Consider the following 72,089-nt stretch of genomic DNA (forward strand, 5'->3'; position numbering starts at 1 on the left):
AAGCTACCATTTTGATTAACGAAGTAGATAATTTAGTTTTCATATGACATGTCAATCTAAATGGTTTAGGACACTTCAATTTTGGAGGCTTAGTTTACCTTGGAAAATGGTGATGAATTGTCGCTGCCATTGTCACTTAGTATGGCTGAAAGAGTTGGTGCTCACGAGTTTCAAACAAATTATTGGAATAATCATCTAATGCCAATATCTATATTATAAAAAGAAGTGTTGTTTGTGTAGACTGATATATCCGATCATCGATTTCGTCATCATGTGGCAGGGATCGTGAGTTGGGCGAGGGACATTTTCGTGCGTCGGATCCCCTTGGTTTCCTGATGTTGTTAGGGTCCCATTAATTCGAGCGTTGGGTCCCCTGTTTCCAAATATTGTCACGGTACCAACTCTCAGCAGTAATTTGGTTTCTTAGTATAATACATTTCTTATAATAACACTACAAGCAGTACTCTAAATTATGCTATGCTTCAAAAAAAAAAATCTAAATTATGCCGCGGCCCTTACCAAAGCTCATCGCAAGCTAGACATGGTTCTGATCTTGGCTTTGCCCGACCACCAAGTTGTGACTCTGTCGACCATCTAAAAACACTTATTTTATTAGGCCGGTTCGTGCATATTCAACGTGTTCTCATCGTTTTACTGCCCATAATTACAAATCATGTTGGATTGCAAGAGGCATCTATTCTCCATCTATCTTTTCTTTCCTTTATAAATTATGCTTTTAACCATTATATACTTATTTCGTCACACTTTCAGCAGTTTTCCTATACAATTAAATTTTTACAACCAATCAAATTTGGAGATGCCGTTCTGCTAAAGTCTTCACATTTTCGTTGTTTTTGTATAACAAAATCAACATGCTGTCCGTAAATACTTCGGTTTCCTAATAACAGACACAATATGGAACGTTTCCTCATTCCACCGTGTTTCCGTAAATATACCACTAAGAAGAAGTATTAAAGAACAACTAATGTTTGGTTTGTGTTCTTGAAGTGATGCAACTAATGTTTTCCTTCTGAGCTTAGAATTTTTGATTGATAAGAAAGAACCAGGACAGTTCTGTTGCTGCCTACCAAACGAAAAAAGAAAAAGAAAGGTAATTATTAATCTTCTTCGTTGCTCAAAGAAAATTTAAGGGATCACCACAGCCCCGGCTAATTTGATCAAGCCCAAAAAATATCGGGGTCTCTTCTAAGTTCAACTCTTTAGGTTTCAACCTAATCACGGCTAATTTTAATACGAGATTACATTTGACTCTGGATTTTCTAATATATGGCCGGGGCCTACTAGACTAACTCAACACGACCCCGATTATTCCGGTCTGACTATAATTTCGTGTGAGGGTACTGATCGGATGACCAAATAGTAAACAAAACTCGAAAAAGGTTGAGCCTTTCTATGACTATTATGACTAGACTAACTAAACTATTTGGCTCCGCCACTGACTGCAGCGAGTTGTCACTTAGTATGGCTGAAAGAGTTGGTGCTCGCGAGTTTCAAACAAATCATTGGTATAATCATCTAATGCCAATATCACTATATACTATTATAACTACAACAAAATTTTAGAAGATCATTGCAAGTTATCCCATTTACTACCTCTTAATGTTCAAGATGCCGGCGTCAGTGGTAAAGGAAATTGAGAAGATCATTAGGAACTTTTTATGAGCTCTTCTGATGCAATGAAGAAAATAATTTGGATGTCATGGTCAAGAGCATCTCTACCAAAATCTAAAGGAGGCATTGGAATCAAAAAATTAAAGTTTGTGAATAAGGCACTTCATTGCAAATGGGTATGAAGATATGGGTCTGGAAAAAATGCACTTTGGAGGCGTATTGTCCGTGAGAAATTTGGAGATACTCAAAACTCTCTTTTTCATAATTCTTATTCAAAAGTTGTAGACCATAGCCTTTGGGCAGGTATCCTAAAAGCAAAAAATTATGTTATTGTACACTAAACTTATTCTGCACAATAGGATGAGTATTCACTTCTGGACAGATAAATGGAATGGGGATGTACGTAAGTCTAAAAGAGAGATACCCGACTATATATAATATCTCAAAAACTAAAAAAGCTCTGGTTAGAGACATGATTGCAAATGAGGGAGCCTGAAATTTAAACTTTAAGAGAAGATTAAATGAGAATGAAGTTGGGGAAGTTGTTGACATACTTTTACAACTAGGGGATTTCTCCAATTCAGTTCTAGACGCAACAGTGGATGATGCAAAAAGTTGGAATTTTGGCTTAAATTTCTCTGCTTCTAGCTGCTATTCCTCTCTGGATTTAGATGGATTTCTTGTTTTTCCGTACAAACAAGTCTGGAATCCGAAAATTACACTCAAGGTATCATTTTTTGTTTGGACTTTGTGTCATAAAGGTACTCCAACTCCTGACTACTTATTCCGAGCAGGCAAAGTAAAATCAAGCCAATGTATGTTGTACGCGACTGAACAAGAATCAAACAATCATCTTTTTTTGCATTTTTCGTAAACAAGGAAGATTTGGCATTATTTCTTGGATAGTTTTAGTGTGAGATGGGTTTTTTCAGAAAACATTAAGGCTAGAATTTGAGGGTGGTAACAAGAAGAGGAAACGCATGGTAAAGAGGATTTTGGGACTTCTTCCTTTCGCGATTTGGTGGAACATATGGAAGGAACGTAATGGCAGACTTTATAGAAACTCTAAAAGAACTATTAGCCATTTGATAATTTTGGTTAAGTGTACTTTGTTTCATTGTTCGCTAAATACCAATCTTTTTTGAAGGTTACTCTTTAAGTACCTTAATAAGTAATTGGGAGGCTGTAGCTGTAAACAACTAATTTGTAATCTCTCCATTAGTCTTCATCTTTTCGATGAGGTCTAATTTTTAATCTGTTTTGCCCTTTCTCTGTCAAAAAAAAAAAACTACAACAAAATTTGTGAGATAAAAATAAATTTAATTAGCTTACGTTGTTGTTTGCTCTCAAATAGCTCGGTAGAAATGTATTTACAGGAAATAGGAAGATTCCATAATTTTCATTCACCAATTTACATACACCAGAACCAACTTATAAATTCGGTACTTGATTCTTTGTAGGTAAAGTAGACACCCTCCTAGGTTTGAAGGCGAAAACTTAGAGAAAAACAAGATTCTATTTACACACGAAAAAAAATTGGTCTAATAGTTAGGCTAAGTCCTAAGGGCTAGATTGAATTTCTAGATCAGCCAAAAAGTGTAGTTGTTCAAAAAAAATGTTGTCTACTTGTTAACACTAGTTCTCTCTCCTACCATTTGCTCTCACTTGAACTAGTAGCGAATAGTTTCGCTGAATGGTTCAGCGCCACAAAAATCACCTTTTCACTAAATGGTTCAACGCATCTAGATTTATTTCTTGGTCTGACGGATGAGATTGGTTGCGCGGAACCAAACAACGCTGGCCACTGACGTGGACTGCTAATCTAGCTGCTAGATTAACATTGCCATATGACTTAAAAAGTTGTCCTAGATTATATGGAATGCTAAATTAGCACATCATAGAACTTAGCCTAAAGGCAAACCTACACAACTAGCTTTAACTTAATTTTTTTTTCTTAAAGGTAGTGGCCATGGTTCTTGTTACAATCATGTGACTTGTGTCATCAGGAGTGTGATAAAATATGCAAGAATTGTTAATGGAGAATACCTGGTAGCACTAATCCGTGTTACGATACCGATCATCATTGTAACAGCGGTAATACCTTGTGGAGGTCATGGTTTCTCTCTCTTGACCTTAGTCGTAATGAGTAAAATCCTTGGATACAATCGTAATGGTTGTTGTTTCCCTTTCATAGGTAGAGAGAGGACCAAGTTCCTAGGGTTTTAGTATTTGACATTAAATCTCGACCGTCCATCAAAGAAGAGATATTAGGAATAATAATCCCATAAAGGAAACCGAACATAAGTATAGCAATAATCTAGATTACCAAGATTATTACATGGGCCCAAGAAAATATTTTTAGTCATACAAAAATATTCTTACATTCTTCCATTGGTCCATGTGATAATCAATTTAATGGTTAATCATAGAAAACATAATATATACTATAAACAAGATGAAATTCGTTTGTTAAAAGAGAATACCCGGTAACGCATCCATAATAAAATATAAATTTGATTTTTTTTCCATTGGCCCATGTAATATTCCCTTGGGCCCATGCATTTTTTTAAGTTTGATCAGAACTACGTTGATGTCTTCATGAGGTAATCGATCTCGAGCGGAAGAAAAATGCATGGGCCCAAAGGAATATTACAAGCGCCCAAGGGAATATTACATGGGCCCAAGGGAATATTTTTAGTCATACAAAAATATTCTTACATTCTCCCACTGGTCCATGTGATAATCAATTTAATGGTTAATCATAGAAAACATAAGTGCGCATAATTGCTAAACAAAATTTAATGGTTGAACATAATACCTTGATCAAGCAAACTACTCATGCGGGTCATGGCGGTTGCCCATTGTCCTGTTATCATCATGCTCCTTTCCATGTACCACAGCATAAATAACTTACTTAACTAGGCCTTAAATTGAGATGTCATAATGGTCCAGTAATGTCTTCAAAAGAAATAAAATTTCCGTTAACATTCATCCATTCACATAAGTGTATACTAAACACGGATACATAAATAATTCAGAATAAGATTAATAAGAGCTCAATAAGCGTTCATAAATAAGCACATAAATTAGCTGAATTCAATAATCAATTACTCCCACATACCTAAAATTTTAATCTTTTCTTAACGGGTCTTAAAAGGTAATTGTTCAATAAGTGCATCTCCGAATGCAGTTGTGCTTAAGTGATACATGAACAACTATTGTTTCTGAATTGCTTGATTCACGCATATATACTCAAGGTTCATGTGTTTTGTTCCTTTTGTATTATATCGTGCTTTAATGCTGCGAAACTAAGACGATAAATTTCAGCAATATAGAGACAAACCTTAAGTCTCTGAGTCTGGCATACATATATAAATACTCAAACTTAATTGTGGGATTCTTTCTTTATAGAATCCGTAAATCCACCAAAAATTGAAGTTTGAAAATCCAATCAACTCTAATTGGATAGGTTAAATAATTGTAAGACATAATTCAAGATTAGTATCTCAAAATTCTTGATAGTTTTCCTGTAATTTGTTTTTCGATTCTTTAGGAATTTAGTTAACATATCAACAACTTGTTATAAGTTTCATATCAGAATTAAGACGTAATGAAGATTAAAATTATATCTTCTATCCAACATGAAATAAAATCTGTTAAATATGTTATTATCTCAAAATTCCTTGAATATTCGATATATGTCTTATATGAGAGCTTTAGTAATCAATATAATATTACTATCACATGGTAAGCTTCAGTCATATCCTTTCTTTCAAAAAATATAGAGATATGCATAAAATCAAGATCACTACTCATAGGTAGTACGTCTTAACATACAAGACCAAGAGTATGAATTTCTCCCACTGATCTTGAGGTATATGCATAAATCTGTAATAATTTCATCCAAAACTTGAAACATTTATAGTTTTGTTGAATTTCATATACCATTATGGGAGGCTGCTTAAATTTCATACTTTGATTTCTAAAATTTGTAGAATAAAATTTATCATTAATAAAGGTTATTTTCACATTTAATTAATGCAACTCTTAGGTCATACTGAGCTACTAATAATATTATGATAATTCTGAATAAGTCTTTCTTTGACACGAGAGAAAAACATATTTATAATCAATGCATCGTTTCAGGGTAAAATCTTTGGCAATAAATCTTGCTTTATACCGTATAAAATTGCTATTACAGTCGTATTAGGTCAGAATGACCCACTTTCATACAACTGATTTGTGTCTTTCGAGCGATTAAACAATATCCGAGACTTGACTTTCCACCAATGATTTTTTTCTCACATAGCATCAATCCATTAATCAAAATTATTACACATAATATTTGTGAACCTAAAATCGAGTCTTTGCCATTCCATATCAAAATGTAATAAATTCTTGTAAGAAAATCACTGAAACAACATGAATAACTTTCTTTCAATCTTTTTTGAGACTTTCTTAATGCTGGTTCATGTTGTTATCAAAAAATTTCTTTATTGGCAGTAGTTATATTATGGAGTATTGGATCAGTAATTTGTGGTCTTTCATTATCTAACATTTTGATAATGAGAAGATTCACAATATCTGTAGAAATCTTAAATAAAGGGATCATTATCATGATTTCTTGAACAGATATATCCACGTACTCCCACTGATTAAGCCATCATTAACGAATTTATATTTTCGGTTTAAATAAGTCTCATACTACGGTTAGAACGTTAAAGAATACCATTTGGATTATTTAGGAAAACCAATGAACCAATAATAGTTTCCAAATCCAATTTTCATTCTTCGGAATGTAATCCCTCACCTCCAACTGAATAACCATAACTTAAAGGTGATTTAAACTAGGTTTCCATCCATTCTAGTCCAAAGTGTGTCTTTGAAACTGCTTTACTCGGAAATCTATTTAAATTACACAGTTGTTGAAAGAACATACATTCACTGATATATGTGGTCATTATGCATAACTCATTATGCTTCTAACCACTTTCATAAATGTATGATTTTGCGTTTTGTTATACACCATTGTGCCAAGGGTAAGTTGGCCTTGTGTATTAAGCAACAAATCCAAACTTTTGGAGATACTACGTAAAAGATATAGGATATTATCCTGTTTTGTCATACCTTTCACAATATTCACCACCTTTAGCAGACTTTATGATTTTCACTTTCTCTATAATTGCCTCTCAATTTCAATAATGAATGTTCGAGAAAACATCCACCGATTGAGATTCATAATGCAATTGATATATCTACACAGTAACACGAAAAATCATCAGGTGATAAACAATTTTATCTTCCAAAAAATGGACCATTAAAAGTCTACAAAATAATCATAATCAACAATTAATAAGAAAAAAAGCTGAAATTTATAATAGAGATAAATGACAATTAAGGATCAATGTGAGACATGTAAAACATTAGTACATATTTTACCTTCTCATACACAAAACATTATGTGTGTTTCATACCACAACTAGAATCACCTGTGGGAGAATCTCGTCCTATCATGTATTAAAAAACTCAAATAATTATAATGTTTAACCTAATACATCGGAATAATAGTCACCTGTGGGTAGCTATTATTTTACATGTATATGAAACATTTAGATAAACTTAATGTTTGTTTAAACGTGTGAACCAAAACTACTTGTGAGCATCATTGTTCTAATCGTTAAGTCAAACTAAAACGACTCAAAATATACAATACTTACAAGATAAGAGTTAGTTATCACTGTGGTGATAACTAAACAATCCAACAAATATGTACAATTGCAAATATCACACTAGCTTTTCTTGTGACATTGTATGGTCCTAATCAATGATATGGACATCCTTGATCTGATCATAAAATTAGTCGATTATAAACAATTATGAGTAACCCTGAAACATTAATCATAAGCATTTATTCAAAAGCATGTCATATATAATTTGTGAAAATGTCCAACACCCTTTAATTAAAAAAATATCCAAACGTGATAAACCTTTCATAAACCAAAATCGAGCATTAAGCAAGTCTATAAGTATAATTCAATAATAAAATTTTGTTGAAGAAAGTTCTTTGATGCATCGCTAGTTAAATTCGATACTAGTATTAAGGATCATAATAAAAAAAAGGTTATAGTGTAGATAATGATTTTCACAAATATAAGAAATAACCCAAAAAACAATAATTCTTCATTTCTTCTTTAAAATATGCACCGAGATTTAGACTTAAAGTAACATATTTGATTGCCCATTCAAAATATGAAAATCCATTATGGGTTACTCAATTCTATATAAGCATTTAAAAACTTTAAATAAGCATTTTAAAGAAAGCATGTATCAAAAATCATGTGGCGTTTACTTAATCATGATTTTATTTGAATGTGTCTATCAAAAATGGTCAAAATAAAAATTAAACATATTGACACTAGAAACCCTCAAAATTTAAATCAATTCATATCCATAATGTATGATCAACAATCATATCAGTTAGTGTTTTCTTAAACATGTGAACTCGAATCACATGTGGGCAATTGTTGTTCAAATATATTTAAACAAAACAATTTTATAAGCACTTTGGCTATGGCCAAAAAAGTTATTTTAAATCACTGTGGTGATTGCCAAAAAAACTTAACAATAACGCCACTAATATAATAATTCAATAATCGTTAAACCTTACTTTTACGGTTTGGCGAATTCGTGCTTACAATAACATTATGGTTATTGCTAAGATAAAAAAATACTCTAATATCACTGTGGTGATAGCTAAAGAATGTCTACATAATAATCTTCAACACAATAATCTTATAATCAAACAACCAACATCAAGAAAGAAATCATAATGAGATATGTAAACTCATAAACCATTTCATAATGTACACACAAACTTAATGGTATCGAAAAAAAGGTTTTGAACGGAAAATCTATCATAAAATCATTTGATAAAAAAATCGTCTTAATTAAATTATACATTAAAGTTTTCTATAAAGCAGAACCACAATAATAATGGGTTCATTTGAAATACCTTTTTCTTAAAAGTACACACTATATATGTAAATGAATTCTAACTACCGGGTAGTTCCAATTAAACTAGGTTTATAATAATCTAATCCTAGTCAAAATTAAGTTGGAACCAAAAAAATAAAATAAAAAAGGATGATACTACTGGTTCAGTTCATAGTCATTTTAGATGGTATAAAGTTAGTACGGATCGGTTTACTTGGACTGAGTCAGTTCCGGATCGGTAATAGTACTGGTTCAATTTGGTACTAGCTGCACGGGGTTAAGGGTCTAATGGGATAACACTAATCCTGGTTATGCCAGGAACTGAACCGGATTTATCTTTGAAAAAAGAAGCTATTATTCATTCTTTTCGAACGATTTTTTGGGGACCATGGTTTTTTTGGGGGACCATGATTTTATTTTGGGTAAAGACATTAGAAGTAAATCTAGGTCACCCCTTATCTAGATATTTATATTAATACCAAAATTACCCTCCTGATTAATTTTGGGTGATGATTAGTTAGTGTTAATAATAGTTAGTGTAATAATTAGTGAGATGATTAAGTTAAAGATAATTAGTGAGATTAAAAAATCATATGGTTTTTTTTTTAAGAAGTTGAATTATTGAGAGTAAAGTTATAGAAGATGAAGATGGAAAACATGAAAAACAATGAATTTTACCAACCACAACCGGAGGAAGGGTATTTGGGTACCCAGGTATGCTTCAAACTTAGATAATGTTGGTTGAATTTCTCCAAACTTTCAAAAAAAAATGAAATTTTTTATGTAGATATGGGCCAGTTCGGTTACCATATGTCAAGAACATGTAACCGAACACACCTGAAAGTGTAGTTCGGTTACGTTTTCCAAACACGCAGGTTACCGAACTCTCTCGTTAATGGAGGTTTTGGTCGTACAATGTATTGTTCGGTTACCTAGGATAAAATGGTAGGTAACCGAACTTTGAACTTAACAATTTATTTGGGGACATCTTGTGTGTTCGGTTAGTTCGCAAACTTCAACACAACCAAGTTCCCAACCGAACTGCAGGTTAAAAGTAACCTAGTGTTAGAAGTTCGGTTGGTTCGCAAACTTCAACATATTTTGCGAATCAACCGAACTGGGCTTATATATGCATATATGCAATTAGGAAAACGTTCAGTTACTACGAAATTTATTTCTTGGCGAATTAGGTAGAGTTCGGTTACGAAGTTTCAAAGGTAGAGTTCGGCTACAAGAAAACTTAACATTTTTGCGAACGAACCGAACTTGTGGACTCTCATTATTTTCGTAAACTAAAGTTCGGTGATATCCTTATTTTGCGAAGGAACCGAACTTATGGACTTGTGTTGTTCTAATACAAGGAGTTTGGTTAAAAGTATTTTTTTGCAAATCAACCGAACTCTGAGTTCGGTTAAGAAAAAATTAATTCTTGATAGCCGAACTTTTCTCTGGAAAAAAAAAACCCTCCATTAAACCTCTCTGCAACTTCCATTTTCAACTCATTTTAATGATTACTTCTCATTTATTCAACCAAAAGCGAATGACAAGTAATGGGTCTGTGAGAATATCTTTGTTAATGTTTTAAATTAAGCTATATATATAGTGGTGGTGGTGGTGGTAATCAGAGGTAGTGATGGTAATCGGTGGTTGGTGGTGGTGGTAATCGGAGGTGGTGGTAGTGGTAATCGGCGGTGGTGGGCGGTGGTGGTGGTGGTAATCGGTGGTTGGTGATGGTGATAATCGGAGGTGGTGGTGGTAATCGGCGATGGTGGGAGGTGGTGGTGGGAGGAGGTGGTGGTTATATATATAGGTGGTTATAGGGTTGGTTTTAAATTAAATTAGGTTAAGGGTAGGTTAGTCATTTCAATGCTTTAGGACACCCCTTATAACTATAGGGAAGGTGGCCTAATAAAACTATGGCCTCCTCAAAAAAACCATGGTCCCTAAAAAATCGTTCTTCCTTTCAGTGTAAAAACATACATGGCCCATCAGTTTTTAAACATATAAGCCCATTAAATTCACTCACATCGACAAGATTCACTCACATCCACAAGCCCACACGTTCAAAACGTCCACCTTATCGATTTATGATTTCCGAACTTAATTTCCTTCCAAATTTACGGAAGAAATAAGAAATCCCTAATCGCCTATTATACTGTTTTATCATTTAGATGGATGTGCCGCAGTCTGTCATGATGCGAACTAATCTATGATGTTAGATGGAGGTTCATGAGCGCAAACGTGAGAATGAAAACCGATCAAAAATTATGTAACTATTGCATACGATTAACGGGCAATTATGAGTTCTAACCACTAGTTGTGATACCAACTATAAAATTTATTTTATAGATACGTAATTTAGGATCGTTGAACTTTATGATAATCACACGATAAAATATGCAAGAATTGTTAATAGAGAATACCTGGTAGTGCTAATACGTGTTACGATACCGATCATCTTTGTAACAGCGGTAATACCTTGTGGAGGTGATGGTTTCTCTCTCTTGACCTTAGTCGTAATGAGTAAAATCCTTGAATACAATCGTAATGGTTATTGATTCCCTTTCATAGGTAGAGAGAGGACCAAGTTCCCAGGGTTTTAATATTAGACATTAAATCTCGACCGTCCATCAAAGAAGAGATATTAGGAATAATAATCCCATAAAGGAAACCGAACATAAATATAGCAATAATCTGGATTACCAAGATTATTACATGGCCCAAGGGTTGTTTCCCTTTCATAGGTAGAGAAGACCAAGTTCCTTAAGTTTTAGTATTAGACATTAAATCTCGACCGTCCATCAAAGAAGAGATATTAAGTATAATAATCCCATAAAGGAAACCCAACATAAATATAACAATTATCTAGATTACCAAGATTATTACATGGGCCCAAAGGAATATTTTTAGTCATACAAAAATATTCTTACAATATCTATCTGCTTGCCGCGTTCTCACACTGGTGATCATGTGCTGTTGGATTAATTCTAAGATAAGTTTTGCATTAACTAGCAGTACTCTCTTTTGCAGATAACAGAAGAATTTCTTGAGCATGAGCATGAATACAAGTGTCAGGATTTATATTTATGATTCTAATCAAAGAGATAAATACAAAACAGGAAAAACGGAAAGAAAAAAGAGAGGTGTTTTGTTAGATTATTCCACTTTCTTCTTCGTCTTTAATTAGACTACTTATGGATGACAACGTCGGCGGTGTGATATCCTTAAAAGTCATTTTTTCTAAATTTTCTGCATTCTTCAAAATTAGTTTGATCAAATCCATTTCTCTGGGAGACCATGAGATTCCCTTAAAATGAACTGACTTGAGCCGTGGAAGTGGACACTCGGATGCCATGCCTTGCACACAAAAGGTATTTCCCATGTCGGATGGCCACATACTTAACCCCTTGTCGAAAACAAGAGACTCCAAACTAGGCGCATGTTGGAAGAACTTGAGTAGTTCTTTGTCCCCAATAGTTTTAAACTCAGAAGTCACTCTTAAATGGATTAGATTTTGGAATCTAGGAAAATCATCATATGCGAAAGACAGAGCCTCAAGAGTTTCCCCGGAGATTGTCAGAGACCTGACGTTAGAAATCCCTCCAACAAGCTTACTTGCAGCATGGCCTATTTGGGCATCCTTTTTTTCAAGATAATAACTTCTTTTGAAACAAATCTCCGCATCCTCTAGTGAGGAAAAACTAGGCACAGTGTAGTCCCTAGCAATAAGACCGGTGTAACTGAAGTGCATCAAATTTGGTGCATGAATCTTAACAGCTCCATTGCGCATACCAATATAATTTTTCGAACCATCCAAGACCAAGCATTTCAATGCAGGAGCTGAAATATTTAGAGTATTCCGATTCCAATTCGACCATGAGAATATGCTTAAAATCAACTTCTCAAGGAGCGGGGAGTTGAGAATAAGTTGTTCAACTAATAACTTATCTGAAAAATATATATCAGATAACTGGAGGAGCTTGAGCTTCGGCAATGAGATAGATTCAGGAATTCGAAGACTAATATTTATACGTAATCTCAGCTCGACAAGTGATTCACGATTAAAAAGACAACGCGTAAAGGGAATGAGATTACTATAGGATAAGTCGAGGCTTAGTTCTTCAATGTTACAGCTAACTATCTTCGAAATCCATTCATGAACATTACTACATTAGACACGTCAAAAACTCGATCCGGTGTTGGTGCAAATTTTACTATCTTCAAGGAAGGTTGGCGAAATAACAACAGCCGGTCTATAAAGTTTTGAACTGTCTTGGTATCTGCGTGCTCGTGGTAATCACAGTGTAGTAGTACAAGATCAAAGCTGGGCATTGTAGTCCAAACGTACCTCCATCTTTTAGATAATCTGCTAGTGCAGACAATGGTTTCTGTCTCAAGGAATGAGAATATATGATGAATAATTGTGTCAGGTAATTCGCTAATCCTATCTTCTGGTCTTCGACATACATCGCCTTTCATCCCCTTGAGTAGCTTGTGGCGTCTTTTATCCATGACGGCTTCCACGATTTTTTTGGATGACCTGCTCACCTGCACGGGAATTTTAATGGAGTAGTCTCAACTCTGAATAGCTACTACTCCCTTGGCTCTCCAAACTTAAAAAAATTGTGCATCTTATTTATACGTACAAATCACCGACCCCAAACACTCTAAATTAGGAAACATAAAAGTCAACTCGTTTTTTTAAGCCCAAGCGCAGGGATTTTAAACTCCAAGCTTCCGCCAACTTTTAACAAATACAGGACGGAACTTATCCGTTGCCGGAGTTCAAGAATGCTGCTCAGGTGGTTCATCCCAAGAGAAGAGGTTTATTACAAAATACCCCAATTTCTGAATCAAATCCTTTGAATCTTCTCCAACCAGTACGCAGCCATTAGGGTACTATCCTCCATATTAAAAGGTAGTTGGACTTTCAAATATAAGACACAATTATACTGTAAATGCTTTTTCTAATTAGTATTTTATTTTCTGACAAAGACACAACAATACATGGTAGTGTAGGATCAGAATCTCGCAGCAATAATGTCTCAGCGAAATTATCAACAACACAACAGTGTCGTAGAACAATTTCAGAAATGACATAATAAACGACGTCAGCTAAATCATGAGAAAAATGTGATGATCCTGCGAAAATTAGAGAGTTTGCGAGATTAACATTTGTAAGGTTGCGAGAATGTCGCAAGCCATATCTGAAAATAAAGGACAAATTAGCTGTCATCCACTATGTAATTCCCTATAAATAGTCGTTCAGTTGTAAAGGAAAAGAGGGAGATCTTTTCTGAGTGAGAAGTAAGTAAATAGGAGAGAGAAAATCTAGAGCAGTGGTTATTCTTGATTCATTTATCTTTTCTTGTAAGATTGTTCAAAGATTCATATATAAAATTAAGATTGTTAATCTAAAATGAGTTGAATGTTAATAAAATCTTGTGAGAGGTGTAGTGTAGGATTTCCTACAACTACATAATGGCGCTAGAAACAGGGAGAGATTGAAGATTATTCTAGAAAAAATTGAAGATTAATATTGAGATTTGTGAAGATTTGGAGTAATTGGTTAAGAATTTTACATAATCTCTTGCAATTCGTTAACATTGAAGAAATGGCTAGAAGAAGAAATACATCAGAACAACCAACTATTGTTAGAAGAAGCAAGAGAATTGTTGGAAGGGAAAGAAGTGAAATAGGAGAATCTACTAGAATGAGAAATAATGGAGAAAATCAAATTCAACCACCAGTTCAACAAACGCTAGTACAAGGAAGGAATACAGATTATGATAGGGTGAGTATACACACTTGGCAATCAAATTCAGCAGAAGAAGTAGAAGAAGAGCATCAAACCAGAAATCATAGACAGGTAGAGAGAAATCAAGAAGCAGATGAAGGAATAAATTCATGGAGATGAGGAAATTGGAGCGTTAGAAACGTTGATACGAAGAATACATGAAGAAAGAAGAGCTGAGGCAGAAGAACGTGCAAATCTAACAAGGAAAAATCATGAATTGAGGATGGAAAATATGAGACTACAGATTAGAGGATCGAGAAGTACTACAAAATCATATTCAAGATCGACTAGAAGAGAGATGAGGCGAAATTCACCCACAAGTAATGCTGGAAATAATATTCAAGAAGAAATATCAAATCCTAATGAAGAACATCGCGAAGATAGAGAAAGGACTGATGATCATTACGTTCCACAAAATGAAACTTTTGATGATAGGCAAAATGATAGAAATCAAGAGAATGGACAACATCAGGGACGAAATAATCAAGATGGCGAAGGGAATCGAGAGGAAGGAAGGAGAATTTTACATGAGAGAGAAGCTCAAAGAAATCAACAAACGATTGAAGAAGAAATTGAAAGACATTATGCTGAACAAGCACGTTTAATTTGCGAACGTGAAAAATTTAGAGCGGAAATGGAAGAACAAGAGCTCCAGGAAACAATTCGCCAGAACAATCACGACAATCGAGAAAGAAGACGAGCACAAAATTGGAATAACGGTAATATCAATGAAGAGTATGGTAGATTACAGAGGATGGCTGAAAGATAACGAATGGAATTGATGAGAAATGAACAAAATTATGGAGGGAAAAATGAGAGACATCATCATATGCGAATTAAAGATAGAGATGAGGAAGAGAATCACAGAAGAAGACGAGATGAGGATGATGAAGAAGAAATACAAAATTTCGCGAGAGAAGAACGACATGAACGCAGAAGAAGGGAGGCGAAATTAAAAAGACCAATGGATCAAAATTCAGGTGTAAATAAACAAATCTTAAAAGAATTAGAAGAAATGAGAGGAATGCTAAATAATATAGGAGAAGTAGGCAGAAGACAATTAGATGAAGCTATAGAAGAAGCTGCGAAAACTCCATTTACAAGGGAAGTACAACTAGGGGGAATACCTCCGAAATGCAATTTTCCCGCATTAACCAGTATTTTTGATGGAACAACTTGTGCAATTCAACAAATTAAAGCCTACATGAGGTGCATGTTGCAATGGGAAAATCATGATGCCGTATTATGCAAGTATTTTGCATCCAGCTTAACAGGGGAGACGTTAAAATGGTTCGAAGGTCTACCAAAGAATACAATAACATCCTTCAATCATTTGCAGACTACATTCCTGGGAGCATATATAAGTAATAATTCTTCGCGACCTGGTATTGAAGACGTGTTTGGATTAAAACAAAGGATTGGCGAAAGTTTGAAGCACCTAACTAAAAGATGGAGGACTATGTGTAGCGAAATGGCTGGCCGTGTGGATGAGAGATATCTTATCTTATCATTTATCAATGCTATGTTTGCAACCAACTTATTGTATATCCAAATTTTCAGAGTCAAGAATACGATCACAATGACTGAATTGCGAGAACTTCAGGAAGAATATATTGCTCTAGAGGAAAGGCAAAATGAAATGGAATCATACCCAGTTGCGAACACCAGTTCACAAACAGCGAATGCAAGCTTATTACCCAAACTAATAAACACAGTGGTGAGCACTTCACAAGTACAACAAGAGAACGTGGCGGATAACAATCAACAGAAGCTGATGGCTATGAGAAGTCGAGATCAAGAGGAGTATGAAAGAGAAAGAAATTTCTACAATCGTGGTGGAAATAACAAGATTCAAAGACTCGATCAGCCGCAAGAAACTTATGGAGGTCAAAGACAAAACTATAATAGAGGACAAGGAGGTCACAAGGTAGTATGGGAAGAAATCAAGATGCCACCTCTAAATGAAAGTGTGGAGAAAATATGGGAAGCTATAATTTTGATGGAGAATATACCAACACCATGGAACATGGGAACGGAACCACCTCCAAACCACAGAAATCATGAGTTCTGTTCTTATCATCATTTTCATGGGCATACTACAAATGCTTGCAGAAATGTAAAAAGAATTATTATGAGAATGATAGATCAAGGAAAACTAAATCACTTTTTGGTAGGGAACCCACAATATCAACCATTGCCACCACCACCACCAGAGGATCACAGAGCAAACACGATGAAAAAGAAAGAAACATTCTTCATAGAAGTTGGTGCAAAGGCAAAGAATCTATTCTGTCACTCTATTGTACATTCATACAAGACAATTGAAGATTTTCATGATAATGTTTTGAGTAGAGTGTTCGCAAGAGATAATGATGGAAGAGAAATTATGAATATTGCGAAAATCTCGCCACTAGAGGAATGGCAGAAACTAACTATTTCTTTTACCTCAGAAGAAGTCCCCGAAGGTGGAGAGGTACATGACAATCCATTGGTGGTAAAATTAGAAATTAATCCAAAACCGAAAGAAGATGAGGATGATGAAGCTCAAGATTCATGGGCAATTAATAGGATTCTAATCGATACTGGAAGCTCCGTGAACATCTTATTTTGTCATACTTATAAAACTATTGGAGGCAGAGATGATGATCTTATACCATCAACATATAAGATATACGGTTTTAATGGTACGACCAACAAGCCTAAAGGGGAGGTACTATGTGAATTCCATTGAAGGGAATATATTCTGAAATCATATTCTGTGTCGTTGATATAGAATCACCCTACAATGCATTAATTGGTCGACCTTGGCTACATGGGATTCTAGGTGTAGCTTCAACTTTCCACCAGTGCATCAAATTCCCTCACCCCAGCGGTGTAGGAATCATAAAGGGATATTGGTTTGAAGGAAAGAGGTGTTACGAAACTGAGATAGAATCCTGCGAAGGAAGAGCAAACAAGAAGGAAAGTTGGCGACACAAAATCAAAGAGACACAAAGAAGTGAGAGGTTGATGGTGGATGCAATCGAAAGAAAAGAAGAAGAGATGTTGCGAAACTAATGCTAGCTCAGAATAAAGAAAATGGTGAACATACCACTACCAAGGAAGCAGTAGCAGAAAATAACAAAGAAGAAGAAAAAGGCAAAGGTAATAAAATAAGAAATGTATGAATGATTGATTTGTTGCGACACTCTCGCAATAAATAAAATTCTCAAAAATACATTTTATTGAATGACAAAATTGAGATTGCGAAATGCAAATACGATATGATGAGGTGCGAGAATCTCGCAGAGATAATGAATTCTACAAAAGACAATCAGAGAACAATGACAAAAGAGAAAGGGGCGAACCTTTATGGCGTACAGTCTAGTTCGCGAATACAATTTCGCAACAGGCAAATGTAAGACCTAAAGTACGTCATATAAGGGGGTACCTGTTGCATGGCTCAGGGAAAGGCTACACCGACACCGGAACCTAAGTCATGGATATTTGGGGTCAATAAAGCCCATCCGGGAGAGGTACCTTGGATTCTCAGCTTAAGCATATGACTTAGGTTGGGCGACTAAGGTAATAAGGACTCTCCCAAGGAGTGCAGAATCTGATCAAGGCGCCGAGGTACACGGTTGAGTCAAGAGTGCCAGGGGCGTCTGGAGCGTACCTTGCCATTCTTGACAAGTCTTGACTTATACTGCATTCGGCCCGAAGAAAACCCCACTTAGGGTGCAGTCTCGTAACCATAAACCCTATAGGTAAAAGGGATAAGAGGCTGCAAAAACAACTGGTTGTTGTTAAGACTGGATGGGAGGATCTAACCTTGTATGGTAGAAGTACGCCTCCTTGAAGGGGCAACCATGGGGGAGATAAGGGCGGCACCCTCCATTAGGGAGCTGATAAGTGTCTTAAGACGCAAATTTCATGAGGCTTTTTACTCGCAAGGATATTAAGGCTTGTCATATTTATACAACAATCCTGAAGAGGCAATAATACTAAAGAAAAAGATAAGATGAGATCAATGGGTTTTCGCATGAAAGTGCGAAGACGTCCTGCGATTTCGTCGCAAGACGACAATGTAATGGGGCTTTATTTTCGCAAGAATATTTAGGCCTGTCATATTGTCGCAACATTCCTGAAGAGGCCATAATACAAAATAAAAAGTTAAGGCAAGATCAATGGGTTTTTGCATGAAAGTGCAAGGACGTCCTGCGCTTTTGTCGCAATGACAAGAGGTGGCATAATAAGACCTTTAACTAGGAAGGAAAAATAAGACCACACAGGGATGAGATTTTGAAAAGAATCAAAATTCACTTCGCATATGATTGCGAAATTATACATAAACAACTGCGAAGTTGAGGCACAAAATAAGAAAAATCTGCAAAATCTCTCATTCGGATACAAATAACGGAGGCAAGTATGGGAATGAATGAAATTAGAAAATGTTATTTGTCTCCACATGATAGATTTACGTAAAAATTCAAAATTTAATGATTATGTTGATTAACCGTATTGCAAGGAAGAATTGTTTTAATGAATGCAGGTCAAAATGAAAGAAACTCATATATTAAGGAATATGGAGAACCAAAAGAATTCGCAAATATACAGAAAGAAGGAATAAATGTACAAGTATTACAGAAGATCAAAGAAAGAAACAAAGACTACTTCTTAGTTGATCCTTCATCATCTTCATCAGATTTGTTCCCTTCTTCGTCTGCATAAGAACTTTTATCTCTATTAGAACCTTCATCACCATCAGATTCTTCATCATCAGCTTCGCTATCAGAGATGATCAGACTAGGAATGTTCTTTGGGATCTCCTCCAAGAGACAAGGATAATCAGAGTGAGGAATACTATGGTCATCACAAACCATTTGAATAGTTTGATTGCGAAAATGCAGAGCATCGTTCTTAAAGTTCGCAACAGTGATCTTGATTTGATTCTTTAATCTAGAATACTTATCGTTGCTAGAAGAAAGATTCTTTGCGAGTTCCTCTTTTTCAGCTTCAAGTTCCTCAATTCTTTCGTGATATCTACTTCAGAATCTGCGAGCAAAAGGCAATCAATTAATAACTTGATGAAAATTCATAAGAAACAAAAGAGTAGTGAAGAAGAACGGTTAATAACCTTCTCTGTCAGAAATCATATCTCTAATCAAGGCTGTATGCTCAACTTGGAGACTAACATTTACACCTAAATCTTTTCTGGCATCATCTAAGATTTTCGCAGCCCAAGCGAATTCATCCTCATTATTTATAAGGAGACGAGGACGAACTTGGTTTTCTCTTTCTCAGAGCTCGGTATTCTTGTGGTTAGCTTCATCTCCTTCAAGTTGAACTTGATTTGATTCTTTAATCTAGAATACTTGTCGTTGCGAGAAGAAAGATTCTCTGCGAGTTTCACTTTTTCAGCTTCAAGTTCCTCAATCCTTTTGCGATATCTACTTTCAGAATCTGCGAGCAAAAGGCAATCAATTAATAACTTGATGAAAATTCATAAGAAACAAAAGATTAGTATTGGAGAACAGTTAATAACCTTCTTTGTCAGAAATCATATCTCTAATCAAGGTTGTATGCTCAACTTGGAGACTAACATTTACACCTAAATCTTTTCTGGCATCATCTAAGATTTTCCCAGCCCAAGCGAATTCATCCGCATTACTTATAAGAAGGTGAGAACGAATTTGGTTTTCTCTGTCACAGAGCTCGGTATTCTTGCGATTAACTTCATCTCGTTCAAGTTGAACTTCAAGAAGGGTCTCTTGGAATTTCGCCAAAGCCTTAGCACCATGATCAGAGATGCGATCCTTATCATCTATGAGACTGCTAATTTTGGTTCTCAACTCATTGATTTTCTCTTTAGAATTAAGAAAGAGACGCTTAAATCGGTTGGCTAAGCCTAAACTAGATCTATGGTCAATTTCTAAGAGGCGAAATTTGGATCTTAGTTCATTCAGGGAAAGAGATGAAATTTTATCATTTGAGAAACTATTTAAAGATTTATTAAGACGCTCAAGAAGGGTATCATTATCCAAGGCATTAGGAAATGAACGAAGAATGGTAGCTTCATCAGAAAGACCATAAATGTCTGCAAAAAGGATCAATCAAATAAGATAAAACAACAGGATGAATGAATGAAGGGAAAGGAGAAAAGTAACATACCATATAGTTGATTATTAGCTTTTTGAAGACTAGAGATTTTATTCTTGTACGAAGAAGAATCAATTTCTAGTTGTTTGTTTTTCTCGCGAAGACCTTTGACTTCAATTTTCAGTTCCTCATTCTTTGCACGAAATTGAAGATTCTTCTTTTCAAGAATTTTGCGTCTCCTCTCCAGATCTGAGGCAACAACGAAAGAAGATTTTCCAGTCTGCGAGAAAATGTAAAAAGTATTAAAATAAAAAGAGATTTTGAGTTACAATAATGAAGAAGTAAAAGGACGAAAACATACCAGACTATTAAGAGAATGTAGGAAGTTGGGAGTCACCGATCTAGAAACTCCACGTAGAGAATTATCACAATCCAATAAAGGAACATCGCAAATCGTAGCGAGAGCTTTGCAGGTATTAGAGAATTGATTATCTCCCATTTCTTGCCAAGAATCAGAAAAGAGGCCAGAGAGCTTAGCCATAGAAGATTCAGATGGAGAATCTTCATTTGCAGCAAGGTCATCATTATCCTCATCATCCTCATCACTCTCAGAGTTTTCATGAGAAGGAATATTTGAAGGAGAGGAAGAACGGATTTTTTTCTTCTTTGAAGGAGGAGCAGTTGGTTTTTCCCTGTGAAGAGCATCTTTTCCTTTATCTCCGGTCTTCACAACATTGACAGACTCTTCTATTTCAGCAATAATCTTCACACACAGATATAAATAAGAAATAGAGGCAACAGTATACTGTTTAAAATCATAAGAGAATATTTCTTACCTCATCTGTGTATGAGCGAAGAGCTAACAAGGTACTAGCTTTCCCAGTCCTATGGTAGCTATCTTTCAACTTCTGGATATGTAGAATGTCGCAAGAATCAGCGATTAAAAAAATAAAGAAAAATAAATAAATGTAAAATAGGTGAAACTGGAAGAAACATACCTCTTTCTCCTTCTCGGTCCAAGAGAATACCCAAGGTTTATAAGAAGCGAGATTCTTAGGAAGAACATTTGACCCAGCAATGTAAGGTCCTTTCAACATCAAGGGAAAAACACACCATTTATCATCTTTGGATTGGCGAGGAGTTGTGTTCTTACCAGAGTGCCAATCCATGTCTTGCATGAGTATTTTAGCTTCATCAATATTATCTTTCCTTTTCAAGCGAATACCCCAGCGAGTATTCTCTTTCTTCATGGAGATCAATTCATAGTTTTCAAAGAAACTCGCTACTGTGTATTTTTCAGCAATTATCTCCAAGTATGCGAATTTAGGATCCCTAAGTTCTTTAGAGTAAAGAGATCCTTTACCAGCACCACTGTTAGCGAACTCCAGCATCAGACGGATGCAATCCCCACTCAATTGGAAGATAGCTCGCGAAAATCCCGAGTGAGCGAGAATTTCATAGAACAGAGGAATATCTGGGTCATAAAGAGGAATGGGGAGACCTGCGAGAATTTGACCCAGCGAAACTATGATTGATTGATCATCACAATGTTGATCAAAGAAAAGTTTGATAGAAAGAATTGATTTGGCACTTTCACCAGGAATAGTAGAAAGTATGAAACCTTTCTCGTCAAGATCTTTTTGGGTTTCCTTAAAAGTTTTCTCATGCTTTTGACCGCTTGGAGGCATATCTGAATATAGAGTATGGGAATGGATGAAAAGTAAGAAGATTGAAGAAGGAAAAATTACAGTAGCAGAACTTACGGAAGAACAATAGAGTTGCAGAGATGAGAGAGTAAAAAGAGAAGGGAAAGTAAAAAGAAAATGGAAAGAAGAATGAGAAGAATATATAAAGAAGATCTTTTTTACTCGAAGAAATAAACACCATTAATGCAAAAAGACGTGAGCGGTTGAAAAGCAGCGGTTACAGAAGACGTGTCAATAAATAGATGGAAGAAAGGATACATGTGATAAATGCAGAATATGAAGAGATGGACAGCTGCGGCATTTCTCACATCATTCTCTACTTCGCGGAGAATATATGAGAAGAGGCAAGATGTAGGATCAGAATCTCGCAGCAATAATGCCTCAGCGAAATTATCAACAACACAAACACAACAGTGTCGCAGAACAATTTCAGAAATGACATAATAAACGACGTCAGCTAAATCATGAGAAAAATGTGATGATCCTGCGAAAATTAGAGAGTTTGCGAGATTAACATTTGTAAGGTTGCGAGAATGTCGCAAGCCATATCCGAAAATAAAGGACAGATTAGCTGTCATCCACTATGTAGTTCCCTATAAATAGCCGCTCAGCTGTAAAGGAAAAGAGGGAGATCTTTTCTGAGTGAGAAGTAAGTAAATAGGAGAGAGAAAATCTAGAATAGTGGTTATTCTTGATTCCTTTATCTTTTCTCGTAAGATTGTTCAAAAATTCACCAATAAAATTAAAATTGTTAATATACAATGAGTTGAATGTTAATGAAATCTTGTGAGGGGTGTAGTGTAGGATTTCCTGCAACTACATGTATTTTGCTTCAAAAAAAAAAAAAAGAAAAGAAGAAACAATACATGGTATTTGGTGGTCAAGGACCCCCGACTAGCACCTACTCTTATCTTGGCCTAGCACCTTATCTTGGTCTTGAATCAATCAAGTATCAACTGATCATTTCTTGGTCTAGATTAATAGTACACAGGCAGCTCATAGTCATAACTATTCTGTGGTTTGACTTCGACACTCCATGCAGCCTTTATGATATTTTCTGCACCATTGTCTTCCCAGTCTTTTTGACCAACGTTGTAAAATCATATCCATCTTACAAAAATAAATGTATTTTGCTCCATTTGACGGTTTTGAATGGGTCTTTTTAAATAATCCACGACTCCTTTTGGTTTGAAAATGTTGAATAGAGGAGGAGATAAATCGTGCCTCAAAATGCGCCCCTTTCCCATGCCCTCATCCAACAGCTGAGCGTATCTTACGTAAAAAGTCTTGGCCGTTTCAAATTCTTGGCAATCAATGAGATTTATGTCAAATATTATCAATGGAGTTTAAAGCTAATAACTCACACACAGACGTTTCTTTTCACAAGCTCAAAACTCACACGCATCTAGAAATCTGTCCACATGCAGTGTCCAGTAGGTCGAAGAAGAACAAGTACGACTCATTTGAGGAATTTCAAATTAGGTTCTTATTTCTCTCTTCCAATGTTGGGTTTTTATTTTCCGCAATCAAAATGTAAACCATAGATTTCTAATTCACAATTTTTCATTTTTTTCCCCAATTAGCTATTGAATGGCTAATGGCGTAACTACATCATCCATATGTATCGGTGTCCTCTCGATCCATTCAATGGTATTAACAATCAATCCCCAAGGTTATCTCCATTTCCCACTCCCATGAAAAGAGATATTGGTTGTTGTCGTTCTACTGATTCTTTCATGTTGTCTTGCATTTTTGCCTGTTCATTGTTTTTTTTTTACTCTCAATCTCTTATTTTTCGTTATCCAGTACGTCTTAATAATTTCAGAAAAATTCTCACTTTTTTCCCTGTTTGTGGGGTTTGGGATGTTCTGTAACGAATTAATTTCGTGAATATACGCAGGAGATGGATATCAACCCTTCAGTATCAAGTTAGAGAAACTCACTTTCGATACATGGACAGTTGATGTAAGCTTTCTATTTCCACATTTCCATTATCATAATCTTGGATTTTTGGGTTTTGTATATTACTGGAATTTAACTATTCCTATCTTTTAGATTTCGTGAATCAGATGTTATTCCACCACGTTTGCAATGCACTGACTCACCTTCAGGTGATTGCTAATATCTCATAGGTTTAACAAAAATTATAGACTTGCTATGTGTGTTGGAGTTCACCATAGTTAAATCATTCATTACTTTGATTAATTATACAATATGAGCTTTTGTAGAAAGTGAATTATTGTGTTTGATTGGACTATATTTTGATGTTGTAGTTTGGGTTTGAGTTGGCAGCAAGGTTCTACTTAGAAAATCCGTGGAACATGGATAAAGAAACTGCTAGCAAAAAAGAAAAGTTAACGATCATTATGGATTCTAAATGATGTTGAACGAGTGTTATTGCACGTTAGATGGGTTTTGATGTGCCAACACCTGAGATACCAACTAATAAACAAAAAATATGTTCTCAGAGTTACCATAAGAGAACTGCATCTATTGATTTTGTGGCCAAAGCTGTTGGAGACGAGCACATGCATGTAGGAGCTGTTGAGTTTAGTGAACTTGAAATCGGGCCGGATTCAAGTCTTATGGCTGTAGAATTAGGTCCAGTATGATCCTAAAATCCATAATGGTGTAAACTGCTAGCAATATTTTGCCTAGATATTTCAACTGGAAATCAACCCACTTGTTATATTTTATATTTCTGATTTTAGGATAGTCTTCATATTACTATTTATAATTTTGCACAATTTTCTTGCGCATTTTATTTAGAGATCTCTTATTTTCTTTTGTTCAGCACTTTCAAACGGATATTGTTCGTGGTGTAGAAGGCTACACTGCTACATCGTATAAACAAATTGAGAGAGGTAAGCCTACGAGTTTGATTGTTCATTTCTTTTGTATTTAGAAGTCATTGTTATTATTTATTGATTACTGAGATATCGACCTTAAAAGAGGTACAGAGTTTTCAGAATATATAAAGGGAGTTATGGTGCTAATACATCTCGACTACTGGTGGAAGTCTTGGGCATCAAAGGTAGCTTGGAAGTCCTTCTTTTGGCGAGCACTATGATCCTAACCAGGAAGTACAACTCTTCCCCATTCCTGTTCAGACGAATTCATTATTGGAAGCTGCACTTAATACACTACCTCGACTCAGATGGGAAAAAGGGTGGGAATACACAGGTCTGTTTGAGTTGGGAAAAAAAGAAAGAAATTAAGCCATATAATTTGTTATAGATATCTGTCGCTTCACAAGGAGGCAATGAATTTGGTGCTGCACCGAAAGAATGAGTTGTGGGTTCTTTTAAAATTCCACCAGTTCCCTTTTGTTTTTTTTCCGTCTAACTGAGCTTTAGCATTTGTCTTTGTCGTGTGCTGCAGGGCATTTGTCCATGAAATAGAGGTAAAGAAGAATCTTGGTTATGAGCTGAATAGGTAAAGGTCTTCTATGGTGTTATCATCAATGATCAGGGTATTATCTGAACGGAGGTACATGTGTAAAATTTGGTCGTCAAATTTAAAAACTTAACTTTGATGTGTTTTGTATATTTTTATGATTATTACTTATATACCTGTCTTGCAAGGTTACCCGTAACATAAATCGTTAATTTAGTTGCATTAGCTGGTAAAACGATGTGGGAGAATCCTCCCGATTATTGTGGAATACTGGAATAAGTTGTTTACTCGACATTAATTAAAAGAATGTGTCATGTGGATATAAAATAGAATAGATTTAAGATCAGGAATCCGTTCGTCATGCCTGAAATGGTTATGAGCTGGAGAAAATAAACTCTCTATCAGATGCCAGAGAATTCAGCGGGAGAAAACAGGTATGTTATCACTTAAAAAAAATGGTGATGAAAGAACTGAAATTTTGCCTCCCACACTATTTACAGAATTTGCCAATGTGAAATGCAGTGTGAAACGGATACAAGGCGGACTTTGATGATAATTGAATGATATACGGCCATACTTTAGCTGCTGCCATATCATGCAAATTGCAAATTAACCTTTAGTATACAGGCATCTGATTGAGGTAAACTCCGATTATCAGACGTATGTCTAAAACTATGTGAGTTGAAATAACTCATGATGATTGCTAACCTCCCAATGCCAAAGAAGGTACCCCAATTAAGGTGACCAAAAATATTGAGCTTGCATGCATGTATACTAACCGAATATTTATTGTATATAAAGTATCTCCTAGAATTTCATTTGCTTTAAAAGCACCGTCAAGGATTATCGAGGAAGCAATTCAAGAATCCTGAATGGTTATCTGCTCATCTATGCGAATTAAAATTTGTAATTGGCCTATAGGTAATGTTATTGATATGTTTTGTTTGCATCTTCCGGGCAAGTGTTTACACCATTTGGTGTCATGTATTTGTTGACATTAAGAATGATTTTATCAAAGATAGATTCCTTGCTAGAGTCATTTTTTTTCCTTTGACCCAAAGAAGTAATTTCTTAATTTTAATTAACGATTTTTTTCTTAATTAATGAATGATTTTTTAATGAATGATCTTCCAAATTTGTAGGATGAAAAGGAGGTGAACCCCTTTGTGGTTCCGTGGATGAAGAATGAAGAACGGTATGATACTAGCTGTGGTGTCGTTGTAAGCCATATGAAATAATCTGATGTTTCATTTGGCTAGATATTTTTCCTTTTCTGCAATTTACTTACTTTGGTGTCCAGTTATAGTGTAACCAGACGCACACACACAAGTATCGTCCCATTGAAGTTTTGAAATCTATGTGCGGTGATATTTCAGAAATGGGTCATTCCATTTGTTTTAGTTCTGATGTTAAATTTGTCTTTTTGTTTGTCTCTTATGCATTTACTTACCTTGGTTTCCAGTTATAAAGTACCACAGCAAGGACTCCCGTTGTTTCAGTTTACTAACAAGTGGATGAACTCCTTTCTGTCATCCTAAACTCTTTCTTGCCAGATCTGTCAGAACCATCAAGGTTTGTTAAAGTTTTGACCCATTATTGGTGGCTGCCTATGAGTCTGTTGTTCCCTTCGTTTTTCTTTTGGTCTTTAAAATAGGAAGTGATCCGGTGAAGGTACATATCAACATTGGCAGGGACTTGGTCTACGCCCTGAATGTCGGAAACTATTCATCCTCAAGGAAACAAAATCTTATGAACAGGCCAAGGTTGTTTAACGTTCTACTCTATGATTATGATATGTGATCTCTTCATGATGCAGTAAGATTTAAGAATGTTTTAGCAGTAGCAATTAACAACCATTTAAATCATCTTCCAGTTTTAAATACTCCAAATGACTGTACACAGTGGTGTTGAACCAACAAGTCTTTATGATTACTTGGTTTATATTTGCATATTTTTTGTGTAAGTCGACTTGCTTTCCACTTTAAATCATGATTGCATCAGGAGTTTTTGTTTCATTTTTGGCGTGAAAATTCAACCGTGAAGCAGCTTGCAGTCTTCATATATGCTAGTACAGTCTATAATTTCATGTGAAGCAGACGAAATCCAGGTTGGTCAGAGTCCAAGTTTGAGGATTTGGTGACTACTCTATTTGGTTTGCGCAGTATGATACCCTGGACTATCACCTTTATAAATAGATGGGCTACGCAGTCTTCTTATCATGAAGGCATGAAGTACAACTGCATTTTCCATCATGTTACCAAGAGTCCAAGAGACCTCGACAGTTATGAGTGGCTCAGTACTCCTATTTAGTACTGAGGTTGTGTGCGCTTTTTTTGGCTTTGATGATTTCCTTGGCATTACAAATTGGAAGTATATTTTGGCTCCTCGGTTATGCTATTACAGTCTATAATTTTCAGGGAGAAGGTAAACTTTCAGATGGAAGAGTGCTGTTTTGTTCAAACCGTCATATCAAATCACCGTCCATCCACATGGTGATTAAATCAGACATGTTTCCACCAAACCAAGATTGCCAACATTTCGTTCTTGAGATAATAAGACATGTACAGGAGACACTTCGGAAGTTTACGGAAAACCTGCAATGCTGTCGTAACATTTCCCCTCTAACACAAGTGACTTGAGTAGTAGTTATTTTCTTTGGATGGTTGGTTTTGGGGCAAAGTGATTGTAGTTGGTCTTAAAAAATTGAAGATTTTAGACTTATGTGTCCCAAAGTTTAAACGGTAATTGACGAAAAGTTGCCGGATTTAACTAGAACACTTTCACATTGTCGATAACTGCATTATCTGTCCCATTATAGGGAACGTGTATTCTTAAATGTAATTTTGTTATCAATGCATAAATTTGAGTGTGTAAATTTTGTAATTTAGGTGTTCGTATGAGTATAAGTATGATCCAATTGTAGCCAGAGTCAAATCAACTGAAAATAAGTTAAATATCTTGAATCATTCTTACCAACCAAACAAAACTTTGAATAGTCGCCACAATTTGCGGTAACAATCCAAAGCCCGGGCAGTTATGGCACGGGTCATATACTAGTCATTCTTACAAATGTGTTTTTCAAAATCTGACGGCTCTGTATGAGTCTTTTATAACGAGATCGACGGTTTTTATTTTTCTTAGGGTGCCTAAAAAATGCAAAACATAAATCTTGGCCGAAACTGCACCCCCGTTTTAAGATCTCGTACAACGATCCTAAATTTCCCCATTCAATCGTATTTATATCACCGTTATATCCATAATGTGCGCTAATCCCATACTCTCCCTAGGATCGTGCTATCCCGCACGACAGTGCGAGATTGATTTATAAGCTAGCAGGTAGTGAGTCGTTGGATGGAAAATGGACGTACATGATATTTTTAGTTTTCCTTGGCAACAATAAGTGCTAGTTATTAAAGAGGAAATATTTCTAAAAGGTCCTCCAGCTTAAACTATTATTATTAACTCACCTTACCTAAATCCTTCATCTTCACTACACGAATTTTGCAGTCCCACAAAATCAAGATCGTGTTTAAGTAAGGTTGATCATTTTCGGAGCAACCCTATAATTTTAATTTTGTACTCTGGAAAATACTTAGTTGTTGGTACTACTAATTTTGAAGAAGAAGAAGACTCTCCATTGATGATCGTTGTCCTTTCAGAGTTACTCCATATTTATACTACGATAGGAATATTGCACCCCAAAAACCACCAGAAGAAGATGAAGGAAGGGAATCTGTAAAACTGGATTTTGTTGTGAGGCTAGGAATTACTTAAACCCTAAATATCTCTTAAGATCCTCCATTTTCATCAGTACCTCCACCGACAACGCCAGCACCGCCCCCTGCACTATCATCACAAAACCCTAATGTGGGTTTTATGAAAAACACTAAAAATCTTGATTCAGTTATGAATCTTATGATCTTAATATAATCTTAATCTTATTATCATAACATTATTAAAACCCAATCACAATCACTGGCAAATCAACCCAAACAATGAGTTAAAACCGACTCACAATCAACGGCAAATCAAACCAAACAATGAGTTCAAAATTGAAATTACTGAAGATGATTTGAAGTGGTCATATATGTAACATCAATGTTGATCATTTGTACAAAAGCGTGCACGAGTTTGGATGTTCATCTTCACATACACTTTGGTATTTCACATCTCCCGGCTGATATCCATTAATTTGGGAATGAGTTTATCTCACACAGCTACATTCATTAAAGAGGAAGAGAAATATGTCTTTATGAACAAAACCTAAAATTCTATAAGGCTGTTTTTATTTTATCAAGTTAAATTACAGGGCTTTTTTGCAATTATAACATCTGACAGTTATGCATTCATCATCAATGGCTATAATTACAAACACATTATCATCCAACGGTTTTCAAACCGCTAGCTTATAAACCATTCCCGCACGACATTGTGGGATAGCATTACCCCTCGCCCTAACCTCTTGCTATTTCGGTTACTCATAGTCTCGTCCCATTACTTTTCATATTTATTTTAATTTTCCTTCACATCAATAGAGAGGCGTTATGGATGATCAGTTTTAATATTTAAACTCATCTATGAATCGAAATATAGAATGTATTTTTCGATCCGTTTTTGGTTGATTCATGTAGAAAGTGCAGAAACTTTGAGTTTGTAAGTGATTATCCTTTTTAATTTGATTTTTCTTTGGTTAATCATAGGGTTTCGATTTTTAACAATCTTTGTGTAAAAATTTTAATTTATCATAGTTTTTTATATTAATTATTCTGAATTAGTGTTGATCTATCCATTGCAGTAAGTTTATCAAGATTCAAATTTGTCGACACTTACGAGTTGGATTATGGATGCTTGATTGATCCTCTGTGAATAAATTTTCCGCATATCATTGCTTTGGAATTTTGTTTTGCACAACGAAAAGAATATTTAGAGAAAATCAAAAAACAAAATTTGTACTCTTGTTTTTGTCAATCCACTTCATTGCAAAAGTGAAATGTTAAATGAGGTTCACCACTATTTAGATATTGAATCCATACATACATCTTATACTGCAAGCGCCGATACACACAGATTTTAGTGTGTAAGCTTGCACATAACTATGTCATAACTCTGAACATGTAGATATTAATAAATAATTTTATGGGTGAATTCCATTTCGACATTAGTACATCAGTCCTATATATACCCTTGATTTTAACACACTGATCTTTATAATGTTTGCAGGTACCAGAATGCAAGACCACCTCTACATATTACTGTACCTATTAAGAAAGCCAAAACGCCTATATAGATTTTGGATGCGGATAATCTAAAAACTATCTTCCAACTTCTCTCCACCATACGGGATCCAGCGGACCAGGTTAGTTTTACAACATTTTTCATTTTGATTACTCATTTTTTCGCGGGAAACATATTCTTTTCCAGATTTCCTTTTGAACCCCGTAAATGCAGGCACCTAATGTGATCATTTGTAATGCCAACACCGCCCCCACTGAGAGACTCATTTAGAATGGTTGGCACTTGGTACTAGCTTGCCTGCCCTTGGTATATAACAAGAAATTTCTTAGTGACGGTGGTGACCTTTGGTTGGGTAACTGCGAAACCAAAGTTGATATGTCCATCGGAAGGTAAACACCCGCAGTATATATTTTGATATTAGACTTTGTAGAAATCCGTCCATCAATTTTTTAATTGACCGACCATACGATCCTTTTTGGACTGCAGACTCCTGCTCTGCTTTGAAGTTGAATAGAACCCTGCTCCACCAGCACCAATTGAATCCCTGGATACCAAGGTCAAGAAATTGGCATGGTACACCTCATATGAGCTCATAGAAGGAAAGAGATAAGCTAGGTTTTTGGATATTCTTCGGTTATACTTGAACATTAGGTTCTTTTCAACCGGTTTATAGTAAAAAAAACTTTTTTTGCACACTCCACTCTTTCTAAGGATACTGCAAAAATGTCGTGCTGTATGGATAATCGCATATGCTGCATCACCATCTTGCTTTGGATTTTCAAATTACTGTCAATTTATTCCACATGAAAAAGAAAGTTCCAACCAGCTATGATGTCACTCGATTTTAATGATTATGTTCTTCATATACCTCCAGTTTTGAATCAAGGTCTTTTTAGCCATGTAAAAGTTGAAGGAAGCTCGGACACTGATGAACATCATGTGACTAAGAAGCCTTACCATAATAAAATATGTCAACTGGATGAGAGTCCAGTCGAACATGAGCACTGGCTTACCACCTTATAATTAGAATGAATAGGACATTCTGAGCATTTACTTATGACAGTTACTTTATGTTTACTTTTTTTTGTTACCTCCCTATCAACTAGAAGGCAATTCTAATAATAGGGACTATTGTCATTTTTTTTTTTTTTTTTTGGGTTGAATGTTGGTTACAAACCCTTCTTTATAATGGTTAACCTTGGTTGTTTCAGATACACATCACTTTACATTACACGATGCCCTGTTATTCTGGCTTATTTTCCAGCCTTCATGGCCCCATGTGACGAACTCTTGGGAACTTTACTTAGTGGGAGATTTGACATGATACGAACATTTGCCTATTGATTCGTCCATTTTCAAAATTATTGTTAATGCCATGCGATATGAGAAAAGAAAAGTTCAAAAATATCTGTATTGATGGTAGTTCCATAGTGCGAGTCACTTTGGCGCCATATCTGGAAGCCAATGACAGAATTTTTTTTAAGGTAAACTAATAAGAATGGAAGTGGTAAAGATTGGTAAGTAGTAGTATAAATTTGGGATGAACCAATGTTACTTCCTTACCGGCATTGGTAACCGAACATTTTTGCATAATCATTTTAAACTCAAGAGAGCGTGATATATGTAATTCCTTTTTTTGAAGGAGATAGAAGCCTCGATTTTTCCTACGCATAGCAGAAGCACTCTGCTTTGGTAACTCTGCTAAAAATTGGTGAGCAATTAAACTAATGCACATCTTGAAGGACATTTGGAGATAACCGCAGTAGAGATGTTTTTCTTTTTTGTTTTGACATGGCAGTAGAGATGTTGATATTTGGTTAATCATGTTTTATGGGTACGTGGAATCTATTTTCAGCAATCATATGCAGAATTTGGTTCAATGTTATAAAGTTGGTTTTATTGCAATCATACCCAATTATAAAAAGAAACTGCAGAAAACCTTAACTGTTAAGCTGCGTATTTTTACATGAGATTGTTTGCTGTGCTAAAACTTAGACTGCTGTTGAAAGGTTATTGGACCCATGGAATACTAACTTACGTTATTGGCAGGAAAGCAAGAATGAGCTATATATAACGTAAGCTGAGAAGAGGAATGGTTTCTATTTATGTTCTAAGCTGATGGAGGGGATATCATCTTTCATTATTATTATTTGGGATACCGTTGGCATTTTTATTTATTAGATCTCACAGACAGTACCAACGTTGTAACACGATTCATCATCGTTATAGATTTTAGAAATTAATGGACGTCCAATAGTTTAATGCAAGGATCTGGATACCATCATTTTGAGAAGAAAGTCATCTACTCTGGCGCTTCGCTTCACAAATTTAGTAACTTACATTTTTAGTCCGTCTTTCATAATTTTTCTTCAGATAGACTCTTGAATTTTTGAAACTCTAAATCTACTCAATGTCTGGTAAAGCCTTTGTATTTGAACCGATTAGAATTTACATCTCTTAGATTAATTTAATGGCAAATACTCAAACAACGAAGCTTCTGTCTGCACTTTTGGAAGCCACCGATACTGCATCAAGAATAGAGTAGAGATGAATAATGTACCAAAATGACATCCTAATGTAACTTTATTATTAGCTAATGTACACTGATACCGCATTTAATTAACAGTAAAATCTACGAGAAATGTGTTTGAACTACCATAGGCTGTGAAAATATTTAGAACCCGTCACTAGAAACAATAATAAAGTCAAGAATAATTATAGGAACAAACATTGAATGAGCTAATAATAAAGTTGTATTGGGATGCAACAATATCAACTCGAACCCCGGGCCGTTACGGCACGGGTCATATGCTAGTATATATATATAGAGGAAGTTTTTTTCTATCCCGTTTTTTAAATTTTTTATATAAAGAATCCGCCAATAAAATTCTATATATGAGTAATCCATTATTAACCTGCGAGATTGGGGTATACCCAGATTAATTGGGGTATATTCATTTTATTCCTATCCAAACTAGTGTGCTAAGGGGGTGTCTAAAAGGTATTAAAAGACCATATTATCCATACTAAAAAACCATGCCGACCAAAACATATTACAAAAAAAAAATCAAAAATTTTCTTTTACACTCTAACTATACATGTGAAATCAAAAAAAAAAAAAAAAAAACGAAAAAATCAAAACGAACCAAAAATCGGCAGGGTATTTTTTGTCGACCTTGCCGACTAAAATATAGTCGGCAGGGTATAAGGTTGAATACCATGCCGACTTTTCATCTCTGAAATTAGCAGTTACATGGTCGGTAAGATATCCATGTCTATACCTTGCCGACTATATTTTAGTCGGCAGGTTATGAAATCAATACCTTGCCGACTAATCATGCATTTGTAACACCTCCTCCGTATGTCAAAAATCCTATAGTCGGCAAGGCATTTTTTTATCGGCCTTGCCGGCCATAAGTTGTCGGCATGTTCTTCATCCGCAGACCTTGCCGACCAGATATAGTCGGCATGTTCTTCATCCGTAGACCTTGCCGACTTTTCATATTTTCAGAACTGAAAATGTTGATTCCTTCTGTAATTTTGAGTATAAAATCGCCCAGCAGTTCTACAATCCCATATTTATAAATGTTTGGGTAGTACGATTAGCCATTTCCGTTACAAGTAGAATTCTTAAAAAAAAAAAAAATCTCAAAAATCTCAAAAGTCTACCCACATCCATGAGTTCAATCTAAAATAAAACCTAATTTCAAAATTTTAATCAACTAATTAACTAATTAAATTAATTATCCTAATCACATTTATTAGTGCTAATTAATCAAGGGTAGATTAGCCATTTTTGTAAATATGTGGATAGGGGCTTTGTGTTTTACTTCAAAATGACCTTATTTTGACTCATTTGGTATACCCCAATTAATTTGAGTATACCGCAATCAAGCCAGGATTATTAAGTATTTCAAAATTTCTTTACAAAAATAACCTTTCACCTAAAATGTTAATAATTAGGATATTATACAATCGATAAATATTATTTTCGGCATGTTTCTCTCTCTGGCGATTTCTCTGGCATCTTCAAGCCAGATTTGTTCTACGGATTCAATATGGTTTTTTCGCGTTTTGGTTTTTCTTTTGTAATCTGTTCGCTTTCTTTTCCACGCCTGAACTTTTTTCCATTTGTTTTTCTAGTTTTCAAGGTTTTCTCTGCCGCTTTTCTTTTACTCTTAGGGTTTTGCTTCCCTTATTTCACTTTTAGGGTTCTTCCGCAACTTCCATGGCTAGATCATCTAGGTCTTCCCGTAGCCTTTTGCAACCTACACCTCCCCTGCTTTCTTTGAGCGTCACTCCTTCACCTCCCACTGAAGACGCAACTGGTAGCTTTTGCCATTGCCCTTTCAAGGGTTTCCATGGATGTCCGGACGGTGTAAAAGGTAGGGGATATGCCAAAGGGTCTATCATTCGGCATCTTCATGATAGGCATTTCTCTTCTGATGCTAGTAAGGAGTTTTGCAGAGATTCAATGGCCAACAATCAACTCATACGTCACGCGTGGGAGAAGATCCTCATCTGCTTACGGATGTGGTTGTGCTGTAGATGCATGCATCTACATGCCTGGCCGATGCCTTGCAAAGGTAAGGAAGGGAGAATTCATGGAGATGTTGTTGCAGGACCCTGGGATGGAGATGGTGCTTCTTTTCTTCTGATGCCAAAGGGTCTATCATTCGGCATCTTCATGATAGGCATTTCTCTTCTGATGCTAGTAAGGAGTTTTGCAGAGATTCAATGGCCAACAATCAACTCATACGTCACGCGTGGGAGAAGATCCTCATCTGCTTACGGATGTGGTTGTACTGTAGATGCATGCATCTACACGCCTGGTCGATGCCTTGCAAAGGTAAGGAAGGGAGAATTCATGGAGATGTTGTTGAAGGACCCTAGGATGGAGATGGTGCTTCTTTTCTTTTTCACGGTATTGTTTTTTCTGCCGAGACGAGTGTTGTTTGTCTTGGTCCCCTGATGTGGTTAGAAAACACACAAAAACTCTTGCAAGTATACAAGGCCAAGTTTTAGTATAGAAAGTAAGCAAGGGATCATTCCACAGAGACTTGGGGTGTATTGAAGTTTCCTAGACTAAAGTTATCTAAACAAGTAACTAAGTGGCAGTGAGATAGTGACAGTTACAATGGCAATGAGCCAAAGGCAGTGAAGTAAAGAATGAAAGAAACTAAGAACAACTTAACCAAAACAGAACATGGAAAAGAAATTGTGGATGGGAAGTATAAGGAGATGGATGAGAATTCCCTTCACCTAGCTAGTTCATCTAGGTTAAGTTTTTGTCATATGTCTAGTTAACTAACCTTACAGCCTTAGCTAACCCCTAGTATTGGCTGTCTGTTTAAGGCACAACCAATCACAGACTAACTAGGCAGTGGCTTACTAACTAATGTAGCTGATTAACTCCTTAGAGCCACCACTGACCCCTAGCATTAGTGGTCTTCTTACAGCACCACTAATCACAAATCAGTTGGGCTTTTAGGAATCTAACTAGCCTAAGCTATTTTGAGTTCAACAAAAACCATCCTAATAGCTAACCATCATGGTTCAAAGGTCTTCTCTGAGGTTTAAACAGGGAAAATACATGATCATGTGAAGAGACATTACAAACATGCTAATTAACACAAACATAACATGACAGATGGATACAAAACATCACAGGAACAAACATCACACACAGAACACAACAGGATATTACACTAAACATGAACACAACATTAACAGCACAAAAATGATCATTAACAGAACTTGGTTCTGGACACACTGGCTAATCCAGGCATAACTTTTACAACAACACCACAGTCTATTTATACCCAAATCCCTAAATTATACAATTAGGGTTTATAGAAAAATACCCAAATTCAAACAGTGAAATTAACTCACCTAATCTTCAAATTGACGTCGACCCATCCTTCTTTGCCTTCTCTCAGTCCTTCTCCTGCTCCAATTCAGTCTTATAGCCTCACCTATTTTACTAATTTCCCACCTAGGGTTTCAGGGGAAAATTAGAGGGGAAATGGGTAAAATAGGTGGCTAGAGATGTATGTAGGGTATGGGGGTGATGTGGGTAGATACGGTTTGGTGGAGAGAGTTGTTGGCGGCGTTTGGTGGAGATGACAGGGGAGAAGGTGGTGGTGATGGTGGTTGCAGAGTATGGTGGTTGCAGAGGGTGAGGGAGAAAGAAGTCGATGGAAAGAAGGAGGGGAGTGTTTGGCGATGGGTATAGGGTTAGGTTGCTCGGGTGTGAGGCGGGCTCATCAGATTTCGATGTTAGGCGAGTGATAGGCGTTTGATCGATACATCTGAAATGCATCCAACGATAAGATGGAACATAGCCTTCAGCGACCGTCGGATGAAGAGATACAACGAAACTAACGGCGTGAGATGGAGTTAGGTGTTGTAGTGTTGGTCAGGAAATTCAGACTTTGATGCACGAAGAGGAGGCGACCGTTGGATGATGATATGGATCCAATCTGACGGCTACATGAGAAGTGGGTTATGGATTTGGGTTTTGGTTTGGGAGATAAGTTGGGCTTGGGATAATTCTGAGCCCATTTCTTCTTTAAGAACAATTTCTTCCTCTTCAAGCCCACTTCTAGCCTTTTGGTCTTGTGCACAACATTCTTCGCGGCTTCCTTGTGTAATTCCTCCCGGCTTTTCACCACTCTTCAGCTCTTTTCCGCTCCGCAAGTTATCCAGACTTTATTTATTACCTAAAAATGCAAAATTAAGTAAGAAAAATATTTATTCTTGAAAACAATGAAAATACAGAATATGGGATAAAATGTAGAATTAATGCACAAAAGATGAGTTAAATGCCAAGAAAAATATAGAAATATGCACTTTTTAGGACTCATCAAATACCCCCAAACCTGAATTTTACTTGTCCTCAAGTAAAACAAAACTAAGGAAATCCTACCTATACCACTGTCGCTGGTCTCTCGAATGCATTTAGCATATGCACTAAGCCTTTTAAACCACTAAGTGTCCCTAGTGGACGAGTTGAAGTCTCGTGAAGGTTTGCTTAGAACGTACCTACAAAGTTCTAGGTCAAAATATAAGCTCAGATTCCATCAAATGTGACATGTGCAAAACAGTTTAAGCTCACAGCAAAATGGAGATGTCAATCTAGCTATCGAAGGCACAATCCTAGCACTGATAACAAAAAAAAGACATGTGATAAGAGTGTAAAGTGTATCTACACATGTGTAAAGAAAGATCTGAAGTTATGACTACTAATCACCAAGAGATAGTTTCTCAGGCTAAGAACCAGGTCGAAATCTAGCTAGCTGTCCGGACTTTACGAGAATTGTGAATGAGTTGGAGGTATTTCACAATTACTCGCGTTGTACATCAATGGCATACACCCTCCTTGCTTATTACAATGAAACAACAAAATGACTATTTACATGACTCTTATTTACATTGACTATTCTCTTTTTATTTTTGGAACAAGAGATGATGGAATTGATAAATACTTGATTTTTTTTTTTTTTTTTTTTTTTTTTTCTGAATATCATCGTTTTTTTTTTTTTTTTTTTTTTTTTTTTTTTTTTTTTTTTTTTAAACAAGGAAACACTTTTGATACATATACAAAAGGAAACAAAAATTACATGACACTTTGCAAGAGGTAGCCCTTTTTGATGCACCCAGTTAAATTCGATGGTTGTCTTTCTTAATGTAACCTCCACCTTCTATCCCAACCAACCAAAGAACAAGCTAGTCAAGTTTCGTTCAGTATTCTAAAGTGATTGGCAATCGTAACTTCCTATCCAACACCTTGAAGATCGAGGCCATACATGTATTGGTAGATCGTGCGCGTGCAAATTTCTTATCACTATGTGAATTGTGCTAGAATCAGGGTGCCTAAATATCTAGACTAAGACTCCTAATAAAAATACATTTTTGCACAAGAGTCAACATTTCAAGGTAAATGAGCTCCATTTTTTATGATTTTTTTTTTCAATTTTTTAATTTTTTTGAATTTTGATTTGTCAATTTTTTTGGAATTTTTCAATTTTTTCAAAAAGAAGAAGGAGTTTTGTTTTCAATTATGGCAATTATCAAGTATCTACTTTACCCCCAAACCTAAACTAAACATTGTCCTCAATGTTTCAAAATATGGAAAGAATTAAAACAACATATGAAAGGATCATGTTGAGTAGAGAAAAGGAAGAGAATACCCGATTTCGGCGAAAGCAAATTAAACTCCGTTATTCAAGGAAAAAAATCCAACATATTTCAGCCGAGATCATATTGGATTAGCAAAATATATACAAAAGGAACAAAAAGGGTTTTAAGAAATTTTATCTACTGGATTATATACAAAAATTCACCATACACTAACAATCTAAAGAGTTGAGGATCAACCCAAAAGACAAAGTGTAGAGGTTTCAACAGCTTCACACAATATAATATGAAGAAGCAAGTGAATGTGAAACAAAATGAGCTACCCCCAAACCTGGATTTTTACAAAGATAAATTTTGGAAACAAAATCTCGCAGTTTTGGGGGTTCATCATGCAAGGTCTAACTCGAAATGAACTTTGCTAGGACGGGCAAACATGCAATTTCCAACTGTGGTTCCTCAAAGATATTATATTAAAGCAAAATGGTCCAAGAGGACTTGGGAAGCACACAGTTCCAAACCTAGATTAGGCATTCTCAGAAAAATTGGTTTTACAATATTGGTACAAACCAAATCTAGGTTGGGTGGAAGGCCATCAGATTGTGACTCATGTAGGAGAATAGGTACGTCATTATCAATCAAATCAAAATCTCCTAAATCATCTACACATGTCACATCATGCTCACAATCATCAATCAAATTAGCAAGTTCACACTCAGAATCATCAACATCAAATTTATTCTCATGCATCGGCAATCAGGAGAAATATCACAATGTGACCTAGGTAGAGAATCAGACACATCAAATATATTTTCATGCATATAGTGTCTACAGAAGATTCAACTATTCCTATGTCATGCTCATCTTCACAGAATAATTGTACGAATCCCATGTCAATATCAAAATCATATGAATTACAATGAGTATTAGAAAAAACAACATTCATGAAGGTCGAGGGCGAGAAGCCATATGTTATTGAACCAACAGGTTCCACAATATTTTCATGTTCTTCTAACATCATCATAATCATCATAATCATCATCATGGTAGCATGCATATTGGTCCTCATTAAAAGTGGTGGTGTCGTTAGTCGATTCATGTTCCTCTAAATTAGGTTCATATTCAACATCATTTACATGAATGGGACTAGACACTTCATTAGGGACAACATACATTTCCTCATGAATTTCCTCCTTTTGTAGGTGAAGCAAAATCTGATCTAAATATGCCTGAATTCGTGATGTAGATCTATCGAAGTTTTGCTCACTGAGTCTGAAAGCTTCTGTGGTGGAGTCTAAATTCATGGGAGTACAAAATTCTTCATGTTCAAATTGTGGTGATTGGTACATGTGTGCATGGTCATTAGGGTTTATAAAAGATTGATCGCAACCCTCAAAGGATTGATTATGGTCCCAATGACTACCATTCTCACAATTTATGGGCATTTCATACCTTGGATTTTCTCTAGATTGCCTAAAATTATGCAAAATATGACAATTCTCAACAGGGTGGTCTAAACTACCACATGCGGGACATGCATAGATTTCAGGTTGCCTAAGAAAATTAGATGTGACAGATTCCTCATGTGATTGCATTTCTAAAGCTGCGATTCGAGCTTCTAATTGATCCACAGAGATGATTGTGTGGTGAGGCACTAGCAAAATGTTCATTTTCACGTTGTGGCGAATGATGCATGTGTGAATAGTCATTAGGGTTCATGTATTGAGGCTCGGGACTTTGAAAATGTCCATAATAATTCCTATGACTATTGACATCATGGTCTATGGGAGGTTCATAACGTGAAGTATGTCCACACGCAAGTTCTCTAAGGGATTTGTTGTATTCCCCAACTGTAGACCAAGATCTAGACATGATTGGGCTCAAAAGCTAAGTAACTATATTACAAAGCCCAAAATTTGGTTTTTAATGGGTTTGGATTTTTGGGAAAAATTTGGTTTTTATGGGAATGAAAAACATTTGGTTTTTGATGGGAAACATTTGGTTTTTATGGGGATAAGCCCACTGTTTTGGTTGTGCTTTGGTGAGGCAATGGGTTTGGAGAACTGTTGTGAACAGAGCCCAACTTTCGGCCTAGAGTTTGGGTACACGGCCCACTAACGACTTTAGTAAGCCCAGAAACTAATGAAGCCCAGCTGAGTTGGTAGGTTTAGTTAACCTTGTTTAGGTTGTTTGTTGGGTTTTTGAAACCCAAAATTTTGATAGGGACAATCCCACAGTTAAGCTCAAATACAAACCCAAAAGTTAACTTAAATTACAAGCCCAACAAAAAAAGGAAAAAATTATTACAAGCCCACAAATTAAAAATGGAAGCCCACAGGTTGGGTTCTCTTAATGGGTTTAGGCTTACCTTTGAAGCACAGCCCAGCTGCTCAGTTTGGTTGCAAAAGCCCAGTTGGGCTTTAGATCATCCTAAGCTTTGGCTTTTCTGAGGCCCAGTTGGGTATTTCAGTTGCAAAGCCCAGTTGGGCTTTGTTCTTTTTCAGCTGCTTGGAATCAGCCCAGTTGGGCTTTGGATCATAGCAACAGCAGGACCAGCAGGGGGTAGCAGCAGCTTGCCTTTGCACAGCAGCAACAGCTGAGGCACAGCAGCAGGATCAGGAGCAGCAGCAGGAGAAGCAGCTCAGCTCTATTTGGGCTTCACAGCAGCACATCAGCACCAGAGGTTTGTTCTCAGCCTCACAGCAAGGTCACAGCAACAACAGCAGGGGCAACAGCTTCAGCAACAGGAGCAATTCAGCAGCAACAGGCTGCAACAGCAGCACCACAAGCACCTGGCAACTCAGAGAAGAGGTTCAGTTCCCAGAATGATGCAGTTGAAGCAAAGGAGAAGAGATTATGCAAATGATGCAGATGCACTAGAGGTGGTACTAAGTTACAGCTACAGATGCAATATGCAAGATGAGTACACTAAGATGCTTATCAGAACTACACAGCAGGTATGAGCATGCAAAGAACAGCAAGAAAAACTTCAAAAACACGGCAGCCAAGTCCCCGGCAGCGGCGCCAAAAACTTGGTGTGGTTAGAAAACACACAAAAACTCTTGCAAGTATACAAGGCCAAGTTTTAGTATAGAAAGTAAGCAAGGGATCATTCCACAGAGACTTGGGGTGTATTGAAGTTTCCTAGACTAAAGTTATCTAAACAAGTAACTAAGTGGCAGTGAGATAGTGACAGTTACAATGGCAATGAGCCAAAGGCAGTGAAGTAAAGAATGAAAGAAACTAAGAACAACTTAACCAAAACAGAACATGGAAAAGAAATTGTGGATGGGAAGTGTAAGGAGATGGATGAGAATTCCCTTCACCTAGCTAGTTCATCTAGGTTAAGTTTTTGTCATATGTCTAGTTAACTAACCTTACAGCCTTAGCTAACCCCTAGTATTGGCTGTCTGTTTAAGGCACAACCAATCACAGACTAACTAGGCAGTGGCTTACTAACTAATGTAGCTGATTAACTCCTTAGAGCCACCACTGACCCCTAGCATTAGTGGTCTTCTTACAGCACCACTAATCACAAATCAGTTGGGCTTTTAGGAATCTAACTAGCCTAAGCTATTTTGAGTTCAACAAAAACCATCCTAATAGCTAACCATCATGGTTCAAAGGTCTTCTCTGAGGTTTAAACAGGGAAAATACATGATCATGTGAAGAGACATTACAAACATGCTAATTAACACAAACATAACATGACAGATGGATACAAAACATCACAGGAACAAACATCACACACAGAACACAACAGGATATTACACTAAACATGAACACAACATTAACAACACAAAAATGATCATTAACAGAACTTGGTTCTGGACACACTGGCTAATCCAGGCATAACTTTTACAACAACACCACAGTCTATTTATACCCAAATCCCTAAATTATACAATTAGGGTTTATAGAAAAATACCCAAATTCAAACAGTGAAATTAACTCACCTAATCTTCAAATTGACGTCGACCCATCCTTCTTTGCCTTCTCTCAGTCCTTCTCCTGCTCCAATTCAGTCTTATAGCCTCACCTATTTTACTAATTTCCCACCTAGGGTTTCAGGGGAAAATTAGAGGGGAAATGGGTAAAATAGGTGGCTAGAGATGTATGTAGGGTATGGGGGTGATGTGGGTAGATACGGTTTGGTGGAGAGAGTTGTTGGCGGCGTTTGGTGGAGATGACAGGGGAGAAGGTGGTGGTGATGGTGGTTGCAGAGTATGGTGGTTGCAAAGGGTGAGGGAGAAAGAAGTCGATGGAAAGAAGGAGGGGAGTGTTTGGCGATGGGTATAGGGTTAGGTTGCTCGGGTGTGAGGCGGGCTCATCAGATTTCGATGTTAGGCGAGTGATAGGCGTTTGATCGATACATCTGAAATGCATCCAACGATAAGATGGAACATAGCCTTCAGCGACCGTCGGATGAAGAGATACAACGAAACTAACGGCGTGAGATGGAGTTAGGTGTTGTAGTGTTGGTCAGGAAATTCAGACTTTGATGCACGAAGAGGAGGCGACCGTTGGATGATGATATGGATCCAATCTGACGGCTACATGAGAAGTGGGTTATGGATTTGGGTTTTGGTTTGGGAGATAAGTTGGGCTTGGGATAATTCTGAGCCCATTTCTTCTTTAAGAACAATTTCTTCCTCTTCAAGCCCACTTCTAGCCTTTTGGTCTTGTGCACAACATTCTTCGCGGCTTCCTTGTGTAATTCCTCCCGGCTTTTCACCACTCTTCAGCTCTTTTCCGCTCCGCAAGTTATCCAGACTTTATTTATTACCTAAAAATGCAAAATTAAGTAAGAAAAATATTTATTCTTGAAAACAATGAAAATACAGAATATGGGATAAAATGTAGAATTAATGCACAAAAGATGAGTTAAATGCCAAGAAAAATATATAGAAATATGCACTTTTTAGGACTCATCATCCCCCTGTTTCTTCAGCTGATATTGCTTCAGCGGAAAATGTTGGAGACGTTGTAGCAGAGCCTTACACAGAGCTGCTCAATTCTGTTCTCCAACGACAGTTCGCGACGGTAACTTGCATCCCTCACCAGTGCCGGTTATCCTTTTCGAGAGCTCTGAAATCCTGTCTCGACAAAGTCATCACCAATCCAGCTAATATGACGTCTTGGATACAGCTTATTCTTCTCCCCATTTGTACTTTAGCTCTCTACAGGCCAAAAAGTGCAGCCGAGGCAAAGTCAGGGAAACGGAAACGGCTTCAGGTAACAACTATGAACCAGGCTTTATCAATTTTGAAGGAGCCCAATGGCTGTTGGGCTTTGGTGGAAAAAATGCTACAGCTCCCTCGTAATGGGCCTAGTCAATCAGATGAGAAGAAGCAAGGTTTGGCTAACTTGACAGCTTGCCGTAGGAAAATAAGCTGTGCCATTTTGGCGCTGCGATCAAAGTGCTTTCTTCCAGTGTAAAGGCTCCTTGCAATGAACAAACTTTTTTGGAATTGCAAGACAAACACCCTGCAGCGCCTCCTCCGGTTGTTTCTGGTGATGACTTTATCACGGACCCAATTACAGTGGATTGTCGTGCTGTTTGGGAGCCATTAATAGTTTTCCTAAAGGAACATCATGCGGTCGAGATGGTTTGAGGGCATAACATTTAGTTGATGCGATGAGTGGGACAGCGGCTACTGTAGCAGATATTTTACTCGCTTCGATTACAGGAGTTGTCAATCTTTGGTTGGATGGCAAATGCCCGGCGGAGTTGGGAGAGTTCATAGCCAGTGCGCCCTTAACTCCGTTACTTAAGCCTGGAGGGGTTATTCGGCCTATTGCAGTTGGCACAGTTTGGCGTAGATTGGTTTCCAAAGTGGATTCCTTTTCTGTTGCGAAGGATATGTCCTCTTATCTAGGAAACTATCAATTTGGGGTTGGTGTTCCTGCTGGAGGGGAAAGTATTTTACATGCTGTAAATGGTCTCCTTGAGTTGAAAGGTCACTCGGACAAGATGTCAATGCTGCTTATTGACTTCTCTGACGCTTTCAACATGGTGAGCAGATCTCAGATCATCAAGGAGGTTCGTCTCCAATGTCCAGGTATTTCTCTATGGGTAGAATTTTGTTATATTCGACATGCTAAACTTTATTATGATCAATACATTTTGTCTTTTTCCCTTGGAGTACAACAGGGTGACCCTCTCAGTCCCTTGTTGTTTGTTTTGACTCTTCACCCTCTAGTGAAGACTATTGCTTCAAGTTGTAAACTCGATCTGCACGCCTAGTACCTTGATGACGGTACAGTCATTGGTGATACTCTTGAGGTGTCTAAGGCCTTGCGTATTATAGAAACTGAAAGGACCAAGTAGAGGTTTACATCTCAATGTTAAGAAAACGGAAGTCTTCTGGCCGTCTATGGATCCCAGAAGTATTGATGATGGTGTTTTCCCTCCTGACATTGGTAGGCCATCTAATGGTGTTAAACTTTTGGGTGGTCCTGTGAGTTTGGATCTGAACTTTATCAGTGACATGATGTTGAGTAGAGTGAACAAGACGGTTCAACTTATGTCTTCCATCAAAAAACTCAAGGATCCTCAAAGCGATATGCTATTACTTCGCAACTGCACCGGTGTTTCTAGATTATATTTTGCATTGCGCACTACCAATCCCGCTGCTCAGCAAGCTGCCGAGATCTTTGACGATAATTTACTCAAGTACTTGAGACTTCTTATCACTGGTGATGGCTCTGGTTTTGGACCTTTGCAGCAGAGATTAGCTACCTTGCCTATCAAAGATGGTGTCTTGGGAATTTACACCATGGCTGATACTCGCGCCTATTAATCCCCCCCCCCCCCCCCCCCCCCCCCCCTCCATGCATTCCTTGGCAGTTACTTATTTTGATGCAATTAAGAGGAAAGTCCCATACCAGTTTTCTATGTCTACAAGAGATTCCATTTTGTGGAAGTGCAACCAAGTTAAGCATGCTCAAGATTATTTATTGGCTATACCTATTAGTGGACTTAATCAGTGTCTCGGGCCTAGACAGTTCAAAGCTGTCCTTTGCTATCGCTTGGGTATTCCTTTGTTTGTTGAGAATGGTTTGTGCTCTAGTTGTAACAAATCTATGGATATTTATGGAGATCATGCGCTTCATTTTGCTAAGGATGTTGGGGTTAAGTTTCGACATGACTTTGTACGTGATGTGGTTGTCGACATTTGTTACAAGGCTAGTGTGCCTGCGCGCAAGGAAGTCTCTCTTGGGCTCCTGTCAGATGATGACAAAGACCTACGGCCGGCTGATATCCTCGTCCTCAACTGGGAAAATGGTAAGGATGTCTGCATGGATGTTACAGGGGTATCTCCCTTCACTGGTGAAGGTATTCGCTCTTTTGTCCCTGACAAAGCTATTTCTAATGTTGTTGCACGAAAACGTACCAAATACTTTGATAAGTGCGTTTCACTTGGTTATTATGGGCTTGGCATTTTAGCTTTCTCTACTTTGGGGAAATTAGGTGAGGATACTTTATGTTTTTTTAAGCGTCTGAAGAACTGCTTAGTTTGTAATGATGCTAGTAGTGGTATTGGTAGCTTTATTTTTCATAGATTAGGTATTGCTATTCAAAAAGGTGTTGGAGCCCGGCTTGTGACAAGGTTACCAACCAAAAGTATGTAATCTTATATTTACTTGAATATAAATAGTTAATAATTAGGATATAAAAAGAAAATAACTATAAAAAACAATAATTCAAGATACAATAGAGATGGTCAGAGGACAAGACGACTATGATTACAGCTTATGAAGGAAACCACAACCACCCCTTACCGCCGCAAGACACATCAATGGATCACACAACTACTGCAGCTGCTACTAGGCTTCTCTTAGGTTCATCCTGATCAACAACAGAGAACCAACTCCCTCACCAAATAGTCTTTTCTCTTCACCGTCAGCAACTCTTTATTCCCTTACAGATGCCAACATTGCTACTCTGTCAGCCTCCGCACCATCAAACTGCACACCAGTTGGCTCGTAACGTTAAAGCTTTTAATTTTTTCCGTAGCCTAAAGTCTATCGCTAGAACTTGTCTGTGTTGCTTATACATTGTACAGTTTTTCTTTATAAGTGAAAATGTAAACTTTAAACTCCACCATTGTAAGACGTAAAATATGTTTGATCCGTAATGGCGTAATATGAAAGATATGGTATTTCTCCTTATTCTTAAGAAACAAAACTATAATAAGTTTCAATAACCACAGAAAGTTGAAAAGATTTTGCCTGCAAATAAACTAATGTATGTTACACAACTTCCAAATAAACTATTTTTGCCCTTCGGAGAAATCCTCATCGCTAAAATTTCCTTGCAATGGGATCATAATTTTTCCTTTGAAAAAAGTATCATCCAAATCAAAAATCTTCTTCGTTGGTTGATCCATTCTTTAAACTTAGGGTTTTTCAAGATTTTGGTTTATTTCTTTGTGCCAGATTTGTTTGCATACAGCGATGGAAGTCAAGAAACATTGATTAGAGCTCTATCCGAAACGAGAATCTTGTTTGCCGCGTAAGGAAGAAACAAGAGAGGTGGGGGAGAGTGAAATTCTTAGAGCCTGTTTGGTACAGTTTTCAAAAACAGTTTCCAAAAATAGTTTTCCACTGTTTTAAAAACATACTCTTTTTTCCTTGTTTTCATTTTCTAAAAATTGTTTGGTAAACTGTTTTTTAAAACAAGGAAAATCAACTAAATCGTATCAAATGTAAAGATTCTTCTAAGAGATAGTGATATTATCCATGACTCACTTGCAGTCATTCCCCCGATCTCTTACTTTGTTTTGAATAGAAAAAAAGAACCAAGAAAAAAAAAGAGAAAACACAAAAAACAATAATTTGTTGTTTTCACTTTTTTGTTTTCAGAAACAGAAAACAGATAGAAAACATTTTCTGAAAATGTCCCTACCAAACGCGTTTTCTCCTGTTTTTTGTTTTCTCTGTTTTTAAAAACAGAAAACTGTTTTTGAAAACTATACCAAACAAGCTCTTAACTTTCTGTTTTTAAGAAAATCAAAAACCAAAAATTGAAACCCCACTCATAAGAGTGAAGAAAACATATAAAAAAGAAAAGTCAAGCCACATCATACCACCTAAGCAGTGGGTTTGACAAAGTGGGCTGAATAGAATTACTCAAAACAAAAAAAAAAACGTGAACTAAAGAATCCCTAAAATAACTCCTATTCTTATGTTAAATACCATCCCAAAAATAACTCCACCTTTTATTACACAACTCACCGAATTGACTCCTAAAAATTCTCCAACTAATATTAAACGTATTCCTAAAATATCTAACAAAAATGAAATCTTTTAAGTAAAAAATAAAACTTTCCAGAAATTTTTATCAAAACACAATTATGCACTTAAGGCACTGTGAAAATTGAAATTCTCCGGAGAATCCTTAATAGGGAAACAAAAGATTTCTGTGATAATAACTCACTTATTAACTCCTAAAAATAACTCATATTAAACCTTTAATTAAATAGGAAAATTAATCGGAATTTCTGATTTTAAAAAGTCAAACAAGATAAAATTAGTTAGGTCTCCTAAATTAACGTTTTATTCTGGTTAATTCAAAATAAATCCTAGAAAAACAAGACAAAAAGAAACCTGCGATCATCGATACTTTGGGTTAAAATACTTTATTGATCCACAATATCGTGAAAAATATAGTTATCCCATGTGAAAATCCCTATTATCACGAGTTGGGATAATTGCAATGGTCACATATTCCATTACACTATCAAAATAAGTCATAGAAAAAAATAATAATCAGGAAGGGGTGACCAGTAAGTTGGGCTAAAAGACTTTATTCATATACTCCCTAATCTGTCCTTGTTTTGGAATTACACAATGTTATTGATTTAAAATCAGTACTCTAATTTTAAATCTATTCTAATTTTTTATTGTGTTCCAAAATGATAGAGAATTTGGTAATACATCCGAAGTAAAATACTACGGGATTGATAACTTTCCCTAAAATCTAGAAACTAAAAACTAGATCATCTAAATCTTTAAGAAGAATTAATATGGGTAAACTTGGAAAGATTTTACTCTCTCTGATATTTCTTAATCTCCGTGAAAAACTCTACAACGTTAAGTAAATCGGAACGGAGGGAGTATATAACTAAATCAGGTCGTAAATTTGAACACTCCAAAGCATCCGAACCGGCACAAGTCCTCTTTGCGTCACCTTTCCATAACTCATTTGCTTTTAGCAAACCGATTTGGGCGAAATTCAAATAACACAACTCATGGAAAATTTTGGTGTTCACCATTTTGTGATAATTGAAATTATCATAACTTTTGGAAAATTTTAATTTTCACTATTTTGTGATAATCATATTTATCATAACTCACGGAAAATTTTAATTTTCACTATTTTGTGATAACAGTAATACAACTCACGAAAAAATTCCAATTTTCATTATTCAATGATAATTATAATTTTCATCAAAAAATAATCTAATTATCACAGGAAAATATTAGAATTTTAGGGTTTAAACATGCTAAAAAGAAGATTCAACTTGAGCAAACCATGAAAGAACTAAATCACCTCAAACCAATTAATAAGTTAGTATTAAATCTTTTAGTTATATCCATAAACAATCACCATTTTCAGTACAAACCTTAGAGTAATAAAAAAACAAACAGGATTTAATGATGTCGAAAAACTTTACGAAGAATTGAGACAAGAAAATAAGTAAAGGGGTGATGACATAGAGTAGCACAGGAGATAAGTGTGGTTTATCTTCAATTTTTCACCAAACTCTTAAAAATGGAGAAATATACAGAGAAGTACTATGAGAGTCGTGCGGAAAGAGAGAGAGAGAGTTAAATGTGGAAACCGTTTTTTGATTTTTTATGTAGGCCAAAATTTATGGCGTCAGTTACTAAAGCCTACATAATAGGACGTCAATTACTAGAGCGTAAAAAATGTTAATTTTCTTTTCCAATAAATTTGTTAATAATATGTACTCGTGGAGTAATTAATAAGGCTAAATTAGTCTTGCATAAATTTTAAAAATCTAATTTCAATCTAAAACTATTAATTTTAACCGTACATCTAGTATTTTGGGCTACATATATACACCATCTTAACGGTGGGATCCTTAGAAAATTCCACTATATATATATATATATATGAGTGACCCAAAGAGGAAAGAAATCTACAAGTAAACGAAACAAACTCAAAACAATTAGCAAGGATCATCAAGAGACTAGCTAGTTTTCAGATCTTTCATTTTTCTCTTTAAAACTATTTCTTTCTTTCCTTCTGATAATTTGAGTGACGAAAATGGCTGTAGAGCAACAAGTCCATATTCCAATGGTGAAATCAGGAAACTAACGCTTGGAGGTAAAACCCATTTTGAATTCCATGCATTCTTCAGCAATTACAATATCTACAAAAAATGAAAAAGTTTTTTACTTTGTTTTTGTATGCTATGGTGGGTATCGAAATTGGGGTTTGGGTGTATGGGGCTATCTGGAGCTTACAGTTCTGGTGTCTCTGATGATACTGGGATTGCAATACTGAAGGAAGCTTTCAATAAAGGAATCACTTTTTTTGACACCTCAGATATCTATGGACCCTCATATTAATGAAATCCTGGTTGGAAAGGCATGTACATTTCGATCCTCTCACTTTAGCATGTCAAAAAATGAGCTTTTAAACTTTGCTCATTTTCCCTTTTGAATTTCAAGAATGGAGCTCATGTTCATATATGTTGCATAGGGTGCTGTTTATACTGAGATAATTTCACCTTTCAGGCACTGAAAGAATTACCGCGAGAAAAAATTCAAATAGCCACCAAGTTTGGCATTGCTGGAATAACACTTACCGGAATGTTAGTTAACGGGTCACCGGAATATGTACGTTCCTGTTGTGAAGCTAGACTCAAACGCCTTGATGTGGAGTATATTGATCTTTATTATCAACATCGTGTCGACACATCCGTACCAATCGAAGAGACTGTGAGTTCTTATGTTTTAATATTGTCATGGACTCATGGGTTAATATACATATATTACACTCCCATAAGAGGATACCAGAATCTATTTTAGTAGCTGATATATAAATGCTTTTCGTGAATGCTAGATGGGGGAACTTAAGAAGTTGGTTGCAGAAGGAAAAATAAAGTACATTGGGTTATCTGAAGCAAGTGTGGATACAATTTGGAGGGCGCATGCAGTTCACCCCATAACCGCGTTACAAATGGAATGGTCCCTCTGGACTCGTGAGATCGAGGAACAGTTACTCCAAATTTCTGCCCATCCAGAAAATAAACTTTTTCTTACTACGCTGATTACCTTTTCTGTGTTCGGGCATTCATTTTTGACATCTTAGATTTTTTTTTCTGAAGAGAGATGGAGGTGGAGCACAGAGACGATTACGATAAGTGTTTTTAAGTAATACAGGTTAGAGTTTTGATCTTTCCATTTTATATTTATTTGATTGATTTTTCTTTTACTTTTTCTTCATTTTTTTGGTTGGATCTATCTACAGAGATCCCAAATTTAAGAGCAAAAAATGTTTGAAACATCTCGATTTCATTTTAATTTTACTCTCCATCTAAAAATTTTCAAAGATGAGAATTATATTTTTGTTGATTTGTAAAAGTAATTTGGATCTAGATTCTGAATTTTGGTATGATTTAATCACACACAAGTTGCATCCAGAGCGATGCGATGCCAATTAAATTTGTGGTGGGGTGATTGAGTTGAAACAGTGGAAGATATACAAGAGATTTGATTATTTAAATCCGGATTTCATAAACTGATACATGGATAGTGACTGAAAATAGCACAACCTAAGCATGATTACTACGTTAGGTTCGTTTTATTAGAAATGATTGCACTGGTTCTTTATGGTCAAAAAGTGACTCAAGTTGAGATTTGAATACCGATATCTCTTTTAACCAACAATCTTAGTTTATCTGTATTATATGCTTTGGATGCATATAGGGAATGAATTTTTTATATAATTGTACAAGTAATTTTGTTATGTATTTGAAGTGTTTTGAATTTTATGTATATAAATCTGATTGTTTGTACACTATGTGAGCCATTACTAGGATCCATGATCCAGTATTTGAGATATTGTTTTATAATTTCATCACCGTAAAACTTTGCTTAACGCCCTGGTTTCGAGTCTCGCTAATAAAAATGTGCGACTACTTTACATTTTGATATGAAATCTCACTCAGGATGCTGGTATAATTGATGGCCTTATTGTACTGCAATATAAAAGATGCTCATGAAGATGCACCATTTTACAATTTGAACGACTGCATTAGCCGGTACTAGTGAATGATTGTTTTACTTGTTTTTGGTTCTTAGTTCATATTAGTTATGTTGCTAGGAATAGTTTGAAACCTTTTTTTGCAACAAATGTTGTTGAGATAAGAAGCCAAACAACATCTAATTATTGATGATTATCCATCAATAGAAGCCTAAAAGTCTATCAACGCTGGTGCATGCCATATTCTATCAGTTTCTGTTAGGTTTGGGCGTCCAACTTGTATTCACTGTACGAGGTGTATTTATTTTTACACCAGTTTTATACAGTGTACTTTTTAGTGCACCAGTTTAGTTGGTTCTTAGTTTTATTTGTTTTTGGTTCTTAGTTCATACTCCATCCGTCCTAGTTTACTTACCAAAATTGAGTTTTTTTTAACAAAAGTGTACCAAAAAATTACTATATTTCCCACTAAAATTATCTAATTATCAAGAATGAAATAAAAACTAGGATACAAAAACTAGTATATTAAACAAGTAATTTGAAAGATTGATGATGTATGTGGAAGTAATTTGAATTTGTTTCAAGTTTTTACAAAATCCTATTTTGGCAAGTAAACTAGGACGGAGGGAGTATTAGTTATGACATTCAAGGGGTTTGTTATATATTTTTTGCTTTTGGATACATTTAGTTGAATTTTTTTTGGTATTATAAAATTTTAAATTATGATCCAATGTTTTTATCAATTCTTAATGTGCACTTAGTTGTACACGTTGATTCTTAATGTGTACATAATTGTACACTTATTAATGTGTACATAATAGTCCAAGAGAAGTGGAAACTATGTGCAGTATGAGACTTATGCTCGGGTAAATAACTAGAGTAGAAATGATTTGGAGGCATGAAACTCAGGCTTATGTAAATTTTTATTTGTTTCCAGGTGTCCCCATGTACTATCACTTTAAGTTTGCATTTCTGTTGTGGCTCCAACTTCTATCTTTTGATGTGAGTAAAACCTAGTTCTTGGGTGGCTTTTTTTTTTTTTTTTTTTTTTTTTTTTTACATTTAGGTTTGTGTTAATAAATCTCTATGTTTTGACCACTCTTCAGTTATGTTCGTAAACTAACAGTGTGTACACATTAAAATTAACTCCTTTTAAAACTCTTTGTTACTTGTCCTGAAGCTTTTTACTGTTTAGCCCTTCAAATTATTATTATTATGTCTGCATGAACATTAGTTGTAAGGTCTCTTGGCCGCCAATGATAGTTGGGAGAGACATGGAAAGATAGGATCATTTGGGTATATATGCTTTGGATAGACGTGTAGACAATATGTGTACATAGTTGTACACATATTGATTATTAATGTGTACATAATCGTACACGTGTTAATTGTTAATGTGTACATAGTTGTAAACATGCTTCTTACTATACACGAATCTTTTATTTTAGATTTAATTGTTATTTTCTAGTTTACATCTTTAATATGATATGTGGTGTTAACTCAGGGGGACATGGAAAGACAAAATCATTTTGTAGGCCTGTATATAATTGTACAAGATGATAAAAATGAGTTCCCAACTAATGTTGCTATGCTTGCAGCCCAAGATGATGCAACACGCTGCAATGTATTTGTTCTAGTTGTATATTTTGGTTCCCTTGATGATTCCTACCTTAATATTGGTCCTAACTGATAATATGATTGTGTGCTTTAGGCTTTCTTATTTGAATTTGATAAGTACAACCTTCGTTTAATGAAATAACATATTGATTCTTAATGTGTACATAATTATACACATGTAGATAGTTAATGTGTATATAGTTGTACACTTGTTGATTGTTAATATGAATAATTGGTATTATGCATGTTTTACAGGGGTGTACATATTGGCGCACCTGTGTAAATCTTATGAAAAAGTAGGTTTCCCTTGTTTTACAACGGTGTACATATTGGTGCGCCTGTAGGAAGTAATTCCCATGAAAAAATAAGTTTGTGTGTGGTTGTGAATGATCATCTTTATGCATGTTTTGAAGCGGTGTACGTATTGGTGCACCTTTGTCATTCCCATGTAAAAGTAGGTTTGTGTGTGGTTATGAATGATCTTTTTTCTACATGTTTTGCAGGGATGTACACATTGCTGCACCTGTATAATTCCCATGAAAAAGTGTGCCCGAGAGTGAATATGAATGAACGATTTTATGCATGTTTTGCAGGGGTGTGCACATGCACCAGTGTATTTTCAATGAAAAAGTAGGTTTGTTTGTGGCTTTGAAGGATTTATTTTAGGAATGTTTCACATGGATGAATAAATTGATGCACCAATATGCTTCTCATGAAAAAGTAGGTCTGGATGTGAGTATGATTGATCTGTTGTGCATGTTAGTAATCTCCTTTTCAGTAAAGTGCAGTGAATCACTGTACTGGGATATTTCGAAGCCATATTAAGTTTGTGTAGTAATGCCCACATGGGTTGTGTCTCTGACCATAAACTAAGTTTTTATTTTGATCGTTTTTTTGTTTTCTTTTCTTACGTGGATGTTGGTGAAAGGATAATCACTTTCTTTTCAAGCTTCGATTTTCTTACGTTCATTGTTTCGTCCTCAATGCAGTCCGACTATTATGGATGTTATCCAACTGGTGCTTGGCATGGTTGATATTTTTCTCAGTCTGTGCGGACTAGGGTGGCAGTCTGGCTATCATGGATTTTGGATTTTTTTGGATCTTTGCAACGGTGTACATAATTGTACACACAAATGTAAATTAAGATTTTTTAAAAATGAAAATTATAGTCATATGGGTACTCTTTTTGTAGCTCTCGGAAAATGCTTTCCAAATATATAAAGTTTGTCGATTTTGGACGAGCGGTTTTTTAATTACTTTTTATATTATTTAAAATTACTGACGTGTCATTTCCAGGTTGAATGCGTCAGTTACAAAACCGTCCCCACTCGCTGCACGTGTGCTTTATGAAACACGTGTGGAGATCAGCAGCGTCTTTACACAATTTTTGGATTAAACTGTACCTAGTCAACTAGGTCTGGACTAAACTGTTCTATTTAGTGGGGTTTTGGACTGAACCGTTTTTTTCCCATCTTAGATTGCCCAACAATGTGGGACTAATAATAATCTCAATACGCCCCCTCACATGTAGCCTCGTTGGGTCTAACACGTGGACAATAAATGGGGTGACGTGGAGTAAAGGCGCGGTCAATGACTCGTCGCAAATAGCCTGCTCTGATACCATGTTAGAATCCGGGCATCCAAGTCAAAACCAATTGACAATGTGTGGAGACGCCCTAAGAAATTATAAACTGCAGGATCTTAGATTGCCCAACGACGTGGGACTAATAATAATCTCCACAGTTGGATACCTTAAGGGGGAGTGAGATGCTAAGGTAATATTACATGCAGGGAATTAGGTATTGGCTTGATACCATACAGCCCACTTGGTCGTGGTTTTTTTGCTGGGAAGGCAATTGATGAAAGTTTGGATGAAAACAGTTTCTTGGTATGAAATTTATCGACATAGCTAGATCTCCTACACCTTTTAATTTGTGCATCTTTGTGATCTTTATAAGTTGGTTTCAGGAATTTAGATGGCTTTGTCATTCTGTTCTGACCAGTTAGTAGATTTTTCTGACTTGCACTGTGTTTCAGGGTGGACATCCTAGATTCAAGGGTGAAAACTTGGACAAAAACAAGATTTTGTATAATCGCATAGTAAACTTGGCTGGAAAGAATGGATGCACTCCTGCCCAACTAGCTTTAGCATGGGTTCTTCATCAAGGGCAGGATGTTGTCCCAATACCTGGTAAGGACCTATCTCTGTTCATCAGTGTCATCATTGTTGTTTTCATATGATTAAAAGGCAATTACAAATTAACTGACCCATTATTTTTCCTATTTCAAGGTACGACTAAGATTAAGAACCTATATGATAACATTCTGTCCGCAAAGTTGAAGCTTACCAAAGAGGACGTGAAAGAGATTTCGGATGCAGTGCCTACTGATGAAGTGGCGGGTGGCAGAAACTATGACACCATGACTCATGGAAGTTTGCAGATACCCCACCTTTAAAGGTTAAGTAGAGTCTTGGTCTTTAATTTATTATTGCGTTGAAGATATTGGTTTTGCATCAAATCGTGTTTTCCTGTGCCTTAGTGTGTCTGTTTTCGTCGCTTGTAATATTATCTAGCAAGTTGAAGCTCATGCCAAAGGTGCTCAATGTCTGTAGAAGTGGTCACAATAGTTTGTGATTTACTGTTCTTGTTTGCTTGTTTGTAAGTGGGCTTAATGCTTGAAAGAAGAGAACTACTACATTGTGACTTAACCAATCTCCCGGGCTTGTAGCCCAACTGACCTTGAGATTTTGTCTTCATTTTGTAATAGTGACTTGTGCAAGTAAACACAAGATTTGATTACTTGACCACTGTGTCAAATGTTAAGAAAATCACATGTTCTAACGAGAACGCAAACACCAACATGTACTGTCAATATCATACTGGATGAAAAGTAAACCTTTTCGGAAATTACACTCGACTGATGCAGCCGTCCCGGGGGCATGACACTCCAAAATACCAGAGAAAGTGGAGGTACTACGCTATTGGCAGAAAAGTGATCAGGTCTTAGATAATATTATGTACCGAGAGAAGTAGAAACTGGGGGTAGTTCCTCATCCACTTTGTGCCACATGACTTAAACTTTCTTGTTACCCATGTTGAGTGGCACTAAAGAAGTGAATGGTAAGTACTAACTAGTTGTAATCCGTGCTACGAAAGAGTACTCTTACAGACTTCAGTTATAAATTCTGTTCATATAAGGAGAATACACACATACGAATTCATCCAACATCTCCGAAGTTGATCATCTATCTAGAAGAGGTGCAATTGCGCATTTTACTGATGGAAAGCAGAATACATTAGAAACAAAAAAAGCATATGAATTATGAAGACATGCAATCGAGTGGGATGATTTATGAAATTCCTTTGCTTTCTCCTTAAATACTGTCATCTCTGTGAAGCAGTAGGAAGACAAAAAAGAAGGAAAATGAGTTAGTGTTGTCAAAATCAAGTCATAATAGTCTTGACTCAACCTTGTTGGTACAACTTTCAACCATGAATGAAAGTTTACCAACTAGTACTCTTGCTCAAATCTCATGATTGGATTACATTAACTCACCCAAAAGCAAACCTTGGTGGCTTTCATTTTACTTACTTTTCCCAAAAGGAAAGTGATTAAAATGAACCTAACTTATGTGCGATGTTGGTGTTGTAATTTGGTCATTTGAGAATATCAAATGTAATCTGCAAGTTTTTGGTACATAATTCATAATTGTGTACCAAAAAAAAAAAAAAAGAAGAAGGAAGTTGTCCTTGTTTGGTGTCAAATGTTTTCTACTTTTGGCGATTCAAGTTGAGACCTCCCATTGGCAAGTGATGTCTAATCGATGAGACTTCTCATGGCCAAGTGATGTTTAACATTGAACCAACTTACACAGCAATAGGTGTCAATCCTTGATTGGTTCTCGCACCATCTAAAAATCCAATGAAGGAATGGTTGAATGATTGTAATTCTCAATCTAAATGTCTAAGTCATAGACTTTGGTAGGCAATAATAAAATGACATATAGGCTTGGTGTAGTCTCTATATTACTACCAGTCTACCATAATTGTAGACAAATCATGTTATTCTTGAAAGGAAGACCATAATAATTTGTTTGCCACTACTTCCTTCTTTAAGACCATTCCAATACAGTCTATTCTCCTCCATATTATCGAAGTCTCGCAATCTGAACCTATAATGGAAGAAAGTCCCCACAATTCTTAAGTGGTCAAACAGATTATATGGGATATTCACTATATACGTCTCAAGTTCCACTTTACTTGCAATTATAGTGTAATTTAATACCTACGTGATCATCAAATATATCTCTAGCTATCTACAAAACTTATCTTTCCATTAGTGGCAAAGATCCCACTCGCCGATTGGAAGCCTACATTCCATGACCATGTCACGTAGTGGAGATGAGATTTCTATATAATTTATGGCCAACAAAAGCCAACCACCTTTCGCGACAGAAGTATAGCAATATTTTATGTCTATTGGGCAATGCCTAATTGCATTGATCTTATTATTATGGGTTAGAGAATTAAAAATTTCTCCTCAACCCGTCAAGTTCTTTGGCAATTTCTGCCGTTCACGATCACTTGGACAATTCGGAAGAACAGAAATGATGTTAACTTCAAAAGTGCCAGGTATTTGCAATATAAAATGCCATGTATTAACATTACGTGTGGTACATGCATGCATTAGTATGCATGGCCAAGATTAGTAACTTAATGAATAAATACATAACCAGTGGCGATCAACTTTCAACTAACTTTTACTTTGGAATTCGAATATTGTCCTCACATGTTTAGTAGGGAATGTGTTAGTGTTGTTTGATTCTTAGGGCCGACCATGAATTCATGTTGCAAAATCCTTTAGGCAAAGTTATTTGTTGCATTCATAAAGAATAAGTAGACTTTGAGGATGTTCGTGATCCGCAAATGCTTTATGCTTTTGAAGGTGCATTTTCCTTTTGCAATTGGTATAGTATGACCACGTGCCGAGCTTGAATCGCGAAGAAACAACCAATAGCTAAGTAAATATTATTCCGTACAATTTTCCGGCAACAGCAGTATTATGGTATTGCTTGGTAGATGCATGGAGCTATGGAGGTGGAATCAGCCACCATGCATGCATGTTGGATTTGGAAATATGTTGTGGTATATTACAATACTTGGGTATTCCGGTCCTTTATAATACCATCCTCCGAAAGTGGATATTTGCAATCTGCAAACCTGTGAAAACTATTGCAATCTGCAAACCTGTGAAACTAAGCTGATCCATTCACCTCATCACACTCAATGAACTGTATGAGTGGGTGGGTAAGAAGTATAGTTAGTGGAATATATCCAACTCACTGCACGTGTGCGATCGAGTTGCAGTCCATATGGAAGATAACCCTAACAATAAATATTCTCAACTCACCCAAATAAGTTGTGTTGATCAAGTGGGGAGAAAATGGCAAAGTTCATCATCCCAACCCAAACCCTTTTAAGTTTCAAGTCTCTAGTAGCTAGCTAGATATCCTTTTTGAACAAAAACCTCCCAGTATCAAGAAAGAATTAAGAAAAGAAAGTGAAAGCATGCAGCAAAATCTTTTAGTTTTGATTAATAAGGAATTTGAAGTCCACTTTTTGCATGCTTACAGCTCTCCAAAGACTGTCATGATTCAAAAATTCCACTCTTTCTTTGAAAGTTAACACTTTCTCACAACAAAAACCTTACTTTCAAAATCTCTTTGCGAAACAAAACTTACTTATCCATGTACCCATGATTCTCTTTTGACATAAAATGTTGGAAATTCTTAAGTGAAACCATGTTATGCAAACATGAGATCTAATTATAGAGAATTTGTTGATGTAACTAAGTTCATCATTAAGGTTTAGATCATTAAGACAAATTAATATAGAGAGATAAAGAGAGAACAAGGAGGAGAAAGTAAAGTAGATATCATCATGGAAAGGTATAGTAGGTAGTAGGAGAAGGAAGCTGCATCATGAGAAGAAAGGGTATCGTGGTTTAGGTGTGGCTGCTTGGTTGGAAAGAACACCAATTATCTCTTGCTAGTTTATGAAAAGAAGTCCTCCCACTTTTTGACCATATATATATAGCTAGTGGAGTGCATTTTGCTTAATATACAAGTGCGTTTTATGTTTTATATACATGTTATGTTATAAATGATAAAGAGTAGTACGTACTTGCCATCTTCATTAAAGTATTGCATGCTTCTAAGATACTCATTGGAGTGCTGAGTGTTGACATTGTTCTTGCTCTATATCCACCAAGGAAATATCGGAATATCTCCCTACAGATTTGATTTTAGTTGTGAGTGTCATAGTTCACCGAGATTATAATGTATACATTATAATACACCAAATAGTGTAAGTCAATACAGATTACCGTCAGTTAACATTGATTTTAGAAGGTCTGAAAGAGTTTCAGATTAAGGTCTGAAATCGTACTTTGAACTTTCAACCATGTGATCACATCATTGATCGATAAACCAATAAGCTAGAAGAGTCCCTTAATCATTATTTGGTTGATATGATTAAAGTTACAAGATTGGTTTGGTAGAGATTTTAGCCGTTTAGATTACACGATTTAGTGTTCAAAAGTTTGAGATTCAAAATCATTTGACCACCTTAGCTAGCTAACTAGGTATGTGAGAAAGGTGAGACACTTTAACTCTGTAGCTGCTCATAAATGACGTTAAATCTCTTGTTGATGTACATCATTTGTCAAATCTCAAATCGATCTCATCAGTCCCAACAAAGGCACAAAGGAACCATGTAATCATGCATTCAAATTTTGTGGGTTCAACTGATAAGGTGCGGATTGGCCAATTAGTGGTACCAACAAAAAGAGGGATAGTGCGCGCTACTCCTTGAAAGAGTTGCACGTGATAATCTGCACCCTGTGGATGCGAATCCAAACATTGATAAGTGAAGTGTGTAGGTCGTCTTACATTCAACAGATAAAATGAAATGTCGTATGATACTATTCTGTAGACGGGTTGAGATTTTGTTTCCTCGTATATAGAACAGAATAAGTATTGCTATACTTTGTATGCAAAATTGTTGCATGAATGATAACAAGTTAGCGTCAAAAAGAAACTTGCGAAACTCCTCATTTATATATCATACTTATATTCACATCTATACATGACTGGCATTACGGCATCGTGATCGCCTTTGTCACAAAACACAGCAAAAGAAAAGAAAACGAAACAAACAAAACAAAACAAAACAAAACAAAAGTATGACCTTTAGCAACTGTTTCACTGCAAACATCACTAGACCGGCCTGCACCACTATGGTTTAAACCCTATAACTAGCTAGCTACTTTAACGCTGAACCTAGATGTGCAAGAATATCCAGTCCCTTCAATTGTCTCTAGAGTTCTCATTACATAGTTTGCAGATGGTCTAGCAGCAGGATCAATAGTAGTACATTGAAGAGCAAGTTTCATCATCTCCACAATCTGATGATGTTGTTGCTTCAACATTATTTCACCTTTGATACTGGGTTCGATCCATGTGTCGACATGACAGTCTGAGTAACAATAGCGTGCCCACTCAACGATATTATCATGCATTCCTAGCTCAGCATCGGTTATTCCTTTTCCCGTCAGAATCTCAATCATAAGAATACCGAATTCATATATATCATTGCTACTTTGCTGCAGCTTATCCTCTGTGGTTTCATCATCCTTGTTATTCTCTTTGTCTTCTGTTACATAAAATGACAAATGCATGTAAGTATGAAGCATATAATGCGTGCATGGCAGTATGGCCGTATGTTAATAATGCGGTATATCCAAAACGCATCGGCAGAGCTATCATTGGAGGTAGGGTGCCGCAAGTTTTTTATCCTTGTGTGGGGCAAACATGAATACAAAGACAAAATTAAGATACGGTTTTGTTAAAATATGCTTAAATAGTGCCGTGGCCGGAACTCGCCTCACTTGTGCATACCTGGCTTGGCCTTTGTCAGAAAAGGTACGGTAACAAAAAGAAAACTAAGGATAAAAATTAAAATACTTGGTACATCGGTAAGTTAATTACCTGGTGCGACGTAGCTTGAAGAAGAAAACCCATTGTTGGAACCATAGGCAAACTTGGGTCTAAGGCGAGGTTCTCCATCTTCACCGGTGACAATTTTCTCCGTTGACAGCTCTCCGGACAAAACACTATGAGAAAATTTCCCATGCAGATATTTAAGAGCTTTGCCAATACCCATCACTATTTTACGACGAGCATTCCAATTCAAACCAGCGAGGACATCGCTCAAACTTTTCCAACTGTTGATGTACTCGTAAATCAGAAATCCATCTTTTTCTGACCTACAAATTCCAAGAAGTTTAATCACATTTTGGTGTTTAACTTTCCCAAGATTTTCCATTCCTTTCCAGAAACCCATGTCTTTAGAAGAAGTATAAGTCCCATTCCCATTCATTTCCTTCAATTCGTGTACCACAAATTGTACCCCGTTAAGAGAAGCAGCTTTCCCTTTGTGCATAACTCCATCTTTCCCTCTAGAAATCACATTGTCTTCTTTCGTCGCCGCCGATAAGATATCTTCCAACGTAATCATTTTCCGATGCTTTTCCGGAACGTAGAATTTCAAATTCCAGTATGGGTCATCAATGATGTTCAATTCCATCTCATTTCTTCTTTTGATGAACAAAATTATGGAAATTGCAAGACCCAGAGCAGCTACAACCACTAACAGTGAAGTAATGAAAAGCCACCAAATTGGTTTCTTGGTGACTTTGCATGCCGGTAAACCACTTATAGAATTACTGCCACAAAGATCATTCCCTATCACTGCACTTGAGTTAATAGCAACAAACGCTCCGGTTAACGGTAAACTACCGTGGAAATGGTTATGAGAGATATTGATTTGTACTAATGATTCAACTTTTCCCAAATCCGGCGGAATTTCACCTGATAAATCATTTCCGGACAAATCCATATTGCCTAAAACTGGCATTTCTGAAAATTCAACTGGAATTTGACCAGTCAAGTGATTTTGACTAATGTCAAGCTTCACCAACTTTTTACAAAAAGATAATCCAGCCGGAATCATTCCACTGAGCTGATTATGATTCAGTTTCAACTGAACTAACTCCGATAACCTCCCATAACCAGACGGAATTCTACCTGAGAAATGATTTTCAGATAAATCAAGACTTTGAAGTTTTTTACTACCAAATGTATATGGTAATTTCCCATGAAATTTGTTACTTGCTAAACTCAACATCTCAAGTGAAGGCATCTCCCACTTCTCCTCACCAATTTTACCAGAAAAATGATTCCCTGAAAGATCCAAGAAGTACACCAACGGAAGTTTCACAAACTCCGACGGCAATTCTCCTGAGAAAAGATTATTCTGCATTCGAATCCTCTGTAAGCTCTTACAAGAACCTAACGATTTCGGAATACCACCTTCCAGAGAATTCTTGAACAGTATAAGCTTATACAAACTTCCGGAACTACAAAGACCTTCCGGAATTTTACCAGTGAGATAATTAGTAGACAGGTCTAAAACAGTAAGATTATTGAATTTCCCCAAATCCTGTGGAATATCACCAGATAATTGATTAGACCAGAGTTGAAGAACTTTCAAATTCCTTAAACGCGCTAACGACTGCGGAATTCTCCCGGTAAAATTATTCGAGAAGAGATGAAAGATTTCCAAATTTTGCAGCTGAATGACAAGTTCTGAAATCTCACCGGAAAGAAAATTATCACTGACATCTAGTGAAATGAGATTTCTTAAGCTGAATATTGAATCCGGAATGGAACCGGTGAGTTTGTTTTGATAAAGAAAAAGATAATGAAGATTTGACAGATTTCCGAATGAAAATGGAATTTTCCCGGTAAGATTATTGTAAACTAAATCAAGATGACTTAACGAAGATAAGGAACCGATTTCTTCAGGAATTTCACCAGAAAGATTATTATAACCTAAGTAAATCCATTTCAAATTCTTCATTACACTGATTTCTTTAGGAATTCCGCCAGTTAACTGATTACCAGCTAATGTGAAGTACTCCAAATTCTGCAAACTCGATATCTTCTTTGAAATTTCTCCTTTCAGTACATTTCCACCAAGATCAAGATATCGCAAACCAGAAAACAGAGTAATATCATCAGGAATTTCGCCGGACAACATATTGTTCGAAAAATCTAAGGTTTCTAGATTTGGAATGAAGCCATTTGGAATCAAACCAGTGAAATTATTGTTACTGAGATTTAAATACCGTAACGATAAACAAGAAAAGATTTTCTCTGGAATTTTACCAGAGAATTGATTGTTTGATAAATCAATGGTTTCGATGAACTGAAGATTAAGTAGTGAAGTAGAGAAGAAATGATCACCGGATATGTTTTTACTTGAGATATCAAGTTTTGTAACTTGTTGAGTAAAGTTTCTACAAGTAATTCCGTTCCAGTTACACAAACTATTCGTAGAATTCCAGTTTGATAAGTACCGAAACGGATCGTTAACCGAAGATTTGAACGATAAAAGTATATCGTAATCGTTTGCTGCACTGGAAGTATAGAATGATAACATTATCGACATAACAAGTATTAAACAAGTAATGTTTTCACGTACTAAGCTTAGTTTCACCGCCATTATAATATTCCTTGCAATGCTTGAATGTCTCCTCGTTCTTCGAAATCCTGCATGAAAACAAAGTAGTTTCCGTGAGGATGAAATCCTAAACAGGCGTGAAGACACGAGCACACTGTGACTTCTATCTCCGAACCATAAGCATGAATGACATTTCCAAATACAAATGCTGAAAATAAAATACTGAAATGATTTTATTGAGATGATGGTGAAAAATATTACCTTCTTCCTGTGATATAATCTACCGAATTGTACAGAGAATTAAACTATCGTTTTGAGATAAGGTGGGAGAGAAGTGTAGTGTGAGTGTGTCACAGTGAGTGAGGGAGTGGGAGGAGTTTATTTAAACTTTAAATAGAGAAAATGGAGTTGGATTTAAAAAATTAATAAAAGTACAAAAATAACCCTTGACTGAAACTTGAAAAAAAGTTAGAAAGAAAGATTGGGTGTCATAGCCCAGAAAATGTAACGGTTGATTGTGGGGGACAGATGTTGTAAAAGAAACAAGTCTTTTGTCGGATTTACCAAAATTCTCTTTGACTGAAACTGAATGATTTGAGTGAGTTTGGATAGTGACAACAAATTCATTCATTCTCTTTTATTCTTTTCAGTACTCTGAGAGCAACCACAGTCACGACCAAATTTGGGTACTAAACCCAAATTTGGTCCCAGAAAGTGACGCAATGGTGAGGAGTAAAGCCATATTTAGTCCAGAAAATTAGGGTTTGTGATCAAATGTGGTCGCCAACCCAGACTAAAATGATCAATAGTGGGACGGGATTGTTACGAGCGTATGAATCGCGACGGAAGTATAGTGGGCGCTTCACACCGGGCGTATGTATAAAGAACGTATGATATTGGAGCGGATGTATACAGAGCGTTTGAATTAGGCGTATTTATAAACACCACCGGGCCATATGGAGATAAAACATACGCCCCATAGCAGGCGTAATTAGAATGTACGTCCCAATGGGGAGCAATTATTAAAAACGCCTGGTTTGGGCGCATGTATTACGTGCGCCTGTGTGAGGCGCATGTATTATGAGCGTCTGTGTGATGCGCATGTATTATGAGCGTCTGGAATGGGCGCACGTATTGTGAGCATTTGTTAGCAGGCGCAACTTTAATTTACGCCTGCTTTGGGCGCATGTATTACGAGCGTCTGTTACCAGGCGTACACCCAGACGTGCGCCAACGGTTATATTTTGGAACTGATTTTCTGATTTTCCGACCGTTTGATACATTGCAACGGCTCTTTCGTATATCTATATATAGCATTTCAGATTACTAACTTATTTCTGCATCCATTATTATCTTATCATTTATCATTTCTATTTCAAGAAATATAGAAGTATGGCACCACGCGGTCCCAATTTTACAACAGAAGAAGATACAACGATATGTGGAATACATTTAGCCATATCTCAAGATTCTGCTACCGGAACCGATCAACCAGAAAGATTATTATGGAGTCGGATCAAAGCTAAGCTGGAAGAAGCCCTGCCTTGTAAACCGAAACGTACTTGGACTTCTATCCAGAGTCGATTTCAGGGAATAAGTAGAGAGGTTTCACTTTATTCTGCAAAAGTGTTGGAAGTTGATGGTGAATATCATAGTGGCTGGAATGAAGTCTTGAAGGTAAGTAATCGTAAATTTTTGCACCCTTAATAATTATATACATGTAAATGAACTGATTAGTATTCAAAACAATAACAGGTTGAAGAGATAAGAAAGCGATTCAAAGAAAGTAAAGGTAACAAAAAATTTAAGCACGAAGAGTGCTACGAAATTCTAAAAGATAGTATCAAATATTCAGGACGGTCGACGTTTGTGTTTGATTCAGCCCAACAAATGGAAGATTCTCAGAGTGGTGAGGAAAACGCTAATATTGAGGAAATAATTCCAGGCGAGTCCAGTGATGATCTAGATATTGGAGATATAGAGAACACACGTAAGCGTCAGTTGGATATTCTATGCACGCTCCACTCAGACGCTGCTTCTATAAACGCCCCACTCAGACGGATTTTTAATAAACGCCCGACACAGACGCACAATCCATCTACGCCTGAACTAGACGCACTTTCTATGTCCGCCCAACACAGACGCACCTTCCATATCCGCCCTACCCAGACGCACCTTCTATGTCCGCCCGAGTCATACGCACTTTCTATCTCCGTATGTATCAGACGCACATAACTTCTCCGTCCCAGTAGACGCACTTCCCATCGCCGTCCCATGTTAGGCGTGAACTATACCTACGCCTCAATCAGGCGCATGTAATAACTCTGTTTCATTCAGACGCATATTTTAAAGAACGCTCGGTCAAGAAACGTGAGTATAAGTTCCGTCTGCACCAAGCATTCGTATAAGTTACGCTTCACCAATTTTTGGTCGTCCCCCATTGCGCTTGAACACCCAGAATACCAAATTTTTTTGGCTTTTAGTCTGGCTTTTGGTATTTGGTCCGTCTCATGACTGTGGTTGCTCTGATGAACTAATAATGGGAACTAACTTAGCTAGGGAAGGACTTGTTACTGCCTTGGTTTGGAGGAAAAAGTCCCTCATTTCTCTTCAATTTACGATGCTGTAAAAGCCAAATAGCTAAATTTCTGATGTAAAAATTCATTTATCGTGTTGCATCCATTAAAAGAAATCTGAAAGACAAAACTCGGAGAACTCTTTCAGGCACTTGATTTGGACCTAACTTATGAATGTTGTAGATCAGCGAACACCACATTCCACGTCGTTTAAAAATTGGTGTTTCTTCTTCTAAAACACAGCTTAAAATCATTATCGCTTTATAAACCAAAAATCCGAACTGCATCATAATCGACAGACCCACTAAAATGGCCCTCTGCTAGTCTTGGAGATAGGTGGGCTCGAATAACCAAATACGTGAGAGCCAGTTCCGGTGGAGTTCAATCTTTTGGATATGTTTAGAATTGTTGTTTAAAAATTGTTGATCTTACCTTTTGAGTATATACCTGCATTTTATACAAGGATAACTTTGGCAATAGTATAATGGGAAAGGTATAGGACAAAGTGGATGAAACGAAGGAATAAGGGTTTAGAAAATAAGTGTTAAAGCTAAAGAGAAAAATAAAGACAAAAACAGTAGAAAGAATAGATATGGTAGAAGAACTAATTTAAGCATATAATTGTATTGCTGCTGTACTCGTGCGCAGTTGTAGTGGCCCTACCTACCAGCGAAATTCGCTTTTCTTGATCCCGACCAAGGAATATGCAGTGTGCGGTCTTTGTCACTCAAAGCATGCTTATTTTTACACTGTTCATCCTTTGTATTTTTGTAATCTGTTTCGACCTTCTTTTTTCCCCTCTTCTGTTCTTTCTACGATGGTGGAATTGAAAAGTTGAAACAACTCTAATAAATTGAGTTAATTGGATGGTGAACAATTAGACAAACCACTCCTTAAAGCTGTACATATTGTGTATTATATATATATGTGTGAACATATAACTGAGACAGATCAAATAATGAACCCTGATTTTGGGTATACCAAAATCTTTCTAGGCATACAAAACAATAGTCCCATCTTGGGTGACTTTATAAGGGGTACTCTATGGGTAGTTTAATTACCTATATACCCTTAATACAAAAATCTAAAATCAGTTTTCTAAAAAATCAAAATCAGTTTCCCTTACCATCTCTTCTTCCTCCTCCTCCTCTAGCCGAACTTTTCCCCCTCCTGTGAAAAAAAAAATTCATCATCGTGATTAATTATCGATTCGTAAAAATTTGATCGTCGATTAAACTCAACCACATAATGACTCGTACAAAGAAAAGCAGGGACTAGGCAAACCAAATCGTCTTCTAATCCATCAATTGAAGAAGAAGAACCAATTGAAGATGAAGGTGTAGAAACTGAAAATCAACCACCAATTGAACCAGAAATTGAACCAACTGCATCTCCAACTCCGGAAATGAGGATAAGAAAGCAAGTTTTACAAACCCAATCTCCTATTTGCTGTTTTTCATCTATTAAATGACGGTTACAGTGTTGGGTTCAGCTCAAAATTGAGTTGCATTTTTAGCCGAACTGTTCTTCACAAAAGCTTCCTGTAAGTGTATATGAACAGTTCGGCATGAAATTTCATGAAATTTCAAGTCGAACCTAGTCACAGATAAAGATGCATTGGGGTTCGGCGTATTCGATAATCATAATATGTGCCGAACCTAGCACATTAACGAGGTTCGGCTATTACGATATTCTCAATATGTGCCGAACCAATAACAATATTTTAACCCAAAAAATAACAAATTGATGTTCGGCTCATACGATTTTCGAAATATAAGACGAACCGGTAATTATTTTTTTTCCGAGCTATTCAGGATGTTGTTCGGCTTACTATGAAACTTTCATATAAGCCGAACTAGTGTCTAGCAAACAGTTCGGCACATGCAGTAAACAGATTCAGTAAGCCGAACCGTTCATCAATTGGTAGATTCGGCTCATAGATGTGAGCCAAACCTCAACCTGTTTCGCCGAACCATGATTCAAAAAACCTAACTTTAGATAATTGAGAGCTATAGAAGTGAGATTAAGTATAGGATATAAGTGTACATGTGTATTAGAAGCATTGGGTTCCTCATCAATGTCTTAATCATTAGGATTTGGCTCATAAAAATCATCATCTTGAGTTTGTGTAAACAACTCATCCTCAAATTTTTCATCTAAACAACCCTTATAATTCTGAAAATTATTTTAATCACTAAACAAAATATTTAATCACTAATCAAAATTATTAACACTAATACGTAAAGGGCAGATGTACCATTAAAATTTTTTTGGGTTAAGGGATTATCTGATTTTGCTATTTCACAATCTTTTTTGTCTTCATTCAGTATGCCTTGGAAGATTATGGTACGCCCAAAATTATAGTTCCAAATAATGGTAGGCTTAGTGATCACACCTAAGTAAGACGGACACCAGGCCCACCACCATCAAATGAAACTGCTAAAGGAAGATTTGGCGCCGCGTGTCACTTGATTCCGTGGTGGCGTGATCTCCCCACGAAGACGCTTGTGGTTTCATAGTTCATGACTTCATTCCCCATTAGCGGGCAAATATAATGAATCATCGGATTGCATTGTAAGGAATGTTTGAGACCGAGAAAAACATATTCACAGTCGTTTATGCGATCATGATCATTAAATAACATGCATTTTTTTCTTCCTGCTTTATATAGATAAGATTATTAGAAAAATAAGCAAAGCCAAAGAGGCAACCACCAAAGGAAAAACTAAAAAAGTTCCAACAAAGCCAAACTGAAAAAATAAAATTAAAATAAAATTAAAAAAGAGTTAAAAGAGCCTTTCAGTTTACAATAATATCGCTTACGTTATATAGATAGCAAGAGAGTGAGCTGTCCATTTCAACAAGCGAACCCAAGTTAAGTTTTTTTTTTTTTTTTTTTTCAATTTAACCTGGGTTATACATATAACAAGCCCAAAATACGAAGGTTAATTCTTTTTTAATTTTTTTTTTGCATTGACGGACTAGAGGGCTAGAGGTTAATCCATGCCCGCCGTTTTCAATAAAAAATAACCCATAGTTTCTCCCGTTAAATCATGTGTAATGACCCAATCGTCCGCTGATATGGTTCCCACTTAGCGACTACGTCCGTCCAGCATTTTATGATTTTCAATGGGCGCCGCTTTAATCTAGTAGCAGCTACCCACGAGGTGATCCATTCTTAAATTACTTTCGTCCGAGCACGCTTAACTACAGAGCTTTTTGCCAACTCTGAAGGCAATTGTGCTGAAAAGGCCTCGGTGTTACGACATAACAAAACATTACTTATATCTCATTTGGCGTATCCTACCTGTTGAATCTGGATTAATACCACTACCTTAAGTTGGAGTTGTCCTCGGCTTTGGAATAAATTCAATCCCAGATATCCGACGTTCCATGCCATCCATGAGACCAGTACCTGACCCAATCTGTCCAGTTTACTCTCTCGCTCTCAACAGGTGACCCATCGTCGGCTCTGATACCATCTCTAATGACCCGACCCTCCACCGATATTGTCCCCATTTAGTTACTGTGGTCATCCAGCAGTACGGGGCACCCCTGTGGTAATACAACAACAGCTTTTGGGGAGCTCGCCCATCCTTGGAGTACTCTCGCCTGAACACGCTTATCTGCAGAGTTTTTGCCAATCTGAAACTAGTTGTGGTGAAAAGGCCTTGGTTTTATGAAAGAACAAACCATTACTTATATTCCATTCGACAAACCCTATTTGTCGAATCGGAGCACTACATTCTGTCCCCATTCTTGCTTGAATCTAGTTCTCACAAGGATTTACGGAGAAAATTGTCTCTGGACCTGTGTCAGAAATATACATTATGTACGATTCGCGAATATAGACTCAACCGACGGTAACAAGTGATCTACATTTATTTTTAGGGCATGGTTATGCATTTATGTGTTTGAGATTCCCCCAGCTGAACTCTCAGTATCTTATGTACATTTAATAAACTTATCATATAACTCAGTAAATGTATGATGCATGCCGTAGGTGCAATCAGATTAATGATCTTATTTCCACTCAATTATAAATAATATAATGGAAGTCAAGTTCGTTCCCATGAAGAAAAGGGAGTTTTATTTGTTGAAAATATCACGGGGGTGGGTATAGTTTTAGCTTTTAAAATAAATAAACAAAGCAACTAAAGAGATTAAGTTGTAAGCAATAGAGAGAGATGATCGAGGAATCCTTCTTCGTTACTAAATATTCATTAAATAAGTATATTCATCAATTCGTCATTAATCATAAATTATCACCAACTGTAAGAGAATAGGTAAGCTTAGTTATTTCCCAAATTCCTTAAGTCACTGGACAACAGGTACGGTTAGTAGCCGAATTCTATCCGTCTGAACCACCTTGAGGTACGCTTACAAGATGTAATTCAGTCGATTGCTTTATGGTTGGTTAATTTAGGTTTAATCCTAATAGTTAGACTCAGTACGATCGGTCTACTTGCTAGTGTTGTGCTTACATGCGATTGCTTTACATAATTCCTCTACAAGGTCTCACATTCACTATTTGTGTAAGGAATTATTCAAAAATTACAGATATCTTAACACTTACTAGCATTAGATTAAATCAAAAAATTCATTCACTTAGCCACCTAAACAATCTATCAATCAATCTTAATCATTCTTAATAGTAAACACAAACGGTAATCATATGAAGAAATAAAAAAAAGATTCATATACTAAATCAAATCATATTTAAAACTTAGAATTCATACTTAATCAATTGGGTTTTTAACTACCCATGGATGTAAAGAGAAAAGTAAAGAGATATTGTTGCGATTGATGAGCTAGCTTTTTGCTTCGATGTTATTTCTCTTCCCTGAGACTTACAAAATAATAGTAAACACAAACGATAATCATATGATAAAATCAAAAAAATAATAATCATATACTAAATCAAATCATATTTAGAACTTAGAATTCATCCTCAATCAATTGTGTTTTTAACTACCCATAGATGTAAGAGAAAAGTAAAGAGATATCGTTACGATTGATGAGAACCGCTCTGAAACCCTAGCATTTTGCTTCGTTGTTGTTTCTCCTCTCTGCGACTTACAAAATAATGTCATA

The 72,089-nt window shown here is 36.3% G+C and overlaps 2 protein-coding genes, 3 long non-coding RNA genes and 1 pseudogene across 6 annotated transcripts; 4 read left to right on the top strand and 2 right to left on the bottom strand.

Moving 5' to 3' along the window:
• Positions 1-11,776: 11,776 nt before the first annotated feature.
• On the bottom strand, positions 11,777-13,137 carry LOC113351994 (F-box/LRR-repeat protein At3g59250-like). The gene is made up of 2 exons (XM_026595884.1): positions 12,940-13,137; positions 11,777-12,766 (listed from the first exon to the last, which is right to left on the bottom strand). The coding sequence occupies exons 1-2, from the start codon at positions 13,135-13,137 to the stop codon at positions 11,777-11,779; spliced, it is 1,188 nt and encodes a 395-aa protein (XP_026451669.1).
• Positions 13,138-23,583: 10,446 nt separating this feature from the next.
• Positions 23,584-27,534, top strand: LOC113349181. 2 transcript variants are annotated; one of them, XR_003359985.1, is made up of 8 exons: positions 23,584-23,688; positions 23,790-23,878; positions 24,107-24,171; positions 24,262-24,317; positions 25,001-25,070; positions 25,167-26,036; positions 26,125-26,523; positions 26,745-27,534. It is a non-coding gene; the product is annotated as an uncharacterized LOC113349181 (long non-coding RNA). The 2 variants fall into 2 exon arrangements; XR_003359986.1 differs by lacking the exon at positions 24,262-24,317 and having other exon boundaries at positions 25,159-26,036; positions 26,125-26,242.
• Positions 27,535-30,148: 2,614 nt separating this feature from the next.
• On the top strand, positions 30,149-31,597 carry LOC113353978. Its single transcript, XR_003361637.1, has 4 exons — positions 30,149-30,255; positions 30,823-30,958; positions 31,051-31,226; positions 31,324-31,597. It is a non-coding gene; the product is annotated as an uncharacterized LOC113353978 (long non-coding RNA).
• Positions 31,598-50,272: 18,675 nt separating this feature from the next.
• On the top strand, positions 50,273-56,301 carry LOC113351995 (annotated as a pseudogene).
• Positions 51,249-54,977, top strand: LOC113353979. The gene is made up of 4 exons (XR_003361638.1): positions 51,249-51,393; positions 53,154-53,218; positions 54,337-54,463; positions 54,823-54,977. It is a non-coding gene; the product is annotated as an uncharacterized LOC113353979 (long non-coding RNA).
• A 4,621-nt stretch (positions 56,302-60,922) lies between the features above and the next one.
• LOC113349182 (probably inactive leucine-rich repeat receptor-like protein kinase At2g25790) lies at positions 60,923-64,779 on the bottom strand. The gene is made up of 3 exons (XM_026593112.1): positions 64,681-64,779; positions 61,884-64,508; positions 60,923-61,548 (listed from the first exon to the last, which is right to left on the bottom strand). Exons 2-3 carry the CDS (start codon positions 64,459-64,461, stop codon positions 61,151-61,153), a joined length of 2,976 nt encoding a protein of 991 aa, XP_026448897.1. The 5' UTR covers positions 64,462-64,508; positions 64,681-64,779; the 3' UTR covers positions 60,923-61,150.
• Positions 64,780-72,089: the final 7,310 nt, after the last annotated feature.

Source organism: Papaver somniferum, chromosome 2 (assembly GCF_003573695.1).
Source record: "Papaver somniferum cultivar HN1 chromosome 2, ASM357369v1, whole genome shotgun sequence".
Lineage (NCBI taxonomy): Eukaryota > Viridiplantae > Streptophyta > Magnoliopsida > Ranunculales > Papaveraceae > Papaver > Papaver somniferum.

Coding starts and splice junctions, on each gene's coding strand:
- LOC113351994 (XM_026595884.1), bottom strand. CDS start 13,137: ATGGATAAAAGACGCCACAAGCTACTCAAGGGGATGAAAGGCGATGTA. Junction 12,767..12,939: donor CAATGCCCAGCTTTGATCTT/GTACTACTACAC, acceptor TGGATTTCGAAG/ATAGTTAGCTGTAACATTGA.
- LOC113349182 (XM_026593112.1), bottom strand. CDS start 64,461: ATGGCGGTGAAACTAAGCTTAGTACGTGAAAACATTACTTGTTTAATA. Junction 61,549..61,883: donor TTCAAGCTACGTCGCACCAG/GTAATTAACTTA, acceptor TTTATGTAACAG/AAGACAAAGAGAATAACAAG.